The sequence below is a fragment of the Ornithodoros turicata genome, chromosome 4 (assembly GCF_037126465.1).
Source record: "Ornithodoros turicata isolate Travis chromosome 4, ASM3712646v1, whole genome shotgun sequence".
NCBI classification, from domain to species: Eukaryota; Metazoa; Arthropoda; class Arachnida; order Ixodida; family Argasidae; genus Ornithodoros; species Ornithodoros turicata.
Window position 1 is genome coordinate 37,309,106 of NC_088204.1, and position 72,089 is coordinate 37,381,194.

General features: G+C 45.7%; 2 protein-coding genes and 2 long non-coding RNA genes across 4 annotated transcripts; 2 read left to right on the forward strand and 2 right to left on the reverse strand.

Annotated features, from left to right (window-relative positions):
• Positions 1 to 3,685: 3,685 nt before the first annotated feature.
• Positions 3,686 to 4,297, forward strand: LOC135392342 (uncharacterized). Its single transcript, XM_064623058.1, has one exon. The coding sequence runs from the start codon at positions 3,686 to 3,688 to the stop codon at positions 4,295 to 4,297; it is 612 nt and encodes a 203-aa protein (XP_064479128.1).
• Positions 4,298 to 14,883: 10,586 nt separating this feature from the next.
• Positions 14,884 to 48,461, forward strand: LOC135393013 (uncharacterized). The gene is made up of 3 exons (XR_010422377.1): positions 14,884 to 14,933; positions 45,037 to 45,254; positions 48,333 to 48,461. It is a non-coding gene; the product is annotated as an uncharacterized LOC135393013 (long non-coding RNA).
• LOC135393011 (uncharacterized) lies at positions 26,271 to 28,737 on the reverse strand. The gene is made up of 4 exons (XM_064623611.1): positions 28,670 to 28,737; positions 28,076 to 28,275; positions 27,522 to 27,728; positions 26,271 to 26,850 (listed from the first exon to the last, which is right to left on the reverse strand). The coding sequence occupies exons 2-4, from the start codon at positions 28,256 to 28,258 to the stop codon at positions 26,767 to 26,769; spliced, it is 474 nt and encodes a 157-aa protein (XP_064479681.1). The 5' UTR covers positions 28,259 to 28,275; positions 28,670 to 28,737; the 3' UTR covers positions 26,271 to 26,766.
• LOC135393012 (uncharacterized) lies at positions 46,973 to 47,754 on the reverse strand. Its single transcript, XR_010422376.1, has 3 exons — positions 47,694 to 47,754; positions 47,507 to 47,581; positions 46,973 to 47,026 (listed from the first exon to the last, which is right to left on the reverse strand). It is a non-coding gene; the product is annotated as an uncharacterized LOC135393012 (long non-coding RNA).
• Positions 48,462 to 72,089: the final 23,628 nt, after the last annotated feature.

Sequence of the window (72,089 nt, forward strand, 5' to 3'; positions counted from 1 at the left end):
GACTTTCAATTACTTCTACGGACAGGGTTTGGAAGCTACGCCTTCATACATGTCAGAAGCAAAAAGAAAGGTCAACCGGACCAACATGCTCTATTTGGCACAGCATCACTCTCGAAGAGGGGGGCACTTATCTCAGGAGGTTAAAACAATGATGTCCAGGATATAAAAGTCCAAGCTTTAGCAGATGTGAGGACTGACGAGACAAACACAGCTGTTGAGCAGTGCTGGCTACCATCTCATTTACCGAAGCACAGCCTCTTCTGCTCCAGAGGTTTATCCACAACCTGCCTCCACCTCTCGTCCTTTTACCGATCAAAGAAACCCATGCCCCCTCCCTGCAAAGGAACCTTGGATTTTGACTTTGCAGCATGGTAATGACCTGAGGTTCAGCAACCACTGCTGCTGAGGGTGGCCTCCCAACAATCCATCATTCTTTTTAGTCTGCTGATCACCTTGACCGAGTCTGGTAAAGAACAAGGAAACATCGCTGGAAAAATGAAACAAAAATTCACCAGTAATGCAAACTACCTAGGCAAATTATGGACAGCAGGAAGGGGCCAAATAGGTGGAATCTCTCTACCATATCACATCACACAATATTTACACATTGGTTATAGAGCCCAGATAACATTGTATGAAGCAACGTGCATGTGCAGCTGCCAGACTAATTATCTAGCAGTTAGATAGTAACCGCATAATATGCAAACACGGCCATAGCCTGGCCATGCCTTCGTAGTAGGATAATGCACCAATATCAATCACATCAGAGGCAGATAGTTTTCATTTTCTCGGGGGGAGGGGGGGCAAGGGCGCACCACGAAGTAAGTACTCTGGCGAGGGGGATATGTTTATTAAGAAAAAAAAGAAAGGTAAGGTAAGCCAGATGGATGTCGGCTTGTTATTTAAAAAAAGTGAAAGAAAGAAGACAAAAAGGCAAAGAAAAGAAGAAAGCAAAAGACAACAAAAAGAAGGAAAGAAAAGGAAAGGAAAAATGAAGAACACAAAACTAAAGCTGAAGAATCACACACTCTGGCGGGATCCTATGATGTATGCAGTACTGGTATAGAAATAAGAGGAAGGAAGAACAGAAAAAAACAAAAACGAAAAAGAAAAAAACAGAGACAACGTAAACAGTGAACATGTGCACAACTGAAGGCATTACGGCTTTGAAAACTGAGTGGAAAAGGAACAAAATGTATTGAATCCTCGGTGTTTGACCTGAAATGCGCTCAATATAATGAATATGGTCAATGAAATGGAGCAGCGAGAGTTGTAACTGCTCCCAACAGATATGCGTTCCGAAGATCCTACCGTTACACCTCACTGGCAGCTGCTGGTACCTTTTCGACTGCTTCGTTTTATTGATCTGATTGCTTTGGGCGAAATTCAGGCTATGTGTTGTGTCATCCTCTGTGTTTCTTCGCCTCACCTTCTACTGTGATAATGAGTATGGTGGGCGGATACATATTTTACAAATTGCAAGATGCATTTTTGGGGTTGGTGCTTCTTCGCTCTTTTGACCCGGGGAAAACTGCTTCCTCAACGCGTGGGGAAGCCAACATGAGGATGTGCGGGGTCGCCTCATACAGCAGCGCCTAGAGACTTCTGGTGCCATTGTTTTGAAGGGGGGTTCCCTAAATCCATCATTAAGAATAAACCGCTTAAGAATAAAATATTCAAGAATAATCCGCTTAAAAACAGTGGGTACTTACGCGTTTATTTTTGAAATATTATTTTTAATGGTTTCAAACGGGATACACCCCTTTTGAATGATGGTTCTCCGACTTGCACTGGATGCCTGCTTTGGATACCATGGGTAGTGACCACCTTCCAGTGCTCGTATCCCATAGAGGGATACAAGGTCTTCCTAACAAAAGGAGGCTTATAAATTGGCAAGTTTTCAAGTCACGGGCAGAAGAATTGGCCCCGTCGTCCGGAAACCTGGAAGATTTTACACACGCTTTGGGGTCCAGCCTCTCTATGGCAAGCAAGCAAATCTCTGTATCGCCAATGCACTCCTTTGTCGATATTGAATTTGAACGCCTCAGAGCAATACGACGTCGAGCAGAGCGATGGTTCCGCAGAACTGGATGTCCTCAAGACTACAATGACGACAATGACGTCTGTAAATTACGATGCCTTATATGCAAACACCTTCAACGCCTTGGTCGAAAGACCTGGAGGACGTTCTGTTCCTCCCTTTCCCCTTATACGCTGACCTCAACAATTTGACAGGTGACCAAAACCCTCAGCTGCCCTGCTGTTGCACAGGAGACGCCCTTGCAAGCTCTGGCGCTTCACCAGGACGTACCGGAATTAACTGTTGGCGACGATTTCTGCCGTCTCCTTACTCGCTCATCCGGTGCCTCCTTAGGTGACGCTCACAAGCAGTCTGCCGATGATGCTCTCAAGGTAGTCGACTTCCATTGCGATGCTTGCAAGCCTCTGATGGACCTAGATTTCTCCTTAAACGAACTACAGTCTGCAATTTCTGTCGCAAAGAAAGGCTCGTCGCCAGGACCCGACGGGATCTCATACCAAGCCTTACTCTCTTTGGGACCTGAGATGCTTGGTCATAAATGAATCTTGGAGGGACGGAGTCATACCTGACATGTGAAAGAGTGCCCGAGTAATCCCGGTGCTGAAACCAGGAAAGTCACCAAGAGAACTGGCATCCTTTCGGCCCATCTGCCTCACTAGCTGTCTCTGCAAACTTGTTGAAAGGTTAATCCTGAACCGCCTCGACTGGTTCCTGGAATCCCGAAGCCTTCTGGATCCAGCGCAGGCTGGCTTTAGACGCGGACGTAGCACGATGAACTGCGTGATTAATATGGTATCCCAAGTGGAACAGGCTAGTGCTGGCTAGTGTTGCCGTTTTTCTGGATGTCAAGTGAGCCTATGACACCACAAGTCACAATCACGTGCTTCATGGGCTTTTTACAATGAACATCACGGGGAGAGCCCTTAGGTGGATCTCTGACTTCTTGCGAGACAGGTCCGTATAGATGAAAACCTCAGAAGGTGAAACCCTTCATCACGGTACAACAGCTGGTGTTCCACAGGGAAGCGTCTTTAGCCCGCTCCTGTTCAGCGTTGTCATGGCCGCACTACCCTCTCTCCCGCCACGGGGCGTCAATGTTAGCTTGTACGCTGCCGATATTTGTATCTGGTCTTCTGGAAAGCAGTGGCCAGCACTACAACGCCGCCTGCAAAGCGCGCTGGACATTGTAGCCTCCTTCCAGGCAGGTATGGACCTGTCCCATGAAAAGACTGTTTTTCCCTTTCACACGCCACCATTTGAGAAACCTTCAGCTCTACATAAGTGGGTCGTCTTGTACCTTGTACGTCAGGTATTGACTTACTACCTTCCAGTACTCCATCATCTCTGCTCCACATCTGGGCAACTGCTGGAGACCATTTTTGGGAAGAGCATCAAGACGTGCCTCGGCGTGCACAAGTCCACATCAACTGCTCTAGTCTTTGCGGAAGCCAAGGAGCAACCTGTACCCATCATCAGGCTCGATCAGTCTCTTAGCCACTATCTGAGGCTGGCAACTCGCCACCATCAACACCCCTTAGTGCGCGCTTTGATTCGTCGTCCAGCGTCTGGGTACAGCCAAGCCGTTCTTGCCCACTGAGGCATCGTCCCCGAGGACAAATCTCTGCCGAAGCACCCTGACCCACTATGGGCCCTGCCCACACCCCTGTCCATGTCGAGGTATCTAGAGTGTCCTTGAAGAAAGCTGTGTCGACGGTTGTTCTACGGCAGCTCACCTTGGCTGTGCTTGACAGCTATAGAGGGAAGATTCAGGTTTTCACCGACACATCAACGACACGTTCCGGCTTTGCTTGCTCCCATGTGATCCCGCGGTTGTCAGCTGAAGGATGTGCAAGACTCTCACACCCCGCGTCGGCGGCGGTGGCGGAACTGCACGCGATTTGTATGGCGCTTGTCTTCATTGCATCCTCTCCATCCCCAGCTAAGTGGTCCATCTACACCGACTCCAAAGCCGCCTTACAAGTCCTCCTCTGCTCTACAGGATCGGGATGTCTGTCTCCAATGGTGCATGACGTCCTTAAAGTGTACACTTCTGCCGTATCACGGGGACATGACATCCAGTTGCAGTGGGTCCCTGGCCATTGCGGTGTCCCCGGAAATGAGGCTGCGGATGCAGCTGCCAGGCGAACTCATCTAGCACGTCTCACGCACCCCGTCTACTTCACAAGAGGGGATGTCAGCGCTGCTGCTGTGGTGACACCCCGGAGGGTGCTGATTAATGTGGGGGGTCCCAATTAGCTCTAATTGCTAATTAAACTCAACTTTTCAAACTCGTTTGTACAGAGAACAAGCATCGACTGGGATCACCTTCCATCTTCACGATTTTGTACCAACTCGGAAACATTCCATAGAACCATTACAGATCATTTGTAAGACAACTCCCCTCTGTAGTGCTTAGCCCTGAGGGTATTAATAAATAAATAAATAAACCGTGTTTAGACCAAGATGTGCGTTGGCGGCAGTCTGTGTCCAGTCATTACTACTTCCGACGAGTCTTCAAAAATGCCCTCCAACTTCGCCATCTAAACAAAACCATTTTTCACAATCCCTGACAGAGATATCTGAGTCTTCTTAGCTTGAGCCAGTGAACATTTGGCTGCAGTAATATGCACAAATATACCAATCACTTTACAGAGAACCTTATTCACTCCCTTCTGGAGAGCGTGGTCTCGTAACAAACAAACCCGAACAAGAAATATGTAGACGAGTCCAATATGACAATGCGAGGCAAGTGAAGTCTTTCCAAGCTACATAAATGAATCAACTGAATAACTTCAGCTATACGATACTTCACAGGACACACTTCTGGGTGTCGAACCGCAAACAATACGGGTTCGGTTCGGGTACGGGCTCGCGTTGCTTTGATTTCGTTCCGGTTCAGTTCCGGTTCAGCCATGCCAAAAATCGAACTGGTTCGCAAACCGGTTCTCAACCTCGAACCGGTTTACGAACCGGTTCAACGCTTCTATTTTATATGTTCCATAAAACTGCTTTTGTCAGGAAATGCGTGGCTAATAGCGTACCGCTGTTGTCTGCATTGACGTTTTTAGCGGTCAGGTACTCCCTTTAGCGAGAGAAAAGAGAAATGGATGAAGCGTCGTAGACCTGCTACTTTATGTTCCTAAAATCTCTTTTTTTCACACGCACAGTGCCAGCAAGATACACTTAAAGGAAGCCTAATAAGATGGACAGCGTTACATAGACGACGGTACTTGCCGGCATAGATTGAAAAGTTACCCGTCAAAAAGAACTCGTTACAAGTTAAGTTACCGTGTGCAAAATGTAACTAAGTTAATAACGAAGTTCTTCAGCCTGAAATGTAACTCGCAGTTACGGAGTTACTTAAAAAAAAGAACGAGTTCCTTCCAAGTTACTTCGGACACAAAATAGCATTACGCAGGTGCAACGCGCGTGAGAAGTAGAGTTAGACCTTAAGTTGCCTGCGGAGGAGTGCAACACGCTTAGATCGTTTTCGTTTATGCCCAACAATAGACCTCTCCCTGTTTGTAAACAAATGAATCGTAGTGTTTGACAGCGCCACAAATTTGGTAGAATTGACCTACGCTCGAAGCTAGAGGTGAACAAGGTCGCGCCCGAAAGCCGCGGTCTTGAGGGGATTACGATATGGTTCCTTAAAGGGGCGCGACACTCGGTTTTTCTTTTCTTTCAATGGGAGGCAGCGAAGAAGTGCCCGTTCGTGGAACCCAGCCCTCTCCTTCCGATTTGTTTCGGTTACAGTCTGTCTACCAATGCCTTGATGACGTTTCTCTGGTAGAGGTCTATTCGAACGCTTTGCATCTTACTCCCTGTGGGCGCACAATGGTTCAGCTTCATTTCAATGGCAGCGGTTCTTACTTCCTGAATAAAATACTGTCATTGATTGAATATCACGTTTTATGACAAAAAATGCCATCAAGGAACCGGAGAGAAAGCAAGAAAATATGTGGGCGTGAGTGAAAAGCGAGTTAAAAGTAACTTGGAACTTAACTTAACTTACTCTGGCAAAGTTACCTGAAAAAGGAACGAGTTCCTCTGAAAGTTACCACGGCGCAAAAGTATCGAGTTAAGTTACAAGTGACCAATAAAAGGAACTTAGTTACAGTAACGAGATACTTGTAACGAGTTACCTCGAACTCTGCTTGCCGGCAGACTGCATTCGCTGCGTGAATCGATCTGAAACCGTACTGAAGCATGTCGAAAATAAGCCTGCCAGCCTTACTCTGTCAGAGCTCACAGCAGTGTGCTAGTTAATCCACAACACAAAGGCAAAGGCAAGACAAAGGCAAAGGCAACGACACAACTGCACTACCAATAAGCAGAACTGCATTTACTTTTCAAACCACGACCAATCAAACAGGAACTGTTCTGCGTACGCTACTTCTCCACTTCTCATGTTACTAACTTGTTTAATTTTTACTGCTCACGTGTAAAGAGAAATGTTGTGAGCTTACTTAATCACATATTCGTCCTATAGAGCTACATAACTGGCCTACTCCATTCCTGTTTCATTCGTCCGCTTGGAGCCTCGTCTCTGAAGAGTAGACGCCGCAGCGCGTGCGTGGGGCGCTAGACACGGCGCTCACAAGGACAACTGCGCTTCAGCGTGTTATAAAGACGCTGAGAGTATACTTACTATATGTCCTAGTTTGTCTGCTAGGTGAAAATTTCCAAAATTCATGATGTGGACGCATGATGATGATACCAATGTGTCTTCGCTCTGGGATTGAGAGGAACTCTTATGCTAACTTCTTTTATGTCCGAACCGTTTTGTCGCGAACCGGTTACCGCTATTATTTTTTACGGTTCTGCTCCGGTTCGGGTTCAACAGTGTCATGAAAATTTCGGTTCGGGTTCGGGTAAGGTTCCGGCAAAATTAACGGTTCGGGTACGGTTTTCGGTTCGGGTTCGAGTTCGGTTCGACACCCTGCTTCTGTCGTCTGCAATTGGCCTCGGCCAAGGTGAAATGTACGAAGCCCAGGTTAGGTGTTCAAGATAAAATTACAAGGGCTACAATGGCAGTTGTAATATATGGCGGAGGATTTCAAACATTCCGAGCATTTCAGGTTAACAGAACATATTCATGAGTGAAATAAATGCACCAACATGACTAGTAATCATAAAGAAAGTATCTGTCTTCGCAATTCAGAGGGGAAAAGAGGTCGCTGAAACTAAACAGTGGTGTAATTTGGCCTCTTTGGAGTTTGCTTGAAACAAGTGCATTGCATTCTCTGAGGGTCACATATGAGACGAAAATCGATGTGTTTTTTTAGATGAACATATACAGGTGTTTCACCTAAAGTGGCAATTGTGGCAATTCTAACTGGCAAAGTACCCACCGGAGGATTGTGGCAATCTCGGCAATTACCTTCTGAAATCTGTGGCCGCCATTTTGGAAGGCTTTGGACAATTATTAATTGTGGAACTGTTTTTTCAATCGAACTTGGAAAATTGCCAAGCGCACTGTGGTATCGGCGAGGCATCGTCATGATGGCTCGAGGCGCGTGAATAAAAGTTAGGGAATGGAACGATGGAGTCAAGCTGCGTAACTGGGCTCTGCCCTGTACATTCGGTGTAAGACACCAGAGGATATTTTGGCGACGAGCGGGAACTACTACTATACTACTACTACGACTTGCTACAATATCTTGTCTTCCGCCGCCACCATTCTTCCTTCAAAATCCTGGTAAGCCTCCGCAGACCTGGCTGTCATGGCGGAAATCGTTCCAGAATTACCTCATCGCAACTGGACTGGACAGTGAATCTGCAACGCGTCGCAATGCGATTCTTTACCACTGCTTGGGAAGCGAAGGTCAACGGATCTTCGATTTGCTACCATCGGGTGATTCTTCAACTACATCATCAGCTTCGGGGGACTCTACTGGGCACCCGGATGTTTTCGCAAAGGCTTTGCACACGTTGGACGTGCACTATGATGTCGCGACAAACGCAATCGCCGAACGGCATAATTTTCGCCAACGTCATCAACAATCGGGTGAAACGATCGACGACTATCTCATTGCACTTCGTCAGCTAGCTAACAGCTGCGATTTTGGATCCACATGCGAAGCAATGCTCAGGGGCCAGATTGTGGAGAGTGCGAATGTTCCTCATCTCCGTGAGCGCTTGCTGCTCGAAGGCTCTGGCCTTACCTTGGATAGGACTCTGGCTCTCGCGCGTCAGTTTGAGCAAACACAGAAGGAAGTGAAACAATTCCACAAGTACGAAGAAGATTTTACTGCACAAGAAGTTGCCAAGCGAGGATTCAAGCAGACTGCTAACAAGCAGTTCCGAACTGGTAATAGACCATCGGTACCGACGTCAGGCACACATTGCTTTCGTTGCGGGTCGGCGGATCACCTCGCGAACTCAGCTTTATGCAGAGCAAGAAACAAAAAGTGTTTGGCTTGCAATAAGATAGGACACACTCGGTCGGTCTGCCGATCTTCTGGCCGAGTTCGTACAGTAACTTCGGATCCAAGCACTTCTGGGTCGACCTCGCAAGACGACAGCCAAATAGTACTCGAACTTGCATCACCCGAAACGAGGCGCAAGACGGAAATATATCTTACAGTAAACGTTGAAGGCACCAACGTCGATTTCCTGTTGGATACCGGTTCGTCAGTGTCCATTATGTCTGCAGCAATTTACAACAAGCACTTTTCTGGCATTACATTGAGGCCGACGTCCATCAACCTCGCTATAGTCGGTTGCTTCCCAGCGTCAGTAACCCACAAGAAGCGCACAGTGTGTGTGATCTTCTACGTCGTTTCGAGCGGTACAACTCTACTGGGTCTTGACGCGCTCACCGCACTGAAACTTAGGATCGACGGGCTCCACCTTACGTGCTCTAACACACTATCTACTCCGTTACCGTCAATACTCGCTTCAGATTTCGCACACCTGTTTGATGGTGCGCTAGGAATTGCAAAGAACTATGTGCACAAGGTGAAAGTGCGGTCGGAAGTCAAGCCCGTTACTGGTAAATTGCGACGGCTACCGCTCACAGTTCGCGAACAAGTTTCAGATGAACTGCGACGACTAGAAGAGCAAGTTATAATAGAGAAGATTACTGCGTCGGAGTGGGTATCACCAATCGTGGTGGTGAAAAAGAAAGATGGCTCCATCCGCCTTTGTGTGGACCTCCGGGAGCCAAACAAGGCAGTCATACCAGATTGTTTCCCCTTGCCCCATACAGATGAACTGTTAAATGCCCTGTCTGGATCTACGCGTTTCTCCAAGCTCGATTTAGCTTCAGCATATTATCAGGTTCCTTTACATCCAGACAGTAGGGATCTAACAGCATTTATAACCCACGATGGCCTCTACCGTTTCAAACGTGTATGCTTTGGAATTGCATCCGCTCCGAAACGTTCCAGCTTGTGATGTCACTCCTACTACAAGGCTGTCAAAGAGTATTATTCTATATTGACGACATCTTCGTGTACGGGCGAACTGAGCAGGAGCATATGGACAACCTTCGAGCAGTTTTACAACGACTTTCGCAAGAAGGCTTGCGGCTCAACCACAAGTGCATTTTTGACGTCCCCGAACTGACTTTCTTAGGACATACTGTGAGTGCTCGAGGACTCTCACCTTTGCCATCGGCTACGGAAGCCATCGAGAAAGCCCCTCCGCCAACCGACATAAAATCTCTTCGGTCATTTCTTGGCCTTGTCAGTTATTATAGCAAATTTATTCCGCATTATGCACAGGTCCTGGAGCCACTGAGGAAGCTCTTGAGAAGTGGAGAATCATTTTCCTGGACACAAGAAGCAGAAGGATGTTTCATTCGTGTCAAGTCGCTGCTAGCTTCATGTCCCATTCTCCACATGTTCGACCCCCGTCTTGCAGTTGTAGTAACTACCGATGCTTCTTGTGGTTTGGGTGCCGTTTTACAGCAGCTGCAGGATAACAACGTATACCTTTGGGGACGACCGTTTACACTACGCACCGACCACCAGGCTTTGGTCACACTCCTGGGTTCACAAGGAAGTGGACACCGGCCCCTTCGCATCTCACGGTGGACCGCTCGGCTCTTCTACTACAATTTCACCATCAAATACAAGAAAGGCGACCAAAATTGCTTCGCGGATGCCCTACTGCAGCCGACGGGCATTCCTATCATCACGCCGGAACTCGACATGCCTGCAATTCGACGTCGTGTAGCAGCCCGGCAAACCAAACAGAAAACAAACGAGGACAACAAGAGACGTGCCGTCAAGAAACGATTTCATCCAGGGCAGTATGTGCGCGTTCGCCTGCCTGGTAAGCAGACCAAAGGCACTTCAAAGTATTCAGCTCCTCTTAGGATTGTAGCGCCCCGTGGTCCACTCTCGTACCTCCTCGAAGATGGAAGAGTGTGGCACTCATCAAAGTTTGCATGGGCTCAGCCACGAGTACCACCTGCGGACGACAAAGTGGACACTTCGTCACGGCATGGGTGGTGGACTGTTTCAATTCCAGAAACGGAATCTGCGCCAGTAGAGCAACCCCAGGATGCCCTCGAAGCACCTCCACCACCGCCATTACGACGTAGCGCTGAAGTCGTGCACCACCTGTCAGATACCCCCACAGCATTCCAGGAACATAAAGTGGACATTTCATTTCGCTGGACATATACATTGTGGAATGAGCATTTGCCCTCTTGTGTGCTAAGTTGCAATTGACTTTCTCTTCCCCCCCCTCTCTCTCTTTGTTTCGGAAGTTTGTATGTCATGGGATTGTCTTTTTCAACAAAGGGGGATATGTGGTATCGGCGAGGCATCGTCATGATGGCTCGAGGCGCGTGAATAAAAGTTAGGGAATGGAACGATGGAGTCAAGCTGCGTAACTGGGCTCTGCCCTGTACATTCGGTGTAAGACACCACACGCACCTTACTTTTTTTTAACAGATATATAAAGTCCTCCAGAAATAACCGCAGACCAAAAAAAAACTATGCACAGTATAACGACAGAAATAGTCTAAAAAAACTAGTAAACGTGCTGCTATAGCCCGTCCTGCTTTAGCTTCGGAAAAAAGCGTTCGCAAAATGTGCGGCAAGAGTAGGAAGTGTCACCACCATGATTTGTTTTGCTTTCTTTCTGGCAGTCGTCGTCAACATCAAGGTCAAACCAGGGGAAAGAAAGGTAAAACATGACGCGGGAAAACTTCCTCTTTCCACGCCAGCTTTTTTGCGACAATCAAGTAGGCGGAGCTAAAGCAGCACTTGTACTATTTTTTTTTACCATTTCTGTTGCTATGCTGTGCATAGTATTTGATGGATCTGCGGTTATCCGTGGAGTACTTCATATTTCTGTTAAAAATTGGGGTTTGCTTGTAATTTTCCAAGTTCGATTAAAAAGTAAATTAATTTCCCTAAATTAAAAATCTGTATGTATGTGCAGCCTTCGATGTGGCAAAGTTATATCTGGTTCCATTTCCGTCACCTTCCAATACACACGAACACTATTAGAGCTGTCTTTATGCTTATTAACAACCAAGCTTATTACCCTCACCGAAAAGCTATTAACTATTAATCACAACTATGATGTGCTCCCAAGCTCTCTACACAGCTTGAATTTTAATATAATCCCACCTTCTATTTCATGTGCTAAATTAATTTGTGCAACATTACACATGGAAAACCCATTCACATTGTTGATGTGTTTTGCATGGAGATGACAATGGCATAACACTTCTCCTTTTGAAGGCAACGCTTCTTTTTGAAGGCGCAAGCCCTCAGTATGCACCCTGCAGTCAAATATACTGAGGAAAGGAATTTTATCTACCACACTCCCAGAGAATGCACACAGAGTGTCAGAGCTAAGTCTAGGTAGCGTCGCAATGACTGGCCCAGCTATCGCCGCTGTTCTGTGTAATACACCTAGCCCTTATCTTGTGTTGACGTCCTGTCGTGACGTTCTTTGGCATGCCTCAGCCAGGACTTCATGTGAAGCTCTACTTCACTGCGGGTGGCATCCTTGAGCAGCCGGTTTGACATTACGGTGCCTATAATTGAAAATATAACATGGCTATCAGAAACACAGGTGGCGAGACAGATATACAGAACATGCAAACACATAATCTAAAACTTACTACAACATGACTGCAATGGCTGGGAAAATGCTTATTACTGACAGCAAATTGCACAACATACAGCTGCGCATTCATTCTTTATAGTAGTGTGGGACGGACTAAGTACCGTACTTGCAGCCAACACTGTGGTTAAAACTCAGCATAACACTCTTCGAGTTTAACTTAGACACAGAGCGGAAAACCATGACAAGGGAGTTCACAAAAGTAACTAGGATTGCACAAGAAGAACTTACCCAATATGGCATCACATTCACTGCATAACAGGTCGCAGAACTTCATCTTCTTGGTTGCTACTTTCTCCTTCATAAGCGCTCGTAAAATTCTCTGCGTGGCATCTCTGGTGTTTGTCCCACCATACTTTTGCAGAACGCCCATCTGAAGTGAACATTCATACAGCTATCACCCAGGAGCGAAGCAGATGCAATGGAGTACCTTGATACATAATCCGGACTACGTGTTGCACATTTTCAAAACCTGGACCACTATTTTATCAGCATTTGCCTTTACCAACACTAGTCCACACCAGAACTGTAATTACAGTTATCTTACTTGGTCATACCTTTTTTTATTCCGTGTTTGCGCCACGAAGCAACTGTGGGTGTGAGCGGGCGTATAGACGTGGACAGATGGAGAAAGGACAGAGGGAAGGAGTGTTATACAAGGGGTTAGTATGCATTCTTGGCCGACCTAAGGCGAACCATGCCGAAATTCGTCTGTAGGATCTGCTGGAAAACTCAGAGAAAGCCCTAGACAGCACAGTAGGTGTGGGGATTCGATCCCACATTACCTACCACTCTCTGCATGGAAAGTGGTCATCCTGACCACTTTGCCACTGGAACTGGTACTTGCAGATACCGCCAACCCTGCATTACAGAGGCTGTGACCATAGATGAGAAGGATAATTGGAAAGGCTACAGCCTGCGAGAAGCTCCCAGCAGTCGCAGAAGTGCACATTTTATTAATTGCTCCTCCTTAAAACCCTGGGGATTGCTTGATGATATTTCTTTCTATCCAGCGTTGGTGAAACCCTAGTCTCTGTTCATACGTTAACTGATGTTCGTGATTCCAGGCCCAGGGGGCAGACTAAACTTCATTAACCAGTGAAAAGTAATATGCGACTGTCTGTTACTGGTACAGTTGTGAAGAAACACAAACTGCCAGTTTCTCTCTTCCTGTGTTAGGACGGTGCATTCTGCTTATACACTCGCGTGTACTCGTTCATGTTAGCCTCCCCACAACAACAGACAGTTCATGGAAAAGGGCAATGCGCATAAAAGGACTCAACAGTTTCTTCTTCTTGGTGTCCTGTTTTAGCGTTTCATCAAATTCCAGGAACTCCTCAAGTCCAGCATGTGGCTCAATGTCATTATCACTGGCGCCTTGCGACATACGTTGTTCAACTGTGCTGTGTGGTCTCCTTGCGTGATCTTCAATGTGTGGAGGAGCCTCAGAACTTTATTCTCAAATGCTGTAGAGGAATTGTGCACATACATTATATGAATATCCTGCCTCAAAACCATTAACCAAGTACGAACATATATAGCACACAAGGAAAAGGTGAAAGAAGTAGTAAACTCTAATTTCGGCAGCTTCACATACAGGGGGCAGGCAGACAGCGTGAAAGACATGCAGTCATAGGTGAACGCAAGATAAGACAAATTGATAAGACTAAACACTTATAAAAGCAGTCAGAAGACATAATTAAGAGCCATATATCAAACTATCACAATGGAAATTGGCACAGTTAACATGACAGCAGTATAACTGTCAGGGTTAGCTAAACTAAACCTTCGGACAAAAATAGCACATGCCAACTTGCATATGATTATCGTTACATGCAACCTTTAATACATTTTGAAATGTCCTTGAACATCCCCTCATGTCCTGTACAAATTGTCAGGAGCCCCAAGTGGTGCGGTAAGACTCAGTTGAAGCAGAATACGATAGATGTTGCAATCTGGCATGTCTAGCAATCTCTCTGACAGACAAAATTGTAACAGGAATACAGGAGGCATGCAAAAACTCAGGATTAATTGGCTAAAAACACATGTGAAAATTGAAAAAAAAAAAAACGTAGAAGACCACTATGTTACATACATGGCCCCACATTATTGATATGCTTACGCTCCCATTAAGGCACTGTCGTGGCCCCAGAGACCGTAACTAAATAATCACACACCTCCTGCATGTAGTCTGCGGGCCATCGCAGTCGGAGAATTGCAGTCTTGCATTCGAGCACCCCTGTGGTGCGGCTTCTGCTGTGGATTTGCAGTGCATTTTGGAACATGTCGGAGCATCTTGAACTTAACATCAAGTAGGGAATCACTGTATGGGCCACTGTATCTACCTCTTGTGACAGTGGGTGCACTCTGAGGTATTGAAGAACCAAACCTGGGCCACTGGATGCTGGCATGAGAAAGGTCAGCCCATGGGGAGCGTACACCACATCCTACTGTTGTACCACTGGTTGGAATGAGGAGGCCGCGAAAGCCATTTCTGAAGTGGCTATCTCCCAAAATAGCAGCGCATTTCATTCGTACCATCTTCTTACCACATATGTCTGGCGTGCTCACCCTGCTGCCTGCCTGAGTATGATGCGTCTGTTGAGCACTTGAAGTTCTTCCACTAACATTAAATACACACTTCTGAGAAATGTTGGTGAAAGGAACACATCCAGACGTATCAAGGGCGAGTTCATACTCGGAGTTGTAAATCAGAAAATGCGTAACCATGCAAGCTTTTCGATTTCAGGCATGTTTTTCATACCACTGTTGAGCTGACGTTCGACAAGACAAGGTGGTGAGTATGGATCTTCTCTTGTACCACATGTGTCATTGGGAGACTTAAATGCAAGCATAGACTGGATCACCTGACACATCACACCAAGTGTTTTTTATTTATTTTTATTTCACGTACTACTGGTCCAAATTCATGAGCGTAAGTACGGGTGGGCACAGAATCAAGCAAGGGCAGCATCACGACACATCAATGATAAAGCTGTAGAAAACTGTTCTACAGATGAACTATTCAGCACTGTTTCAGGCAACGCATTCCACCCAACAATTGTCCTTGGAAAAAAGATTATTTAAAACAGTCATTTTTAGCATTGAAAGGCTTCCAACGTTCGTGACCGTGATTGGCGTGTACACCTTCCTGCGAAAGGCTGCAGGTCTTGCGAAGAGTCTATTTTTAGTCGCCCATGAACAGCCAGATACAAAAATTTCAAACGGGGCTTCAAGCGACGGGAGCCCAGTTTGTTCAAACGAGCCCTAGCGTACAACTCACTGACTGAGTCCGTCATCCTATACTTATTGAAAATAAATCGCAGAGCTTTCCTTTGGACAGCTTCTAATTTGCACACATTTGATGCCGTGTGAGGGTCCCATATTACACACGTGTGCTCCGATACAGATAGCACATATGCTTTGTGAGTCATTCCAGCTCAATCGTCCCAGTCGCGTGGCTCGACCATCGCGAATTTCCGAGAAAAAAAATATAATGTTACCATTGATGGGAACATGAACCACACAAAGTAGTTTTTTTGTATTTCCCGGAATCGCGTTGAATGGCCGCTAGGGGGCTTTGAACTCCCGCATGAAGCAGTAAACCAGGGTGCGCGCGAGCGCGCACTGGGCGAGTGCGGCTTCACGCCGGTAAAAAAATTGAAACGGGACTGTCTTCACAAAGCCTAGTGCTAGCTCTGAACCAGTCGACAGCTGTCCGCCGTGGATCATTCGCATGGGAACGTTCGGTGAAATATCCTCATTATCCACTGACTTTGCGATTTTTTCCGGGCTAACTATTAACGAAACTTGCAACAACTAATTTTTTACAAGGTCAGACCTGTCCAAGTAATGCGCGGAAAACGTTTGAAGCTCGAATATTGCACTTTTTTTTAAAAAAATCACGAAGTTGCGTGTTCAAGCAAAAACCCGTAACTTTGTTGAGCCCCCCTGAAATTTCTGAACATGCTGTGACATCGGAACCGACTCAGAACAGTAGTCCAATGTCCCAATAAACAAAACAAAAATTTTCTCAGAGGTGTTTTTGTTTAAGGCGCGCAACAATTTTTTAAAGTTACCTTGGTGTCGCAGGCGGCCTGCAAGGGCCGACATTGTCTAGCCGCAGTACGCGGGGAGGAAGCTAACTCTCCTACGTTTGCTCAAACAAAACGCGAGCAGAAACTACAGACAGCAACAACTACTTGCCTTGATTTTTATTTTGGTCTATTTACAGTTATGCAGGCGTGGGAGGACGCAAATACTAGCGTAAGCACGAACGCTCTCACCTATTCATTGCTACAGTCCCTACACACCTTGAACACAAAGCTCTCAGTAGTCGTTGACGTCACTGATGCCCGGACGTGCGTGTTAGAAAGAGGATTAAAGTAGTGCCACTTCCGAGTGCCGGGAACAGGAACTGTATTTGCGAAACGAGATGATAGCGACTGCCCCTCCTTCTGCAGGACGTCTGCGCAGACCCACAGTGGCGTGATGTCCCTTAACTCTTTTTGTGCCCACAAAAATAATTGATGTGGTGACAGAATTTGTGGCCACTCCAAACTTGCCTTAGTTGCGAGCCTTTTTAGTGTTCCGCCAACTCCGTCACACGGTCCCTTGCCATGAGACGTGGCGAAAAAGTTCCACACTGCACCGATTTCGAAGTCTTTGCTGTGGAAGCACAAATTCAGAAAGAAGTTCTTATTTTTGTATTCCATCTTCTCCGCAGTAGGAAGGCAGGCCTGTAGGAACACCTTGATGTACCTGTGGAGGGCAGCGGCATCGTGCTGCATGCAATCAGAAACTATGACGTACGACTTATGCAACAGGCTCCAGTCGATATCGGAGACATAGTACGCCACAGTTGGGTGAATGGTCGCCTGGATGTTTTCCTAATGGAATGACTGTGGGGCGTCCTGTGCGATGAAGCTATAGTTCTCTGTAAAATCTAGCACAATTGCTTCCGTTGGTGGCAGCTTACTCTTCAGCGATGACAAATAGCAGAATTACTCCTTGGTGACGAAGTGGTGGAACCATTTCGTCACCAAAGTATTAGCTGATCAAGGTCTTTCGCCCGACAGAAGGCAACAGCTGCTCATGGAGGTCCATTCACACGGGAGTGTTCCTCACGATGACAGACGTAGAGTCCACCGGAAGACTCGCGTCAATATGGCAAAGCATGAGCCCAGGTTTGTCGCTGTAGGTGGCCCTAATCTCTCTTTGTTCAAAGAAATACAAGAGAAGCCGAGTCGCGCGTGCTTCGGCTGAGACAAGGTCAGCCCTTGCAGGCCGCCTGCGGCATCGGGTAACTTTAAAAAATCGTTGCGCGCCTTAAACGAACAACACCTCTGAGAAAATTTTTGTTATGATTATTGGGACGTTGGACTACTGTTATGAGCCGGTTTCGATGTCACAGCATGTTCAGAAATGTCAGTGCAGCTCAACAAAGTTACGGGTTTTTGCTTGAACACGGAACTTTGCGATTTTTTAAAACAAAAACATTGCGATATTAGAGCTTTAAACTTTTCCTGCGCATTACTTGGACAGGTCTGAACTTGTAAAAAATTAGTTGTTTGAAGTTTCATTAATAGTTAGTCCGGAAAAAGAAAAAGTCAGTGGATTTAGAAGATATTTCACCGAACGCTCCCATGCGAATGATCCGCGACGGGCGGTTGTCGACCGGTGCAGAGCCAGTACCAGGCTTTGTGAAGACAGTCCCGTTTGAATTTTTTACCAATGGGAAGCCGCACTCGGCAGGTACGCGCTTGCGCGCGCCCTGGTTTACTGCTTCGTGCGGGACTTCAAGGCCCCCTAGCGGTCACTCAACGCGCTTCCGGGAAAAAAAATACTTTGTGTGGTTCATGTTCCCATGAATGGTAACATTATAATTTTTTTTCTCGGAAATCCGCGATGGTCGAGCCACGCGACTGGGACGATTGAGCTGGAATGACTCTTGTATGCCCTCAATCTCGTATTGGCTCTGGCAAATCTGAGATGGCGCCTCAAGTAATATAATTTACCTGTCGCCTTTCTTACAATGTTGTCAATATGCATATTCCACCTGTGTTGCTTTTAGTTCAGCCATACCAGTTTCCATTGATCTTTTGTTGTCAAGTAACTGTTTCATAATATCGTCTAGTGTGGGAACAGGGTTTTGCTCAATGTCTCCCGACAATAGCAACAGATCTTTCATAGCGCATGTGCAGGCACTTATTACAAGAAGCATACACTGTTGGCTTGGCACAACAAAAACAAAGTGGCTGTTTTTCATACATGGTCCATAAAAGTTTCTACAAACCTGAAAGAACAGAGTAAACACATCAGGCATCCTGCCCACTGATGCGTCAAGCCCACTGCCGAGGAAGGATGTCGAGCCAGTATATATTGGCCTTGTAGATAGAAACAAAAGTTTTACTTTACCGAGTTTAGCGTTATTCCCATGATCATGGGTGACACCCTCGGACTGGAAACGTTCTGGTACCTCAGGTTCACCTTCAAACAGAACTCGTGTATCATTTAATGGACTCAGAATTTGTCACAGAAGTAATCGACTACCCTTGCTGCTGATAGTGAACCAGGATAGTCCAATAGTCGAGGAAGGGTGTCGAGCCAGTATATATAGGCCTCGTAGGTGTCTGCAGAAGTCGCTCCTTGCTGCTGATAGTGAACCATGTGTAGAAGCGTTGTATTCGTCAGGATAACAGGCGGCGATAACACGAAGTGTAGATCCTCAAGATTGCCTGGCACTGCCCTTGTCTCAAAAAGCAGTAGAGACTGAAAGAACAGAGTAAACAAACACAAAAGGCATCCTGCCCACTGATGCGCCAAGCCCACTGTCGAGGAAGGGTGTCGAGCCGGTATATATAGGCCTCGTAGGTGTCGCCTCTGCAGAAGTCGCTCGTTGCTGCTGATAGTGAACCATGTGTAGAAGCGTTGTATTCGTCGGGATAACAGGCGGCGATAACACGAAGTGTAGATCCTGAAGGTTGCCTGGCACTGCCCTTGTCTCAAAAAGCAGTAGAGACTGAAAGAACAGAGTAAACACATGAGGCATCCTGCCCACTGATGCGCCAAGCCCACTGTTGAGGAAGGGTGTCGAGCCGGTATATATAGGCCTCGTAGGTGTCTGCAGAAGTCGCTCGTTGCTGCTGATAGTGAACCATGTGTAGAAGCGTTGTATTCGTCGGGATAACAGGCGGCGATAACACGAAGTGTAGATCCTGAAGGTTGCCTGGCACTGCCCTTGTCTCAAAAAGCAGTAGAGACTGAAAGAACAGAGTAAACACATGAGGCATCCTGCCCACTGATGCGCCAAGCCCACTGTTGAGGAAGGGTGTCGAGCCGGTATATATAGGCCTCGTAGGTGTCGCTCTGCAGAAGTCGCTCGTTGCTGCTGATAGTGAACCATGTGTAGAAGCGTTGTATTCGTCGGGATAACAGGCGGCGATAACACGAAGTGTAGATCCTGAAGATTGCCTGGCACTGCCTTTGTCTCAAAAAGCAGTAGAGACTGAAAGAACAGAGTAAACACATGAGGCATTCTGCCCACGGATGCGCCAAGCCCACTGTCGAGGAAGGGTGTCGAGCCGGTATATATAGGCCTCGTAGGTGTCGCCTCTGCAGAAGTCGCTCGTTGCTGGTGATAGTGAACCATGTGTAGAAGCGTTGTATTCGTCGGGATAACAGGCGGCGATAACACGAAGTGTAGATCCTGAAGATTGCCTGGCACTGCCCTTGTCTCAAAAAGCAGTAGAGACTGAAAGAACAGAGTAAACACATGAGGCATTCTGCCCACGGATGCGCCAAGCCCACTGTCGAGGAAGGGTGTCGAGCCGGTATATATAGGCCTCGTAGGTGTCGCCTCTGCAGAAGTCGCTCGTTGCTGCTGATAGTGAACCATGTGTAGAAGCGTTGTATTCGTCGGGATAACAGGCGGCGATAACACGAAGTGTAGATCCTGAAGGTTGGCTGGCACTGCCCTTGTCTCAAAAAGCAGTAGAGACTGAAAGAACAGAGTAAACACATGAGGCATTCTGCCCACTGATGCGCCAAGCCCACTGTCGAGGAAGGGTGTCGAGCCGGTATATATAGGCCTCGTAGGTGTCACCTCTGCAGAAGTCGCTCGTTGCTGCTGATAGTGAACCATGTGTAGAAGCGTTGTATTCGTCGGGATAACAGGCGGCGATAACACGAAGTGTAGATCCTGAAGATTGCCTGGCACTGCCCTTGTCTCAAAAAGCAGTAGAGACTGAAAGAACAGAGTAAACACATGAGGCATCCTGCCCACTGATGCGCCAAGCCCACTGTCGAGGAAGGGTGTCGAGCCGGTATATATAGGCCTCGTAGGTGTCGCCTCTGCAGAAGTCGCTCGTTGCTGCTGATAGTGAACCATGTGTAGAGGCGTTGTATTCGTCAGGATAACAGGCGGCGATAACACGAAGTGTAGATCCTGAAGGTTGCCTGGCACTGCCCTTGTCTCAAAAAGCAGTAGAGACTGAAAGAACAGAGTAAACACATGAGGCATTCTGCCCACTGATGCGCCAAGCCCACTGTCGAGGAAGGGTGTCGAGCCGGTATATATAGGCCTCGTATGTGTCGAATCTGCAGAAGTCGCTCGTTGCTGCTGATAGTGAACCATGTGGGAGAAGCGTTGTATTCGTCGGGATAACAGGCGGCGATAACACGAAGTGTAGATCCTGAAGGTTGCCTGGCACTGCCCTTGTCTCAAAAAGCAGTAGAGACTGAAAGAACAGAGTAAACACATGAGGCATTCTGCCCACTGATGCGCCAAGCCCACTGTCGAGGAAGGGTGTCGAGCCGGTATGTATAGGCCTCGTAGGTGTCGCCTCTGCAGAAGTCGCTCGTTGCTGCTGATAGTGAACCATGTGTAGAAGCGTTGTATTCGTCGGGATAACAGGCGGCGATAACACGAAGTGTAGATCCTGAAGATTGCCTGGCACTGCCCTTGTCTCAAAAAGCAGTAGAGACTGAAAGAACAGAGTAAACACATGAGGCATCCTGCCCACTGATGCGCCAAGCCCACTGTCGAGGAAGGGTGTCGAGCCGGTATATATAGGCCTCGTAGGTGTCGCCTCTGCAGAAGTCGCTCGTTGCTGCTGATAGTGAACCATGTGTAGAGGCGTTGTATTCGTCAGGATAACAGGCGGCGATAACACGAAGTGTAGATCCTGAAGGTTGCCTGGCACTGCCCTTGTCTCAAAAAGCAGTAGAGACTGAAAGAACAGAGTAAACACATGAGGCATTCTGCCCACTGATGCGCCAAGCCCACTGTCGAGGAAGGGTGTCGAGCCGGTATATATAGGCCTCGTATGTGTCGAATCTGCAGAAGTCGCTCGTTGCTGCTGATAGTGAACCATGTGGAAGAAGCGTTGTATTCGTCGGGATAACAGGCGGCGATAACACGAAGTGTAGATCCTGAAGGTTGCCTGGCACTGCCCTTGTCTCAAAAAGCAGTAGAGACTGAAAGAACAGAGTAAACACATGAGGCATTCTGCCCACTGATGCGCCAAGCCCACTGTCGAGGAAGGGTGTCGAGCCGGTATGTATAGGCCTCGTAGGTGTCGCCTCTGCAGAAGTCGCTCGTTGCTGCTGATAGTGAACCATGTGTAGAAGCGTTGTATTCGTCGGGATAACAGGCGGCGATAACACGAAGTGTAGATCCTGAAGATTGCCTGGCACTGCCCTTGTCTCAAAAAGCAGTAGAGACTGAAAGAACAGAGTAAACACATGAGGCATCCTGCCCACTGATGCGCCAAGCCCACTGTCGAGGAAGGGTGTCGAGCCGGTATATATAGGCCTCGTAGGTGTCGCCTCTGCAGAAGTCGCTCGTTGCTGCTGATAGTGAACCATGTGTAGAGGCGTTGTATGCGTCAGGATAACAGGCGGCGATAACACGAAGTGTAGATCCTGAAGGTTGCCTGGCACTGCCCTTGTCTCAAAAAGCAGTAGAGACTGAAAGAACAGAGTAAACACATGAGGCATTCTGCCCACTGATGCGCCAAGCCCACTGTCGAGGAAGGGTGTCGAGCCGGTATATATAGGCCTCGTAGGTGTCGCCTCTGCAGAAGTCGCTCGTTGCTGCTGATAGTGAACCATGCCCAGCAAACCATAAACATCCAGAGGATGACTTCAAGATAACACTCGAGGGACATTAAGGACATCCTGTGGATGTCCATTATGATCCAGGTGATGTCAATATGGACTGCATGTGGATGTTCACACAAGCATCCATTTCCTGTCAGAGAGACATCCACATGGATTTTTTTTTGGACCATTCTGGGAGATTTCACGTACAGGTATTACAGCCCCAGTAATGACAGTACCTTACCTTTATTTTACCTTTATTATAGATTATTTACTGGGTATAAACAGCATACATTTCACAATATATGTAAACGTACAGTCTAACAAGGTTGTGTAGCACAGTGAGTATTGACGGGAAAGTATGTAAAAGTACCAAAAACTCAATCACAACAGATCCTGAGGCTTGGATACATATCACAGTGTAACACTGACTGCTCTTGACAGTCGGTATCACAGTAACGTCCCTTGAAAATTGGTGCTGACTAGGATTAATAGCACTACAGTAAGTTTCACAATTCCTCAGACGAGGTCACCGTTTATATATGTCTATATATGTCTCTATATAAGAATATCATGTAAGCTCCTCGAGGTTAGATTAGGCATGGGAGTGTGACATAGGTCGCCTTGACCGACACACCAGACTAGAATATATTTATCAATATATATATATATATATATATATATATAAGCAGGAAAAATCAGAAGACGACAAAGAGCTTACAGGAAAACACAAAGGGGAGTTTATCAACACATGTAGGGATAGGGGTCGACGTTTCGGCAGTCAGCGCTGCCTTCGACGGGACTGGGGTTTGGTGACAAGAACAAGCTTGTTCTTATATAAACTCACTCCCCCTTGTGTTTTCCTGTAAGCTCTTTGTCGTATTCTGATTTTTCCTGCTTATTTCATTCTCGTGGTCAACTGCCCTCCCAAGCTTCTATTCTCTCTCTCTCTCTCTCTCTCTCTCTCTCTCTCTATATATATATATATATATATATATATATATATAGTTGAAATAAATGGGAGACAGAAGACGAAAGTAGGGGAAGTAACAAAAAAGGGGGTTTATTAAAACTTAAAAATCATAAAACTTAGGGAGGATGTCTACGTTACGGCGGAAGCTCCGCCTTCTTCGGGACAAAAGAGCTAAATGTGGCCACGAGGCTGATAAGGGGCTTGAGAATGACGTGGTCGGTTGGGGGAAATTCCCGCCACCTGGCGGTTGTCAATTGGGGAAATTCCAGAGCGTTTCTGTGTCAGGTCCAGGAGTGGGGTCATCGTCCTTGTGGGTCAGTGGGGACCTTGATCTGGCTGAAACGAGAAAAGGCAACAGGGTCTTATCTAGGTTGTTAGACTTCTTATTGTTGACAGCATGCCAGGGTCCTCGTTAATGGCCGATCGGAATTTGTAAATTAGGTAAGATTCCCGTTGTTCCCGGGAGCGGTCGGAGGTAAAGTTCGACTGGAGAATAAAAACTGAGGCTTCGTTGATTGAATGTTCTGGTTGTTTGAAATGGCGTGAGACTGGGAGATTAGGTTTCTTGGTAACATCCGATCGGTGATTGTTGAATCTAATTCGGAAAGAAGTTTTTGTCTGACCCACGTATTGGGCCCGGCATGTGTTGCATTGGATTAGATAGATAACGTTGCATGAGTTACAGTCTACGTCTGCGTTGATCTTGACGGTAAAGTTGGAATTCGTACTTCTGACCGTTTGTGCGGTCTGCATTAACTTGCAAATCTGGCATCTCTTGCCATTACATGGATGACAGCCCGCCGGAGGGCTAGTGGGTTCGCCTACTTTAGAGCGGACCAAGCTATCTTGTAAGTTACGTGTACGTCTGTAAGCGACACGTGGTGGATTAGGAAATATGTTTTTCGTGCGTTCTGACTGGAGAAGGATACTGTGGTGGCGGCTAAGTATGTTGTTAATGTTTGGGATATTTCCGGCGAATGTTACAGTTAAGTTCACGGCATTACTTTCTGATTTGTTTTGTCTTGTCTCCAGTAAGCTTAGACGGTTTGCCTTGCGAGCTCTGTTGAGAGCATCTTGAACTAGATCGGGTGGATACTGACGACCGACAAAGGTTTGTTGCAGCTGTTCTAAATTTCTGTCCAGATCGTCGTCATTCGAGCAGATTCTCCTATACCGAAGGGCTTGACTATAGGGAATGGCCAGTTTCGTGTGGCGAGGATGACAACTATGGAATGACAAGTACTGCTGAGAGTCTGTGGGTTTACGGAACAGATCAGACGTTAAAACTCCATTGGTTAGCTTAATTTGAACATCAAGAAAGCTAACAGTGACGGCAGAATAGGTGTGAGTGAAGTTAATAGAAGTATGGAACTCATTGAAATCGCGTATAAATTCCAATAGACTGTCTTCCGAATGTGGCCAGATCATAAATATGTCATCAAGGTAGCGCTTGTATAAAGTGGGTTTGTCCTCACGCGTGCTCAAGAATGCTTCTTCTAGTGAACCCATAAATAGATTTGCATAGTTTGGTGCCATTTTAGTGCCCATAGCGGTGCCGTTGACTTGTAAATAGTGGCCATCGTTAAATTCAAAGTTGTTGTTCTTTAGGATCAGTTCTAGTAGAGTAGATACGACAGATGGATCACAAGAAGAATCAGAGTACTTTGAAAAAGCCGCCTCTGCTGCAGCTATGCCATCATCGTGGGGATATATATATATATATATATATATATATATATAAAGTGATATGAGTCCTCCCACAGTTCGCTTAGAGTAGCACACTCAGATATGCATGACAGTATTTCAAAGTCCCCTTGGACTGAAGTATGCAATAACAGTACAACAGGGAAGCCGCCCTAGCAGTTCCTTAAGACCTCAGCATACATGACAGTGTGCCAAAAATACAGGGAGTTTTTTTGCCTGAAAGAGACTTTTTGCAGAAACAAATACGCTATCAAGGTGTCGATGATAGCTTGAGTACCAGAGGTATATGCGTGCAGAAGCAGCACAGGCAGAAACACCAGGTTAATAGTTCAGTGTTTTAAAATGTTACCTGGACTTTTTAAATCAGTCGCTGTTGCTGGGGCTATTTTAGTATTTTCATACACTGTCTGTGTCTTTTCTTTGTGTGCACTCCTATACAGTGAGAAAGTTGCATTGTTTATGGCACGTCGTAGCTACCAGAACGCTAATTAGATGAAATTACCACCCTACTGAGGACCTGTGACTTTCCAACATGGCATCACAAGTTGGAAGCAAGCGTTTTTACAGGAAATCTCGAATGGGGTATACCGGATGTTTCAGTTAAATCCCCGGGCTAAATAATTTGTGAACGGTTGCGCCAATCGAAGAACTTTCTTTTTTACAAGTATCTGTTTGATACCGCCTACAAGCTGCGCACCGTGTGAATGAGTGTTTTGGTTGCTCATTATCTAAAGAAAAATTCAAATTAGTTTCGTAAAAAGAACAACTTCTAAAGCAGGGCGCTGCCGTTATTAAAATGGGTACCATGGCTTTTGGGCCCTCCAGTGGACAACATTTAGAGGAAAATCTCCAAATGAAGCGGCCATTTGTTGCAGTAATTAATTGGTTTCGGTGTACACAATTTTGTTGTGGGTGATCGCGCTGAAGCGCAAAAGAGCGCTTTTCCACTTAGTTACCCACCAATTTAACTTAACTTTAATTATTTTTGTTTAGGTGCCCAGAATGAACCCATTATGGTCTCCTTCCAATGAATTACATCCTTACACCGATGACTTGACTTTATTTATTTTTGTTTAGGTGCCCCAAAACAACCCACTACGGTTTTATTCCAATGTATTACACCAATGAATTACGCCCTTTTGCGCTTCGCTGAGACGTAAAATATGTAAGCCGAAACCAATTACCTATTGCAACAAATGACCTGCTTTGTTTGCAGATTTTTGTCTAAAAGAAGATCACTGAAGATCCCTATAGGGGTGGTACCCATTTTAATGCCTAGACCGTGCTGCTTTAGAATTTACGTTTTTTAACGAAACTTTGAATTTTTAATTAAAGAATAAGCGCTTCCCACTCATTCACACAGAGTGCAGCTTGTGGGTGGTATTGGACAGAAAATAAAAAAGAAAGTTATTCGTTTGGTGCACACATTAGCGAATTATTTAGCCCGGGGATCTAAGTGAGACACCCAGTATAGTTTGAATTATCATTCACTCAATTTCATTCTGACATTTTATTCTATACAAGTCTACTATTGTACTCTTTCATCTCAATTTTAATATTTGCCTCATTAATATTCTTCACATTCCACATTTCTTTGCAAATTTCGTATTTCAAATGAACTGCCTCCAATACAGTTATCATACAGTTATTACACCTTTCTTTGAAAGCCCCAATGAAAAAGTTAACACATTTTATCTAAATAGCCATCAGTGGTCATAGTAGCGAAGCTGTAGCGGACGCATGCAGCGCTGAGAACTATACTTACTCAGACAATTGTTTAAAACAAAAAAGCTCCCTGTGCATAAGCTGTGCTCATTCTACAGTTGCTCTCGCCAGCTTTTTTTCTCGGTCTTTAGCATGTCGCAACCATGCCTTGATATGCGTCCCCACTTCCACCTTGTTTGCTGTGGACCTTTTGTGTTTGCTCGTACAGCCCCTGAAATGAACGATAAGCTGGTTCACCAATTGGCACGTGGCACATTCTAACAAGTTATGCTATAGCTATCTAGTTAAGTACAAATGCTTACGAATGCACCATTTTTAATATATGGCGGCACAGTTTCCATTTTCATGTGTTTCTACAAGTGTCCTGCATTTACTTGCTTTTTGGTATTCATCGTTTCAAGCATGGTTATTACTGCTTCTTTTTGCACAAATTTTTGGATGCACATTTGATGAATGCAATGTGATCCAGGAAACAGGCCTTGTCATTCCACGCCAGACCAATGAGCTACGCACTGCTGTTTTGCGCTTCTCGAGCTTAGTGCAGCCATCCTGCATTAAAGCTGTCTGTTATTGTTCCTGGGTCATGTCCGTGCATTTTTTATGCCGCAACCCGGGAAGCGTAGTCTAACTCATTGGTGAGAATGGGAAATCCAAGAACGAAAAAATGGTAGCAGCGCCAGCATGGTACCGGTATGAATGTTCCGCCTTTTAAGCCAGAACGACAGCCACGCATGTCCCGTGCGTTCTGAGGAAAAAGGTCCACAAGCACACCTGCAACTATAGTACATACAGTACAACCAGCACTTGATGTTCTGTAGCAAAAATGCCCCTATTTTTAGTTCAAAGATGTATGGTTCTCACTGATGCAGTAAAGACTCGTACGTTGCACTGTGATGGAGACGGCATTTGAAGGTATGGTATCCGTACTGAAAATGATGCTGGGGAAGTTGAGCACTGCGAATTTTCGTTTGCCTTTCTGGCCGATCCAGCTGTACACTGTTCCGCCAAGGAGTCGGTCAATATGTAGCACAGGATGTTCCGTGTTGCGTGGCCAACATCATAACCCCCAAGGCGACAGAGTTCGTCAATCTACATTTGGGCAGAGCAACAAAGGTATTAGACGAGTACCAATGAACTACCTCAATGATAGCGTAATGCGCACCAGCTTTATCAACCACACAGGTACACCAAATGGAATGCTTGCTGTGGGATACAATCTTGCATAAAAATTTGCTTATCCATTTCGTACTCGAATAATGTTAAGACTTATAATATGCTCTATACTTTAGCATTATTTAATTACCTGAAGTTTTCTGTACAATATGCATAGTTCTACTATGCATCCTCTACGTTCAAATTCCATACTGACATGAAGGCAGGTAGCTTATTAACCTTGACTGTGAATATACTTCAGTAATGCTAGGAAGATTGCTCACCAGTTGAGCTGTCTTGCTCTCGTTCAGGGTGCTGTCAAATGCCTCCAGGTCTTCAGTGGTAGTGAAAGGTGCTCGAATCATGGACGGACAATGCTCAAGAACGCGAGTGTATCGAGAACACAGCTCCTCGAGTACTTCACCATGTTGCAGCTGGGCTAGGCGCATCATATGCAGCAGCCTCATGGCCTGTCGTTGAAACTCTGTATGACAAGGCAGAGCACCATTATATTTGTAACGAACTGAGACAGTGCAACATTGCGATCACCCCAAGACGTGATGTTTTTACATCAAACCTTCGAACAACTGCGAACATGCGAACTATTCGTCGACCCTGTTGGGTTAGCATAGTCACCGAAAACGGCGATGAAACCCTCACTCTGTCGGTGTGCTGCACTATAAGCGTAACGTTTGTCCTTCACTTTCGGCATTTTAGTCCCACTTGCAACCGCCAAGGCACCAAAACACACTACTAAAGCTTTAGGATAGCACCAGCACTGCAGCGAAACGCCGAGCAGCGAGACGCGACAAGCCCCATTACAAGTCCTATATTACGAAGGAAACAGAAAGGAAAACATGGAAAGGCATGAGAATTACCTTCTACAGAGCTCCCCACCGCACGTCGTGCAAAAGAAGCGACGCGGCAAAACGTGAAAATCCAACTAGGCGGCGAATGATGATGGTGGGGATGATGATGACAATCGTGTCGATGGCGGTGCCGCTAACTTGATAGCACAAGCACTAGTTTCGCTGGAACTTGGAGATGTGCGGAGGACCCAGGGGGATCGCAAAGAGATCGGCTTCCGGGGTGGGTAACGTTGGGGAAACGAGTTCTGACTGCATAAAAATGCTTTGTTAATAAGAGGATACAATTCCTCTAGGATTCAATGCATACATGTTCCGGATACTCATTTAACCCTCGCTTTCGAATAACGACAATTTTATGCTTTCGTATGTTGGAAGCACCTCGTAGAAGGGAAATAAATGATGTTTAAATGGATTACGACTGATCTATATTAAGTCTCATGAATCAAATTTACCTTAAGGAGATGTCTAAGAGACGTCAACAAAGGGACGCCTTTTTCCCGGCCACATGCGTATGTCTAAGAGACGTCAGCTCATGGAGGTTATTTTTGCGATGACATGCGGACATCTCATAGACATCCAAGATGGACAGGGATATTTGGACCAGTTTTGGACGTCCATGGGACGTTTATGGTTTATTGGGTGTGTAGAGGCGTTGTATTCGTCAGGATAACAGGCGGCGATAACACGAAGTGTAGATCCTGAAGGTTGCCTGGCACTGCCCTTGTCTCAAAAAGCAGTAGAGACTGAAAGAACAGAGTAAACACATGAGGCATTCTGCCCACTGATGCGCCAAGCCCACTGTCGAGGAAGGGTGTCGAGCCGGTATATATAGGCCTCGTATGTGTCGAATCTGCAGAAGTCGCTCGTTGCTGCTGATAGTGAACCATGTGGAAGAAGCGTTGTATTCGTCGGGATAACAGGCGGCGATAACACGAAGTGTAGATCCTGAAGGTTGCCTGGCACTGCCCTTGTCTCAAAAAGCAGTAGAGACTGAAAGAACAGAGTAAACACATGAGGCATTCTGCCCACTGATGCGCCAAGCCCACTGTCGAGGAAGGGTGTCGAGCCGGTATGTATAGGCCTCGTAGGTGTCGCCTCTGCAGAAGTCGCTCGTTGCTGCTGATAGTGAACCATGTGTAGAAGCGTTGTATTCGTCGGGATAACAGGCGGCGATAACACGAAGTGTAGATCCTGAAGATTGCCTGGCACTGCCCTTGTCTCAAAAAGCAGTAGAGACTGAAAGAACAGAGTAAACACATGAGGCATCCTGCCCACTGATGCGCCAAGCCCACTGTCGAGGAAGGGTGTCGAGCCGGTATATATAGGCCTCGTAGGTGTCGCCTCTGCAGAAGTCGCTCGTTGCTGCTGATAGTGAACCATGTGTAGAGGCGTTGTATGCGTCAGGATAACAGGCGGCGATAACACGAAGTGTAGATCCTGAAGGTTGCCTGGCACTGCCCTTGTCTCAAAAAGCAGTAGAGACTGAAAGAACAGAGTAAACACATGAGGCATTCTGCCCACTGATGCGCCAAGCCCACTGTCGAGGAAGGGTGTCGAGCCGGTATATATAGGCCTCGTAGGTGTCGCCTCTGCAGAAGTCGCTCGTTGCTGCTGCTAGTGAACCATGTGTAGAAGCGTTGTATTCGTCGGGATAACAGGCGGCGATAACACGAAGTGTAGATCCTGAAGATTACCTGGCACTGCCCTTGTCTCAAAAAGCAGTAGAGACTGAAAGAACAGAGTAAACACATGAGGCATTCTCCCCACTGATGCGCCAAGCCCACTGTCGAGGAAGGGTGTCGAGCCGGTATATATAGGCCTCGTAGGTGTCGCCTCTGCAGAAGTCGCTCGTTGCTGCTGATAGTGAACCATATGTAGAAGCGTTGTATTCGTCGGGATAGCAGGCGGCGATAACACGAAGTGTAGATCCTGAAGGTTGCCTGGCACTGCCCTTGTCTCAAAAAGCAGTAGAGACTGAAAGAACAGAGTAAACACATGAGGCATTCTGCCCACTGATGCGCCAAGCCCACTGTCGAGGAAGGGTGTCGAGCCGGTATATATAGGCCTCGTAGGTGTCACCTCTGCAGAAGTCGCTCGTTGCTGCTGATAGTGAACCATGTGGAAGAAGCGTTGTATTCGTCGGGATAACAGGCGGCGATAACACGAAGTGTAGATCCTGAAGGTTGCCTGGCACTGCCCTTGTCTCAAAAAGCAGTAGAGACTGAAAGAACAGAGTAAACACATGAGGCATTCTGCCCACTGATGCGCCAAGCCCACTGTCGAGGAAGGGTGTCGAGCCGGTATATATAGGCCTCGTAGGTGTCGCCTCTGCAGAAGTCGCTCGTTGCTGCTGATAGTGAACCATATGTAGAAGCGTTGTATTCGTCGGGATAACAGGCGGCGATAACACGAAGTGTAGATCCTGAAGGTTGCCTGGCACTGCCCTTGTCTCAAAAAGCAGTAGAGACTGAAAGAACAGAGTAAACACATGAGGCATTCTGCCCACTGATGCGCCAAGCCCACTGTCGAGGAAGGGTGTCGAGCCGGTATATATAGGCCTCGTAGGTGTCACCTCTGCAGAAGTCGCTCGTTGCTGCTGATAGTGAACCATGTGGAAGAAGCGTTGTATTCGTCGGGATAACAGGCGGCGATAACACGAAGTGTAGATCCTGAAGGTTGCCTGGCACTGCCCTTGTCTCAAAAAGCAGTAGAGACTGAAAGAACAGAGTAAACACATGAGGCATTCTGCCCACTGATGCGCCAAGCCCACTGTCGAGGAAGGGTGTCGAGCCGGTATATATAGGCCTCGTAGGTGTCGCCTCTGCAGAAGTCGCTCGTTGCTGCTGATAGTGAACCATGTGTAGAAGCGTTGTATTCGTCGGGATAACAGGCGGTGATAACACGAAGTGTAGATCCTGAAGATTGCCTGGCACTGCCCTTGTCTCAAAAAGCAGTAGAGACTGAAAGAACAGAGTAAACACATGAGGCATTCTGCCCACTGATGCGCCAAGCCCACTGTCGAGGAAGGGTGTCGAGCCGGTATATATAGGCCTCGTAGGTGTCGCCTCTGCAGAAGTCGCTCATTGCGGCTGATAGTGAACCATGTGTAGAAGCGTTGTATTCGTCGGGATAACAGGCGGCGATAACACGAAGTGTAGATCCTGAAGGTTGCCTGGCACTGCCCTTGTCTCAAAAAGCAGTAGAGACTGAAAGAACAGAGTAAACACATGAGGCATTCTGCCCACTGATGCGCCAAGCCCACTGTCGAGGAAGGGTGTCGAGCCGGTATATATAGGCCTCGTAGGTGTCGCCTCTGCAGAAGTCGCTCGTTGCTGCTGATAGTGAACCATATGTAGAAGCGTTGTATTCGTCGGGATAACAGGCGGCGATAACACGAAGTGTAGATCCTGAAGGTTGCCTGGCACTGCCCTTGTCTCAAAAAGCAGTAGAGACTGAAAGAACAGAGTAAACACATGAGGCATTCTGCCCACTGATGCGCCAAGCCCACTGTCGAGGAAGGGTGTCGAGCCGGTATATATAGGCCTCGTAGGTGTCACCTCTGCAGAAGTCGCTCGTTGCTGCTGATAGTGAACCATGTGGAAGAAGCGTTGTATTCGTCGGGATAACAGGCGGCGATAACACGAAGTGTAGATCCTGAAGGTTGCCTGGCACTGCCCTTGTCTCAAAAAGCAGTAGAGACTGAAAGAACAGAGTAAACACATGAGGCATTCTGCCCACTGATGCGCCAAGCCCACTGTCGAGGAAGGGTGTCGAGCCGGTATATATAGGCCTCGTATGTGTCGAATCTGCAGAAGTCGCTCGTTGCTGCTGATAGTGAACCATGTGGAAGAAGCGTTGTATTCGTCGGGATAACAGGCGGCGATAACACGAAGTGTAGATCCTGAAGGTTGCCTGGCACTGCCCTTGTCTCAAAAAGCAGTAGAGACTGAAAGAACAGAGTAAACACATGAGGCATTCTGCCCACTGATGCGCCAAGCCCACTGTCGAGGAAGGGTGTCGAGCCGGTATGTATAGGCCTCGTAGGTGTCGCCTCTGCAGAAGTCGCTCGTTGCTGCTGATAGTGAACCATGTGTAGAAGCGTTGTATTCGTCGGGATAACAGGCGGCGATAACACGAAGTGTAGATCCTGAAGATTGCCTGGCACTGCCCTTGTCTCAAAAAGCAGTAGAGACTGAAAGAACAGAGTAAACACATGAGGCATCCTGCCCACTGATGCGCCAAGCCCACTGTCGAGGAAGGGTGTCGAGCCGGTATATATAGGCCTCGTAGGTGTCGCCTCTGCAGAAGTCGCTCGTTGCTGCTGATAGTGAACCATGTGTAGAGGCGTTGTATGCGTCAGGATAACAGGCGGCGATAACACGAAGTGTAGATCCTGAAGGTTGCCTGGCACTGCCCTTGTCTCAAAAAGCAGTAGAGACTGAAAGAACAGAGTAAACACATGAGGCATTCTGCCCACTGATGCGCCAAGCCCACTGTCGAGGAAGGGTGTCGAGCCGGTATATATAGGCCTCGTAGGTGTCGCCTCTGCAGAAGTCGCTCGTTGCTGCTGCTAGTGAACCATGTGTAGAAGCGTTGTATTCGTCGGGATAACAGGCGGCGATAACACGAAGTGTAGATCCTGAAGATTACCTGGCACTGCCCTTGTCTCAAAAAGCAGTAGAGACTGAAAGAACAGAGTAAACACATGAGGCATTCTCCCCACTGATGCGCCAAGCCCACTGTCGAGGAAGGGTGTCGAGCCGGTATATATAGGCCTCGTAGGTGTCGCCTCTGCAGAAGTCGCTCGTTGCTGCTGATAGTGAACCATATGTAGAAGCGTTGTATTCGTCGGGATAGCAGGCGGCGATAACACGAAGTGTAGATCCTGAAGGTTGCCTGGCACTGCCCTTGTCTCAAAAAGCAGTAGAGACTGAAAGAACAGAGTAAACACATGAGGCATTCTGCCCACTGATGCGCCAAGCCCACTGTCGAGGAAGGGTGTCGAGCCGGTATATATAGGCCTCGTAGGTGTCACCTCTGCAGAAGTCGCTCGTTGCTGCTGATAGTGAACCATGTGGAAGAAGCGTTGTATTCGTCGGGATAACAGGCGGCGATAACACGAAGTGTAGATCCTGAAGGTTGCCTGGCACTGCCCTTGTCTCAAAAAGCAGTAGAGACTGAAAGAACAGAGTAAACACATGAGGCATTCTGCCCACTGATGCGCCAAGCCCACTGTCGAGGAAGGGTGTCGAGCCGGTATATATAGGCCTCGTAGGTGTCGCCTCTGCAGAAGTCGCTCGTTGCTGCTGATAGTGAACCATATGTAGAAGCGTTGTATTCGTCGGGATAACAGGCGGCGATAACACGAAGTGTAGATCCTGAAGGTTGCCTGGCACTGCCCTTGTCTCAAAAAGCAGTAGAGACTGAAAGAACAGAGTAAACACATGAGGCATTCTGCCCACTGATGCGCCAAGCCCACTGTCGAGGAAGGGTGTCGAGCCGGTATATATAGGCCTCGTAGGTGTCACCTCTGCAGAAGTCGCTCGTTGCTGCTGATAGTGAACCATGTGGAAGAAGCGTTGTATTCGTCGGGATAACAGGCGGCGATAACACGAAGTGTAGATCCTGAAGGTTGCCTGGCACTGCCCTTGTCTCAAAAAGCAGTAGAGACTGAAAGAACAGAGTAAACACATGAGGCATTCTGCCCACTGATGCGCCAAGCCCACTGTCGAGGAAGGGTGTCGAGCCGGTATATATAGGCCTCGTAGGTGTCGCCTCTGCAGAAGTCGCTCGTTGCTGCTGATAGTGAACCATGTGTAGAAGCGTTGTATTCGTCGGGATAACAGGCGGTGATAACACGAAGTGTAGATCCTGAAGATTGCCTGGCACTGCCCTTGTCTCAAAAAGCAGTAGAGACTGAAAGAACAGAGTAAACACATGAGGCATTCTGCCCACTGATGCGCCAAGCCCACTGTCGAGGAAGGGTGTCGAGCCGGTATATATAGGCCTCGTAGGTGTCGCCTCTGCAGAAGTCGCTCATTGCGGCTGATAGTGAACCATGTGTAGAAGCGTTGTATTCGTCGGGATAACAGGCGGCGATAACACGAAGTGTAGATCCTGAAGGTTGCCTGGCACTGCCCTTGTCTCAAAAAGCAGTAGAGACTGAAAGAACAGAGTAAACACATGAGGCATTCTGCCCACTGATGCGCCAAGCCCACTGTCGAGGAAGGGTGTCGAGCCGGTATATATAGGCCTCGTAGGTGTCGCCTCTGCAGAAGTCGCTCGTTGCTGCTGATAGTGAACCATATGTAGAAGCGTTGTATTCGTCGGGATAACAGGCGGCGATAACACGAAGTGTAGATCCTGAAGGTTGCCTGGCACTGCCCTTGTCTCAAAAAGCAGTAGAGACTGAAAGAACAGAGTAAACACATGAGGCATTCTGCCCACTGATGCGCCAAGCCCACTGTCGAGGAAGGGTGTCGAGCCGGTATATATAGGCCTCGTAGGTGTCACCTCTGCAGAAGTCGCTCGTTGCTGCTGATAGTGAACCATGTGGAAGAAGCGTTGTATTCGTCGGGATAACAGGCGGCGATAACACGAAGTGTAGATCCTGAAGGTTGCCTGGCACTGCCCTTGTCTCAAAAAGCAGTAGAGACTGAAAGAACAGAGTAAACACATGAGGCATTCTGCCCACTGATGCGCCAAGCCCACTGTCGAGGAAGGGTGTCGAGCCGGTATATATAGGCCTCGTAGGTGTCGCCTCTGCAGAAGTCGCTCGTTGCTGCTGATAGTGAACCATGTGTAGAAGCGTTGTATTCGTCGGGATAACAGGCGGTGATAACACGAAGTGTAGATCCTGAAGATTGCCTGGCACTGCCCTTGTCTCAAAAAGCAGTAGAGACTGAAAGAACAGAGTAAACACATGAGGCATTCTGCCCACTGATGCGCCAAGCCCACTGTCGAGGAAGGGTGTCGAGCCGGTATATATAGGCCTCGTAGGTGTCGCCTCTGCAGAAGTCGCTCATTGCGGCTGATAGTGAACCATGTGTAGAAGCGTTGTATTCGTCGGGATAACAGGCGGCGATAACACGAAGTGTAGATCCTGAAGATTGCCTGGCACGGCCCTTGTCTCAAAAAGCAGTAGAGACTGAAAGAACAGAGTAAACACATGAGGCATCCTGCCCACTGATGCGCCAAGCCCACTGTCGAGGAAGGGTGTCGAGCCGGTATATATAGGCCTCGTAGGTGTCGCCTCTGCAGAAGTCGCTCGTTGCTGCTGATAGTGAACCATGTGTAGAGGCGTTGTATTCGTCAGGATAACAGGCGGAGATAACACGAAGTGTAGATCCTGAAGGTTGCCTGGCACTGCCCTTGTCTCAAAAAGCAGTAGAGACTGAAAGAACAGAGTAAACACATGAGGCATTCTGCCCACTGATGCGCCAAGCCCACTGTCGAGGAAGGGTGTCGAGCCGGTATATATAGGCCTCGTAGGTGTCGCCTCTGCAGAAGTCGCTCGTTGCTGCTGATAGTGAACCATGTGTAGAAGCGTTGTACTCGTCGGGATAACAGGCGGCGATAACACGAAGTGTAGATCCTGAAGATTGCCTGGCACTGCCCTTGTCTCAAAAAGCAGTAGAGACTGAAAGAACAGAGTAAACACATGAGGCATTCTGCCCACTGATGCGCCAAGCCCACTGTCGAGGAAGGGTGTCGAGCCGGTATATATAGGCCTCGTAGGTGTCGCCTCTGCAGAAGTCGCTCGTTGCTGCTGATAGTGAACCATGTGTAGAAGCGTTGTACTCGTCGGGATAACAGGCGGCGATAACACGAAGTGTAGATCCTGAAGATTGCCTGGCACTGCCCTTGTCTCAAAAAGCAGTAGAGACTGAAAGAACAGAGTAAACACATGAGGCATCCTGCCCACTGATGCGCCAAGCCCACTGTCGAGGAAGGGTGTCGAGCCGGTATATATAGGCCTCGTAGGTGTCGCTCTGCAGAAGTCGCTCGTTGCTGCTGATAGTGAACCATGTGTAGAAGCGTTGTATTCGTCAGGATAACAGGCGGCGATAACACGAAGTGTAGATCCTGAAGGTTGCCTGGCACTGCCCTTGTCTCAAAAAGCAGTAGAGACTGAAAGAACAGAGTAAACACATGAGGCATTCTGCCCACTGATGCGCCAAGCCCACTGTCGAGGAAGGGTGTCGAGCCGGTATATATAGGCCTCGTAGGTGTCGCCTCTGCAGAAGTCGCTCGTTGCTGCTGATAGTGAACCATGTGTAGAAGCGTTGTATTCGTCGGGATAACAGGCGGCGATAACACGAAGTGTAAATCCTGAAGATTGCCTGGCACTGCCCTTGTCTCAAAAAGCAGTAGAGACTGAAAGAACAGACTAAACACATGAGGCATTCTGCCCACTGATGCGCCAAGCCCACTGTCGAGGAAGGGTGTCGAGCCGGTATATATAGGCCTCGTAGGTGTCGCCTCTGCAGAAGTCGCTCGTTGCTGCTGATAGTGAACCATGTGGAAGAAGCGTTGTATTCGTCGGGATAACAGGCGGCGATAACACGAAGTGTAGATCCTGAAGGTTGCCTGGCACTGCCCTTGTCTCAAAAAGCAGTAGAGACTGAAAGAACAGAGTAAACACATGAGGCATTCTGCCCACTGATGCGCCAAGCCCATTGTCGAGGAAGGGTGTCGAGCCGGTATATATAGGCCTCGTAGGTGTCGCCTCTGCAGAAGTCGCTCGTTGCTGCTGATAGTGAACCATGTGTAGAAGCGTTGTATTCGTCGGTATAACAGGCGACGATAACACGAAGTGTAGATCCTGAAGATTGCCTGGCACTGCCCTTGTCTCAAAAAGCAGTAGAGACTGAAAGAACAGAGTAAACATATGAGGCATTCTGCTCACTGATGCGCCAAGCCCACTGTCGAGGAAGGGTGTCGAGCCGGTATATATAGGCCTCGTAGGTGTCGCCTCTGCAGAAGTCGCTCGTTGCTGCTGATAGTGAACCATGTGTAGAAGCGTTGTATTCGTCGGGATAACAGGCGGTGATAACACGAAGTGTAGATCCTGAAGATTGCCTGGCACTGCCCTTGTCTCAAAAAGCAGTAGAGACTGAAAGAACAGAGTAAACACATGAGGCATTCTGCCCACTGATGCGCCAAGCCCACTGTCGAGGAAGGGTGTCGAGCCGGTATATATAGGCCTCGTAGGTGTCGCCTCTGCAGAAGTCGCTCGTTGCTGCTGATAGTGAACCATGTGTAGAAGCGTTGTATTCGTCGGGATAACAGGCGGTGATAACACGAAGTGTAGATCCTGAAGATTGCCTGGCACTGCCCTTGTCTCAAAAAGCAGTAGAGACTGAAAGAACAGAGTAAACACATGAGGCATTCTGCCCACTGATGCGCCAAGCCCACTGTCGAGGAAGGGTGTCGAGCCGGTATATATAGGCCTCGTAGGTGTCGCCTCTGCAGAAGTCGCTCATTGCGGCTGATAGTGAACCATGTGTAGAAGCGTTGTATTCGTCGGGATAACAGGCGGCGATAACACGAAGTGTAGATCCTGAAGATTGCCTGGCACTGCCCTTGTCTCAAAAAGCAGTAGAGACTGAAAGAACAGAGTAAACACATGAGGCATTCTGCCCACTGATGCGCCAAGCCCACTGTCGAGGAAGGGTGTCGAGCCGGTATATATAGGCCTCGTAGGTGTCGCCTCTGCAGAAGTCGCTCGTTGCTGCTGATAGTGAACCATGTGTAGAAGCGTTGTATTCGTCGGGATAACAGGCGGTGATAACACGAAGTGTAGATCCTGAAGATTGCCTGGCACTGCCCTTGTCTCAAAAAGCAGTAGAGACTGAAAGAACAGAGTAAACACATGAGGCATTCTGCCCACTGATGCGCCAAGCCCACTGTCGAGGAAGGGTGTCGAGCCGGTATATATAGGCCTCGTAGGTGTCGCCTCTGCAGAAGTCGCTCATTGCGGCTGATAGTGAACCATGTGTAGAAGCGTTGTATTCGTCGGGATAACAGGCGGCGATAACACGAAGTGTAGATCCTGAAGATTGCCTGGCACTGCCCTTGTCTCAAAAAGCAGTAGAGACTGAAAGAACAGAGTAAACACATGAGGCATTCTGCCCACTGATGCGCCAAGCCCACTGTCGAGGAAGGGTGTCGAGCCGGTATATATAGGCCTCGTAGGTGTCGCCTCTGCAGAAGTCGCTCATTGCGGCTGATAGTGAACCATGTGTAGGAGCGTTGTATTCGTCGGGATAACAGGCGGCGATAACACGAAGTGTAGATCCTGAAGATTGCCTGGCACTGCCCTTGTCTCAAAAAGCAGTAGAGACTGAAAGAACAGAGTAAACACATGAGGCATTCTGCCCACTGATGCGCCAAGCCCACTGTCGAGGAAGGGTGTCGAGCCGGTATGTATAGGCTTCGTAGGTGTCGCCTCTGCAGAAGTCGCTCGTTGCTGCTGATAGTGAATCATGTGTAGAAGCGTTGTATTCGTCGGGATAACAGCCGGCGATAACACGAAGTGTAGATCCTGAAGATTGCCTGGCACTGCCCTTGTCTCAAAAAGCAGTACCCAGACAACCAGCAATGTTTCTGAAATGTCTTGAGGATGTCTGAAATCGGATATTCAGACGTCCTCATAATATCCGCTTAGACCCCGAAGACATTCATAGGACTTTGTTGGTTCTGCCAGACACGTATCCCAGTATCTCCTCCTGTGATCCAAAAAGACGTCATTTCCGGACGATCAGGCCGTTGTTCGGACATAATCTTCCACATGCAAAACATCGTCATGACCTCAATTTTACGTGCTGAGGACTTCAGCAATAATTGCAAGGGGACGTTTTCTGGACTGGTTTGGCCTCGTGCTGTCCCTTTAATTGTAGCTCGCACAAGTACAAGCAATTCCAAAAATCCCAATGATGTTTCTTAAAGCCGAGAATGTTATCTTCTGAATAACCGAGGTATAGTAAGCTGCGTATGAATACTGATAGCTGCAAAACAACAGCCACTCAGAGGAAAAAACACTCTTGATGTTCCAAAACACTGGTTGCTAATACAGGCGCGGGCACATACGAAATCGTGCAATCGGATATGAAGAACTTGTTGGTTAACGTTACACATGGCGATGAGTCAGAGAGAGAACTCGTCTGTGTCAGTCTGTCTTCATTCATCACAGTGTGTATACCAAACCTTTTGTGTGTGTACCTTAATGATATGAGGAAACAGTACTTTTGATTGCTTAAAGGAAACTGTTTATTTTTAAAGCACTTAACATATCACAGTATTCCTATGCAGGTCATTGGAATGTGTACCACTAACAGGATAATTAAGCTACTCTTGCATCTCCAAGCTAGTCTATAAAAAGAACTCCCTGGTCAACAATACCATGAACATGACTAGAACTGCTTAAAATGAGGCACGTACTTCAATAAGGCTACAATTAGGTCTTTGTATGCCAGTGCACGTGAGATGAGCTCCAAAAGCTTTGATACATTACCCAAGAAACACCTTAAACTTAATGTGACGCTAAAGTAGTGTGTCACAGCCACTACCCCCCCCCCCCCCCAGGTGTAGCAACTACTGGAGCACTGTTTCATACTGAAAAATAAGTTGGAGCAGGTACGACGTATGACAATAAGCACGGCAGTGCATTTGTTTTGAAGTGTTGGATGCTGAAATACGTGTCAGTCATGTCCCTCAACTACCCGTATTAAATATATCACAAAGAGAACAGAACTACTACTTTGCTGCTCTAAAAATGGGGGCAGCATTACAGACGCTGGGGTTAAGTACTTGTTCACATTGGTGGCCACTGTGCTCTGGAAAGCACTTAGGAAAACAAGGAAGCAACATCATGTGCAATATAAATGAAAAAAGAGTTAAAAATGGACACTGTTCCACAGTTCAGAACAATTAAAAGGTACAATATATGGTTGTTACATTAGTCAGTTAAGTGTGGTCCGTTTCGCTTAATTCAAAGACACTGATGCACAATCCAATGTGTCCTCTCCTGTTCAATACCAAACGCTTCACAAACAGAGCAAGATCAGGAAGCCAAATGCTGTCTTTGTGGGGCTTCTGTGAGACACAGGTGCTACTTTTAACGTAGCACCTGTTGCTAACACAAACACTACAAAGACATCTTCTGGTTTCCTTTTCCCGCCCTCTTTGTGAGGCACTCTGTACTGAATGAAAAAACACTATGCATCGTGACTCTTTTCTGGAGTGCAACGAAATTACTAAAGGAAAAAAAAGAAGTGTACAGTATAGCTTCCTTGCTGTACTTTGGTAGCAATCTTTAGATGGTATGAACGGCATAAATGTACACTTTTACAGCACATGTAAAAAAATGCTTCCTTCTAGATCGCTTAAATCTGCACTTCATGTGCATATGTATAAAAGGAGTGAAAATTGTATATGGTTCACAGACAAAAACAAACAGCTAAAAAAGAAAAAGCCAAACGTTCGGAGGTGACATAGGGTCCATGTCTCGTGACGAAACACCTGAGTTTTTTTTGTCCGTCATCTCCATTTTCTAGTTTTCGTCCTCATCAGTATGCTGCCTTCTTGGTGCTTGATGCCTTTCTTTCGCGTGGCGGAGCCACGACTTGATGAAGTTTTCTAGCTCGCATCGTGTGGCAGTTGAAAGCTTTTTGTTTCTTCTCACGGCGTCTGTGAAACTGAACAGATTCAAAAATGAGCTCCATTTGACACGAAAGATTGAACTTTTAAAATTCATAGTCATGAAGTCTGGTGTTATGAAAAGTAAAGCAAGAGCTTCAATTCATGCAACTACATTTTAGTACGAGTAAGTATGACCACAGTTAATATAAGCAAGATCCTTCTAGGAAAATGAATACAAAAGAAAGTACGTAGGTGTAGTAAAACAGCAGAACTGTCAAAGTCAAGCTGATTCACGAGAAAATGAGGAACGACTTGCTGAAAAAGAGAGACATGCTCCATATATGTAGCATTAGTTAAGTTTGGGAACACAGACAAAACACGTGAACACTGAGTCAAAATAGACAAGACAAGGCTATTCCATTGACGTAGACTTTGAGTGTGTGGTAGCTTGCGTTCTTTCATTTCGTGGCATGAGCCACCAGTTTTTGGATTTGATCCTCATTGGCTTGTCATTTTTACCTGTGCATACTGCAGTAAGAGTACCAGCCCATAATGAATGAGCATATTTTTGCAAACCAGATGATTTGATGGACTCAAAGCTTGCACTGTTGAAAGATCATCTTGCTCACTAAGAAAATTTGGGACATGAAAAGGTCAAAGTGGTTCACTGTGAGTTGTACTGCATGAAATATTGAATCATGTTTGTTATTGAAGTGGGACTTTCACTGAAATGACACACAAACTTGCCAAATTTTCTTTCCCTACGTCCAGACTTGTGCCCGTTAGCAAAAAAAAAGGAACTAAATACCGTTACTCGTTGCCTCAGAAAAAAGTAACTAAATACGTTACTCGTTACCAACGTACAAAAGTAACGAGTTCTCGTCACAGATAACGAGTTTGTTTTACGTTGCCGTCGCATAGTTAAAGGAGCCAACAAACGTACCATCACTTGCCTACAACCCTTTATTAGTGAGGAACTGCACTTCAGAAGAAGCCGATACTCGAAATTTACATTTCCGAAGTGGGGGTGATTGATGATTATGAAAACACACGAGAAGACACCGGTTTTCGTCCAACCGATCACCAACGGTCCCCCAAAACAGACGAGGGGCTGCGTCATAATTTAGGGCGCTCAGTAGCTTAGCAAAGACAAGAAAAGGCTATAAGTCGAAACGCGTTTTTTGTAGCCATAGCACAATTGGTGCCCATTCTCGGTGCCCATTCTAGTGGTCGGAGATTACGGAAACAAGAGAACAGACAAGGGCCTTCGTTTAAGACGATTCAGCACGTCAACAACACATCCAGTGAGGTACTGCAATAATACTTTGAGTCACACGTGGTCGTGGGTCACACAGGTCAAATCTGCACACATTGCGGCATACGAAGTGCCGACATGTTCTCCCCCGCGCTGAAGAAAAGGAACGAGTAACGTCAGTAACGAGTTACCAATTTTTGTAACTGATTCCGTTATTATTACCATTTTTGAAAAAGTAACTGAATCGTTACTTCGTTACCAAAAAAGTAACTGTTACCAAGTAACGAGTTAGGCACAACTCTGCCTACATCACACCCAATACTTTGTTACGTACATATTCTTTAGAGGTCCAACCACACACACAACGCATACACAATGACAGGCAAGCAGCACTGCAATTTGTATCCCTGTATGCATACACACTGATACTTACGAAAAATAAGTGAAGGAAACTTGAGGAGGCTGAACATCTTTTTACCCTTCTGCCCAAGCCAACTAAATTCCATGGCCACAGAGTCAGTGAGTAAGTAGGTCAGTATATTCCTTGTTGCTTGTCCAATGTCTGTGCCCCCGAACTGGGCAAATTCATTAATCTGTGGGATTTGTAAAGACCATAGGTCAGAAAGCAAATACGCACTACCACAGCAATGGCGTAGTAAGCCCACAAGATAGTATCTAAGCTAACCCATAGCCATCGTCAAGTCACATGAGAGGAACCTTCACTACTGGATGCGTACAGGAAAATACCATGGAGAACAGAATTGCCTGTGGTTTTTTTACACATTCTGGAAAACGTGGTCTAGAGACATTGGTCTACAAACCACTGTGCCTGTTCACTGCTTTCTTGGGTCATTCTGTTGCAATATAATCCAAACCACAAACCAATCTGTTGCATACAGTACATGTTTCCGCAACAGATGTAATTAGTATCAGTATCGCTTGAGCACGTGAGTTTCACCATGGATGACTGCATGAGCCCCTGTGATCCAGTCTTAGTTAACTATCATATCACAAAGAGGTCTTATTAGAGTAAGATCATAACGAGGTGTGCATCACTCAAGCAGGTTTTCACTTGTGCAGTACATTTTGATAAATTATGGTGCATCATAATTTGAGTGTTAATCAGAAATTGCATTGTTATGAGCGATTTGACCTAAAAACAGCGTATTACTCTTGCTTGACCACCGTTCCTGCATTAATGACAAACACTAATGAACCCCACATACTCTGACTGCTGTGAATATTGCAATATGCACACCTCATAATGTGGAACAGCAAGAAATGGAAGCAACTGCTTCAGCATGTGAAAGGTCCACGATCCAGAAAAGTAACACTAACCAACGTAACACCAGGAGTGTTCCTGTTTCGTGCCACCTGTCCAAAATGCAGAACCAGAACTTTTTTTTAACAAACTGTCCCTAAAAATGTCAGTTTCCAGATTTGTTTAAGATTTATTTCATTTTTATTTATTATGTAAAAAATCATTTTGGCAATATATTTTATGGGGGATATTAAAACACAATTTGCATGATGAGATTATTTCCACCAAAATACATGTTACAGAGCAGAATCCTTCCCTTAAGAATGGTCACAATACAGAAAGAAAAGTGCCAACTGAGAGAGTAACCAATGTTAAAGCCGAATACTAAAAAAAATACTCACCAGCTGACCCTGTTTCCTGTCGCTTAAGGAATCGTTGAAGTTCTCAAGTGCCTCTGACGTGTTGAACGGTGCCTGGTTGAGGGAAGTGGAGGCACATGCCTCATCAAGACAAGTAGTTCGTTGCCCGCAGATTACTTCCAGCACATGCGTGTGCTGTTGCTGAGTCAACCGGATGATGTTAAGGATTCGTATGACTTGATGCTGAAATTCTAATGGAACGTCTGGTGTCATAACTTAAAAGTCAAACATAATTAATAATTGCATATTCACACTAGTGTCAAAATTTCATCTGTCAAAATTATTTATCTGCGAATGCAAGTACTGGAACTTCATGAACATGTGATAGCAGCACACTTGCTCACGAACCAGTGATTAACTCGTTCCTGATGAGTTATCTTGAAAGCATACCTACCTTCGTGAGACATAGGCATAGCGTTCTTGTGTTTCTTCGTACGGGGTTCTGTATGGACTTCAGCTGCGAATTACAACAATTCACAGGTTGGAACTTGTTGGCAAAATATGTTGACTTCGACAAGTACGCACAAGGAGAAGACAAACAGGCAATTCTTTCAACATTTTTGGTGACAGGTGACAAATTATTGTTAATTCTAATTCCAAGGGACCATTAAAAAATTCCAAATTATCCGTGTTTTCGAAATAACAAATTAGCACTCAAAAATGCAAGAAAAATGAAAACACATGTTGCACGTACGCAGGTTTGTTTTGGTCTAGGAAAGGCTGCTTTTCGTAAGATATCTTGTGCGGGAGCGGCAAGTTTGTGAAAGAAAATGTCAGCCATATTTCAAAATTCCCGCAGGAAGCACGTGCATCAACCGAAGAGGCGAAGACAACTGGGTGCAGCGTCGGGCCCCCTATGCAACCACAGCAAAACTACAGTGCCTGCGCAGGCAGCGGCTGACCACTTAGAACGGGTTATTGTGTGGGAGAATATCCTTGTGCGTGCAACCAAGGGGAAATGGTGCTCCGTCAAGAGGAGAGAGGGGAAATGCGGAAGCACAGCTTATGAATGACAAGGTTAGCACACTACGAGACATGATGATGCACCACAGGAGGAAAAAAAAAAGATCGAATGATGGCCTTTCCCAATGGAATGCACTGCTCTTTTCCACAGAACAAGCAGCTGAGCCGATTATGTGTCATGGGCTCCGCATTACGTGATGCATATCAAATTTTGTACGAATACGAATTAACGAGCATTTGCTTTCATACAAATGCATGTATGTTTGACGGGACCTATCAAACAAGCTGAATTATCTGAATTAACAGGGGCAGAACTGGCAAGCCTTTACTACTTTATTTACATGATTACAAGACAACCGCTGCACTTTGCCCTTAAGATTAGGACAAAAAGATATTTGACGCCAATATTCACGTGCCGGCTGAGGCACTTCTACCTGGATAATTACCACTTCACTTTGCACCTGAGGAAGCTTGTATAAATTAAACCTAAACAAAAATCTTCATACATAATGTAAAACCTAAAGACTAAGGGAACGTGAAGGGACAGACACAACACAAAGTCTCAAACACAGCTCAAAATTTTACTTCACATACAAGAATATATACACAAACAGAGGGAAGAGAAATAATCAGTTGAGGACATAATAGGAAGTCAGTTCAGGAGAACGAGAAGTCTGCTCAAGGCCGGACTGAGGATTATGCAGGGTTGCTCACACAGTTCCCACTAGAGGTTATGCATAGGGTCTCTCTCAAAAGCCTTCTGTGAGGGTCCACTTCAGAATCCTCCACAATTGTTTCATCCCATAGAGGGAAGCAGTCTGAGCATTCCTCCAAATGCTTGGCAATTTCGAAATATGAAGCTTTATTTTTTACTTTTAATCAATGCTCTCTCAGACGATCATTTAAGCAACGTTTCGTCTGGCCAATATAACAGAAACCACAAGCTAGGGGGATCTGATAAACAACGTTTGAAGAACAGGGGACAAATGTGCTCCGTTGATTCTTGCAAGTAACGTCAGGTGTCACGAAAGGCATGAGGCGATCAAGACGGAAGTTATTCTTGAAAACAAGGTTGACTTGAAATTTCTTCGAGACACTTCAAAGTGTCTCACAATTTATTGACAGTTCCGAAGAAATTTCAAGTCAACCTTGTTTTCAAGAATAACTTCCATCTTGATCGCCTCATGCCTTTCGCGAAACCTGAAGTTACTTGCAAGAATCACCAGAACAAGTTTGTCCCCTGTTCTTCTAACGTTGTTTATCATATCCCCCTAGCTTGTGGTTTCTGTTATACTGTCCAGACAAAACGTTGATTAAATGATCGTGTGAAAGAGCATTCATTAAAAGTAAATATAAAGCTTCATATTCCGAAATTGCCAAGCATTTGGAGGAATGCTCAGATTGCTTCCCTCTATGGGATGAAACAATTGTGGAGGATTCTGAAGTGGACCCTCACAGAAGGCTTTTGAGAGAGAACCTATGCATAACCTCTAGTGGGAACTGTGTGAGCAACCCTGCATAATCCTCGGTCTGGCCTTGAGCAGACTTCTCGTTCGCCCGAACTGACCTCCTATTATGTCCTCAACTGATTATTTCTCTTCCCTCTGTTTGTGTATATATTCTTCTACGTGAAGTAAAATTTTCAGCTGTGTTTGAGACTTCGTGTTCCCTAGCCTCGGGGTTTTACATTATGCATCACCATCACCAGCTCACTTCCTTCCTAGCCATTTTTTCATTGAAAAATCTTCAGTGTCGGTCTCTGCACTTCTGTTTACAGGACTTGACTCCCCTCTTCGTATACGCTTCTGGATAACATTCTTGACAACCTGCGTCCCAATGACTGACGATTGCTTTTTGAAGAAATTTACTGCAAATAACTAGTTACTACAAACACAACGAGAATTGGCAGAGGCAGACCACAATTAGGGACGACACAGACAGTAAGCCTCAAACGCCCAGAAATTAACGAAATCAAACAATTCAGGGAAAAGAGGTGCTGACGCCAGGAATCGAACCCATCCAAGAAGACCCAGAAGACCCAGGTTCGATTCCTGGCGTCAGCACCTCTTTTCCCTGAGTTGTTTGATACAGTCACTAGTTACGTATTTTCAACACTGTATTTGGACAAACGTAAAACCTAGGAACATTCTGCCCCATTTATCATAATTGTCTTACAAGTTATGCCTTCAAGTTATCCCTCCTTGACCATGCTGCAGTTACTGCATATTATGTAGGCTATCATAGGCCTTTGCTCTCATGGCCAGTGGCATACAAAAACGACACGTCGTACAAAATGGATTTCATACGTGCAGATGAAGTACAGCGTTGCCTACGTGTTCCTGGGAGCTTTTCACTTTGACATGCTGCATCAGCTTCGCCATCTGTGTTGTAAAAGCATAACAACAGATAAAAAATGGAGTAGCAATAGTGTACTCGGACTTGTGATTTCGATAATGTTATGGTTAATGCACTGATACTATTAATGATATGGACCTGGAAACAGTTGAGGCAGCGAACTTCCGACGTTCGATGATGTGTTGCTGTGTCTGTCACCTGAAAGGACAATTACCCAACTTCTAATTAATATAGAAACGCTACTTGTAGTTATTAGCGATATTGACGGTGGGCCACTGATTTCCCGCTTGGCCTTGGACCCGTAACTCATAACAATACTTGTAAGGAAGAAGTTCAATACCTCAGTGCACGACAGTAGACCATACGAGCCCGCCAAACTTCACTTTCGTTTCCTGCGCCGTCCACAGCTGTCCACCAGGCAGTGTGACTGACCAGTGACGCAGTGACCACCACGGTGACCACGATAATGATGATCGTGGCGATGGGGCGATGGCATCGACTGCCGTGCTATAGCCGTGCTGCTCCAAATATATTTTTAAACCGGGGGTTAGCATGCCTGAAACTTACGATGTTCGTGCAGAACATTCATTAAATTAAATATTAAATTATTAATTATTAAATTAATTATTAAATATCATTATTAAATTAAATAGTTTCAAAGATTCAAACCAAACCCCAGTATATTGCGCTACAAACAGACAAACGTATTAACCACGATTTAGGTAGCATGTGTAGCATAATTTAATTTGTACACCAATAATGATGGATTCTTTTCAGACTGAAAGATGGAAAGAAAGATAAATTTATATTTACTCATATGATATCCACCTAACAAAGGTGGGGGCGTTGCGGCGCATATTAAATATGGCAGCTCCCACTACGCTTGTATGATTCGTCCATGCTCATTTCGCGGGAAAAGGAAATGGTAAGTGATGCGTTTTCTGTGTCAATAACTGTGTGAGATACTATTGAAACGCAGCAATCTTGATGTTAAACGCTGCTGTTTAATATCAGGCCAACTGTAAGCGCTGCTATGCAGCGTATCGTATTGTGTAGCATTGGTTCAGTCTGGGATTGCTCTCTCTATTGCTTCTGGTGTCATCTTATTGTTCTTGTCATATTCAGGTCATGCCACGGCTCGACACGTCAAACACCTGTCTAAAGCAGCGAGGATGCCAGTGACTTTCAGCTGGAACACGTGAAAACTACCATTCAAAAAGTGAGGGTGGTGAAGTACCAACGTGAGATAGATCGACCTGCACTTCACTCTACAATTTACTTCCGACACATAGAAACGTTGGAACCAGATACTGAATAAGATGTGGTAATGAGACTTTTCGTACTTGCCTTTACTATTGCAAAAATAGAAGGGAATAAATTAAACCTAATCTGCAAAAAGGGGAGCAATTTGTCCTGATCGTTGCGCACGATTAATTTGTAATTTATGCCAAAGGATAGCGAACCTAACATATGAGCAAACTTTTGCTGATGAGTCGCAGACAAAAAGTTCTAACCATCGGTTGTCTGGGATGTTCGAACACTGAAACAGAGCAGGTAGTTGAAAATCACGTTGACAATGATGTTGACGAAGTAATACAAAGCTGCACAGCTCACATAAGTTGTCCATTAGCTGCATGTCTGTTTTGGGTACCCCAGGCTAACATAAGGTTGCTATTGGATAATTTTCTTTGCACAAGGCTGACATAGACCATAATATTGGAAGCGCGCCTTTGGAAGTGTCCAGTTAATGTGCAAGTGCCAAATTTGGAGCTGCAAGTTGGGAGAGGCAAGAAAGCACTCTTCTGTTGCAGGCGAAGTCAAACCATTCCAGAATTACTTCCTGAGGGAAGTTGTCCCCTGACATTGTAAACAATATGTACACCTTTTCAGGCAAAAGGGGGAAAGTCTGTTAAAGCAGCATGCATGTTTCTTCGTGACAAGTGAAGCGAGTGAACTGTTAAAAGCTGTGTCACATGGTTGAAAGCACGGTCTCATTTACTTACAGGAGTTTGATTAAGGAAACTGTGCTCCCGTGGTCCAAGCTTTGCAACCTGGCATGATCGGATTTGCACAAAGGCCGTCGCAAAGATATGCACAAATATTGACAAGGTAGACATACTGTATTGAACTTAATGGCAAAAGGGCAAGGCCAGCTGGCACATAATGAGAAACTTGTCGCCCATCTTAGGCTTTGTAACAATTGTTCCCCAGCTTTCGACGAGACAAGTGTCCTGGATTCTGTTCGGGACCCTGTAGCCAGACTGTTAAAGGAATACAAAGAGATTGTCACAAGGGGAAACTGTGTACGTCTGACGTCGGTTGCCCCCTCGCCACCAATTCGGAAGTTGTTGGGTAATTAGGTGATTCTTGTCATTAAAGGGTTTGCTGTGTTCGAGAATGTGTCGTCACTCCCCTGTTCCTTTCTCGGGTTCCGTTTCTTCACTTTATACTGTAAACAAAATACAGAAGCCGACACTGAAGATTTTTGTTTAAGTTTAATTTGTACAAGCTTTCGCGTGGAGGTCCACGCTTCCTCAGGTACAAAGTGAAGTGGTGACACACATAAGTATATATAGTATAGACACTGCTGTACAAAGAAAGGGAAGAGGAAGGGAGATATGGTGCCACATGTCTGTGTACAATGAATAGCTGGGCAGACGGATAAGTGACCTCTAACCGTTTAAGAACAGTAAAAGGTGTTGTTGTGAACAAAAAGGCTCGCCAACCAGTTTCGCGGAAGGGGGGTCAGGAGTATGGGAAACGAGTGGCCCAGAATGGACAAAAGGGAAGGTTACGGATTATCTAACGGAGTACCAGACGATGACTGAAAGTGGGGATTCAAGAATTGTGCACAAATAAATATAGATATATAGCTACTAAATTTACATAAGCGGATATAACGAGCCAGGACTAAGATTCAGACCATTTGGTGTGAGACACTTGAATTGCGAAATTAAGTAGGACTCTCTATTCTTACGTTTAATGTCGGTACGGAACCCAGATTCTAGCAATATAATTTTCAAATCAGTTTCAAAATCGTGATTAGGTTGATTGAAGTGAATGGCGACAGGAGTTTCAAGGTAGAGTTGAGAGCAAGGTAGAGTTTCAAGGTTGAGTTCAAATGGGTAATTTCTTTTTTCGAAATCAGATACCATTTGCTGAGCATGTTTTACAAAATCAGTCTGATCTGAGCAGATTCGTTTCAGGCGCAAGAACTGACCATATGGAATACTCCTTTTCTGGTGATTGGGATGATAGCTTTCATAGTGGAGATACTGGCGCTTGTCCGTTGGTTTCTTGTATAGTTCAGTGGTCAGCCTACCAGATTTACATGACACTGTCACATCAAGGAAGTTGATGGATGACCTTGAATAGTTACAGGTAAATTTAATTTTGCTATGCAGAGAATTGAAGTGATCAAAAAATGACTGCAGAGATGCCTCATCACCAGACCAGAGGACAAAAATGTCGTCGATGAACCTGAGATATATAAGTGGCTTAAGGGGGAAAGAATTGAGGGCTGAGTTTTCAAAACGACCCATGAATAAATTGGCATAATTAGGTGAAACCCGGGAGCCCATGGCAGCGCCATGAATTTGGACGAAGTGTTGATCGTTGAATACGAAGTTATTACAGCTAAGAACTAGTTCTAAAAGGGGGATGATAGCGGGCATGGGAAGAATATCGGAAGGGTGAGAATTAAGGAAGTGTTCAACAGCAGAGAGACCTTCGTCATTGGGAATGTTAGTGTATAGCGAAACGACATCCATTGTTGCCAACAAAATGTCACCATGGTTACTGAAATGGTCATGGACAGCGTTAATTTTGGAAAGGAAATCGTTTGTGTCTTTGACAAAGGATGGGAGAAGGGGTGGGATGTGTTTGATGCAGTGGTCAGCAACTAAGGATAATTTCTCTGTCGGTGTGTTTATTCCTGAAATAATGGGTCTCCCAGGGTTATTGGGTTTATGAACTTTGATCAAAAGATAAAAATTACCTGGTGTAACGTTCTTAGGACGCAAGAATTTGGAAATATGGGACGGGATAAGTTTACTAGTGACGAGTTCATCAATTTTCTTATTAATAAGAAGACAAAAGGAAGGGGTTGGATCCTGATCGATAGCTCTGTAGAATGAGCGGTCACTTAACTGCCTGTCTGCTTCCGCGATGTAGTCGGATGTATTGAGAACAACTATACCGCCACCCTTGTCCGCTGGTCTGATAATAATGTCATTACGGGCTTTAAGATTTCGTAGCGCTACTTTCTCACAATTAGACAAGTTATCAGTGTGTACAATAGATTTCGAATAATTTGTCTTGATATCCTTGTGAACGGCCTTGATGTAATTGTCAATAAGGGGGCTAGTTCTAGAGGAGTCCGGCGTCCAGCTAGAGGGGTTTCGGAAGGGCGCAGCATCTGAGCTAGATTTATCGTGAAAGAAAGTTTTCAGGTGCATTCTCCTACCTAAGTTGTGCAGATCGTGCAGAATTTCAAATTCATCAATACTACGCTCCGTAGGTACAAAACTGAGACATTTTGAGAGAACACCAAGTTCAGCCTCGTCGAGGGTCACATCAGAAAGATAAAAGACGGTGTTATGGCCAGCCTTCGTGGAAGATGGTTCAGAATTTATCACGTCACAAATGCCATGCGCTAAAATGGGAGATAGAATAAGATCATCACGTTTCGATTTTTTTGGTTTTGATTTCGTGAATTTTCTTCAGCTTATTGGCAGTGAATTCAGAGAGATTAAGAACTTCATGTTGAGAGAGTTGGTTAGCAAGCTGTTTGAGCTGGTTATCAATATCTTTCAAGACGTAAGAACTTTCCTGTCTGAGAATTTTAACTAGTTGGAGCGACGCATTATTGAGAGCGGTAGCCCACTTCGTAGAGCTCAATGGGGAATGGAACTTAAAAGACGGCGTGATGGACAATGATAAACCTTTGGGAATTATACGTTGAGATATACAATCTGTATAAAAACTAAAATTAGACAGGAATCTAGCTTTCCTAGCCAAAAGTTTACGCGCTTTCAAGAAGGGCACTGAATGACGTTCATTGTTCTGTACAAGTCATTGTGTCCGGCCGGACCTGCGTTGTCTAGACTGCTTGCGTGTTGTCATAGGGAAGCGACGGCTAACTCTCCTCTGTGGCCTGGCTGGAGGAGAAGAGCGTACTTGAGCAGACGCACCACGCGAAGTAGAAAAAGTCCTTGGTGAAGAACCCACGTTCACACAGTCAGACACCCCTGGAGATGCATCGGGGTGAAGTGGGGATCGCAGGTGGACTCCGGCACTATGGTTAGCACACTCCGCAGGAGAGAAGCTGATTACGTTGACAGCGGCTGGAGAAGAGGCCGGGGGACTGTTGATGGGTGAAGCTGGAGCTTGTGGAGAAGAGGTCTTGGGCACAGGGGTTGTAGGAACCAACGCAGGATGGGAAGCAGAAGGGGCTGGTTGGTCGTTGCACGAGTTAAGTGGAGCAAGAACGTTCTTGCTCCACTTAACTCGTGCAACGACCAACCAGCCCCTTCTGCTTCCCATCCTGCGTTGGTTCCTACAACCCCTGTGCCCAAGACCTCTTCTCCACAAGCTCCAGCTTCACCCATCAACAGTCCCCCGGCCTCTTCTCCAGCCGCTGACAACGTAATCAGCTTCTCTCCTGCGGAGTGTGCTAACCATAGTGCCGGAGTCCACCTGCGATCCCCACTTCACCCCGATGCATCTCCAGGGGTGTCTGACTGTGTGAACGTGGGTTCTTCACCAAGGACTTTTTCTACTTCGCGTGGTGCGTCTGCTCAAGTACGCTCTTCTCCTCCAGCCAGGCCACAGAGGAGAGTTAGCCGTCGCTTCCCTATGACAACACGCAAGCAGTCTAGACAACGCAGGTCCGGCCGGACACAATGACTTGTACAGAACAATGAACGTCATTCAGTGCCCTTCTTGAAAGCGCGTAAACTTTTGGCTAGGAAAGCTAGATTCCTGTCTAATTTTAGTTTTTATACAGATTGTATATCTCAACGTATAATTCCCAAAGGTTTATCATTGTCCATCACGCCGTCTTTTAAGTTCCATTCCCCATTGAGCTCTACGAAGTGGGCTACCGCTCTCAATAATGCGTCGCTCCAACTAGTTAAAATTCTCAGACAGGAAAGTTCTTACGTCTTGAAAGATATTGATAACCAGCTCAAACAGCTTGCTAACCAACTCTCTCAACATGAAGTTCTTAATCTCTCTGAATTCACTGCCAATAAGCTGAAGAAAATTCACGAAATCAAAACCAAAAAAATCGAAACGTGATGATCTTATTCTATCTCCCATTTTAGCGCATGGCATTTGTGACGTGATAAATTCTGAACCATCTTCCACGAAGGCTGGCCATAACACCGTCTTTAATCTTTCTGATGTGACCCTCGACGAGGCTGAACTTGGTGTTCTCTCAAAATGTCTCAGTTTTGTACCTACGGAGCGTAGTATTGATGAATTTGAAATTCTGCACGATCTGCACAACTTAGGTAGGAGAATGCACCTGAAAACTTTCTTTCACGATAAACCTAGCTCAGATGCTGCGCCCTTCCGAAACCCCTCTAGCTGGACGCCGGACTCCTCTAGAACTAGCCCCCTTATTGACAATTACATCAAGGCCGTTCACAAGGATATCAAGACAAATTATTCGAAATCTATTGTACACACTGATAACTTGTCTAATTGTGAGAAAGTAGCGTTACGAAATCTTAAAGCCCGTAATGACATTATTATCAGACCAGCGGACAAGGGTGGCGGTATAGTTGTTCTCAATACATCCGACTACATCGCGGAAGCAGACAGGCAGTTAAGTGACCGCTCATTCTACAGAGCTATCGATCAGGATCCAACCCCTTCCTTTTGTCTTCTTATTAATAAGAAAATTGATGAACTCGTCACTAGTAAACTTATCCCGTCCCATATTTCCAAATTCTTGCGTCCTAAGAACGTTACACCAGGTAATTTTTATCTTTTGATCAAAGTTCATAAACCCAATAACCCTGGGAGACCCATTATTTCAGGAATAAACACACCGACAGAGAAATTATCCTTAGTTGCTGACCACTGCATCAAACACATCCCACCCCTTCTCCCATCCTTTGTCAAAGACACAAACGATTTCCTTTCCAAAATTAACGCTGTCCATGACCATTTCAGTAACCATGGTGACATTTTGTTGGCAACAATGGATGTCGTTTCGCTATACACTAACATTCCCAATGACGAAGGTCTCTCTGCTGTTGAACACTTCCTTAATTCTCACCCTTCCGATATTCTTCCCATGCCCGCTATCATCCCCCTTTTAGAACTAGTTCTTAGCTGTAATAACTTCGTATTCAACGATCAACACTTCGTCCAAATTCATGGCGCTGCCATGGGCTCCCGGGTTTCACCTAATTATGCCAATTTATTCATGGGTCGTTTTGAAAACTCAGCCCTCAATTCTTTCCCCCTTAAGCCACTTATATATCTCAGGTTCATCGACGACATTTTTGTCCTCTGGTCTGGTGATGAGGCATCTCTGCAGTCATTTTTTGATCACTTCAAATCTCTGCATAGCAAAATTAAATTTACCTGTAACTATTCAAGGTCATCCATCAACTTCCTTGATGTGACAGTGTCATGTAAATCTGGTAGGCTGACCACTGAACTATACAAGAAACCAACGGACAAGCGCCAGTATCTCCACTATGAAAGCTATCATCCCAATCACCAGAAAAGGAGTATTCCATATGGTCAGTTCTTGCGCCTGAAACGAATCTGCTCAGATCAGACTGATTTTGTAAAACATGCTCAGCAAATGGTATCTGATTTCGAAAAAAGAAATTACCCATTTGAACTCATCCATGACTCGTTTGCCAAATCATCTAGCCTATCCAGGGAGTCCTTATTCACCCCGAAACGTAAAGAGGACTTAAGTAATGTAGTTTTATCCACCACATATCATAAATCACTTGTCAATACCAATTCCATTCTTAGACGCCACCTCAATATATTACATGCTGACGAGCAATTAAAGGAAATTTTTCCCACTCCCCCATTAGTAGCATTCCGTAGATCGAAAAATTTGCGCGACATCCTCACGTCATCATGCATGATGAAGCGCTCGCCGGGTTGTTATCCTTGTGGTAGTACACGGTGCCAGACCTGTAAATTTATCGCGCCGTCCACCATTGCCCGTAGCACTTTGGGTGACTTCTGTTTGAAAATTCGTCATTCACTCCACTGTAATTCACCCAATATTTGTTACTTGATATTCTGCAGCAAGTGCAATTCACAATACATCGGTGAAACCTCCAACACAATGAGAAAAAGATTTCATGGCCACAAATTTGATATCCTAAATGCCCGCCAAACTCCTGTCGCCATTCACTTCAATCAACCTAATCACGATTTTGAAACTGATTTGAAAATTATATTGCTAGAATCTGGGTTCCGCACCGACATTAAACGTAAGAATAGAGAGTCCTACTTAATTTCGCAATTCAAGCGTCTCACACCAAATGGTCTGAATCTTAGTCCTGGCTCGTTATATCCGCTTATGTAAATTTAGTAGCTATATATCTATATTTATTTGTGCACAATTCTTGAATCCCCACTTTCAGTCATCGTCTGGTACTCCGTTAGATAATCCGTAACCTTCCCTTTTGTCCATTCTGGGCCACTCGTTTCCCATACTCCTGACCCCCCTCCCGCGAAACTGGTTGGCGAGCCTTTTTGTTCACAACAACACCTTTTACTGTTCTTAAACGGTTAGAGGTCACTTATCCGTCTGCCCAGCTATTCATTGTACACAGACATGTGGCACCATATCTCCCTTCCTCTTCCCTTTCTTTGTACAGCAGTGTCTATACTATATATACTTATGTGTGTCACCACTTCACTTTGTACCTGAGGAAGCGTGGACCTCCACGCGAAAGCTTGTACAAATTAAACTTAAACAAAAATCTTCAGTGTCGGCTTCTGTATTTTGTTTATGTGATCTACAGGACTTGACTCCCCTCTTCGTATACGCATCTTTATACTGTATTGAACATCTGCCTTGATGTGCCACCTCACCGGGTTTTTTTTTGTTTTTTTCTGTTTTAATTCGCTCAGTAGAGCCACCCAAAGGGTACGACAGAAAGCTACACCCATCTCATAACAGCTTCATGGGGCCACCGACCAAACATCATTTCACTGCCACACTAGTACGCATATATTTTTTTAAAGCATAACTGCTTACATATTTTAGACATTTCAAGTGCATGTAAAAGTCTACACTTTCAGGTAAACTGAGAAGGGGGTCCCGCCATACTCTTTACCACCCAAGAAATTAAGTCACATCCCGCGGCCTGCAGTATGATGCATAAGGTACAGAAGTTCTCCCCCACCAAGGCAAATAGGGACTGTGGACCACAAGCAGATTGATTAGATCACGCTGTCTATACTACTTGCAACCCGTCTTAACACTACAAACTTGAAAACAACAACCTTTTCATTACAAAAATGACGAGCAAAAACCACAGCGACAGCACACGACAGGCTCGAACTAACAACTGACGTTAATTGGGAAGATACACACGGTCTCCACAAAATCTCAATCACCTCAAGGGGGGGGGGGGGGGGGTAGCCCATCTCTCTGCACTGAATTCGACAAACTTTTTCTTTTGTCAGTGCCACAGGGTGGATGTTGCAGCACTCATAGAGAAGCTTTCTTGCACCTGATGTGGATGTTCACTGTTCACCACAGTATCAAATAAACTCATTATGCAAAACAAAATATATTGTTTTCAGCTCTTTTTATTTTTTTCATGTTTCTAATTTTTTATGGTTCATGTAAAACTAGGCTTTGTGGCACTTCGACTCAGTACAGTGGTCTCCCTTTTAGATGGACACTAAGGGACCTCAGAAATTTGTTCGTCTTATGGGTTCAGCTTAACAGAAGTGCTTGAGATTACACCAGCTGAGTCTAAATTTTCGGTGTGTCATAACCACTAATAAAATAGGTTGCAATGTCGAAACATCTCCTTGGTTGGCAAAGATTTAAAAACTTTGTATGCTGTTCACACAATTTGCGTGTAAATGCTATGTATAATTCTAACTTTGTATGAGGTGGCACACTTCATCTTTTTTCATTGTCTCTGCAAAGGAGACAAAAAAGATTGCCAAGAAACTGAGGTGCTAAGCTCTGCAGCGAGAAACTCAAGCAAAATGCGAAGTACGTGACTATCAAGCTTAATTCGAGATAAAAATCAGACGAGAAAAAAAAAAGAAACAGAAAAGTAGATGCGGCTGTGCGAATGCATGCAAGCAACACCTTGCAATGCGCCTGTAAAGTTGACTCCCCCGCAGTGCTTGTGTGTGTGAGGTGAAGCCCGCTTTGGAAACGTGCTGATGATTTGTGTTAAAAGAAATTCCGAAGAATCATTCCCTTCTGGAAGACAGGATCGAGTTCTCCATCGACATTCGCGTTAACCGAATCTGCCAATCGACGTAGTTCATCTTAAGCTATTTTTTAAAAATTACTTCTAGTTTCCTTTTCTTTATTCTTCTTTTTTTGCGTGTCACAAATAGGACAAGCAGTCGTAGTTTGCGCAATAACGGGAGACCACTGTAATTGCAAAAATTGATTGTGTTGCAGACACCACATACAAAAAATATATAAATGTAATGTCTGACAAAACATACGTTGTGGATCACTTTAGGAGATTGGCAAATCCCACCAGGATATTCTGGGGACTTTCCGAAGACGTCCCGAGTTGACCAGGACGTTTCGATTAGAACAGGATATCCACAGGATATCGCTGGTTGTCTGGGTAGAGACTGAAAGAACAGAGTAAACACATGAGGCATCCTGCCCACTGATGCGCCAAGCCCACTGTCGAGGAAGGGTGTCGAGCCGGTATATATAGGCCTCGTAGGTGTCGCCTCTGCAGAAGTCGCTCGTTGCTGCTGATGGTGAACCATGTGTAGAAGCGTTGTATTTGTCGGGATAACAGGCGGCGATAACACGAAGTGTAGATCCTGAAGATTGCCTGCCACTGCCCTTGTCTCAAAAAGCAGTAAAGACTGAAAGAACTGAGTAAACACATAAGGCATCCTGCCCACTGATGCGCCAAGCCCACTCGCCAAGCTCCTCCAAGCCCAGCGTTCTTGCTCTCTGATAGGCTCATCAACGCTCGGAGTACTGTCTTACCATACAATGCTACTACTCCACTTATGCTGCAAGGCTCAGTGCGACACCCGTCCTGTGGTACTGGAACACTACCTTGAAAGAATTCGCTGGCAGGTCCTAGGAAAAAGATTTTACAGGTAAACAGACAGGAGGCAGGCCCCGCAGCATATGGTAAACTTGCTAACTCAACTAGCCACACTATGGCAGCTGGCATACACTAAGCAGCTGTGGTAGTTTCCATTACAGAAGTGAAATGTATGTCAGCATTGACGACATTTTCAGGGTGGTGCGGCAGAGTTTTCACGTACTGCATGGCATTGAGGTCTCACGACTCTCCCCTCCGGCGATACCCTTGCGGCTGTTGTCCATACTGTCATATATAACTACCCGATTGAAAAAATCACCAGAATTATTCTGGTGTTTCCTGGTGTTCCTGGCGCTAACACTAGACACTTTTGATGTTTGTAATGTGCACATCAAATTTCTGGCGTGACACCAGGGTGATTCTAGTGCTGTCGAGTTCTCCTGATGTCAACACCAGAGTGGACTACTACGACACCAGAAGGATTCTGGTGCCTTCTAGAATGCTTGGTGTGCGCACTAGACAGATGTAGTGTTTTAATGTGACCGTTAGAGCGGTCTGGTGTGGTTCACAGACACCAGACCTACAGGCGCCACGGTACGAGCACTACACGTTTTTACCATGAAAACCGCTATTTACAATGATCATGAGTTCCTTAGCGCAACTTCTTTTACAAAGGAATGATAATTCGGATCGCAAATAATTCCCCCGAGTGTCGAAATTGACACGCTTTGCGGCTTTCACTCGAGTTTGAAAACGAAACTTTACGCTCTCATTGTCACATAAGACAGCGACAGCGCCATCGGTATTAGTGTCTGTTTTGAACTCAACGAGCTGGCCGAGGTGGTTGAGGTAGCGTTCCGTCCTGGTTTTCAACATAAAAACTGCGCACGAATGTGAACAATTTTGAATATGTGTTTCTGAAGTTCTGCATTATATGTCGTAGTTTGCTTTTCAACCTGTGCACAAGTGGAAGTGTGAGAAAATACAAGAGATGCATTCGGGGTAGATGTGACGACTGGTCGTTGGTGTGACGTCTTTGAATGTGTGTTTCGTCCGGCATCATGTGAACTGATTATTCACGGGATATGGACTACAAGAAGAGAGGACGGAAAATGACTGAAGAGTTGATCGAGTATGCTTTTCTAAATTATAACTGTGCCGCATGTTATGTATTCACACTCGCAGAAGAAATAACATTTCTCCTTTTTGTACTTTTATATTGTGGAGTGTATACTTCTCCTAAATGTGTATCATCAATGATAGAAGTAATATAGACAGTTTTGTTACACGTGCTTGTCTGTTCCTATTTCTGATTCTCAGTATACTATATGCAAACAATTAGTAGCCTGCTAACAGCTGGGACACCTTGGCAATAGAAAGAAACCTTTGATATCTTGTTGTATTGTTGACTGGTTTAATGAGTCGCTAACATTATTGAGTACATCCCAAGCAGCCTTAGTACCGCAATAATGAGCAGACCGTGTTGGTTGAATGTTCCACATTCATGTATGCATGACAGGATCCCTTCGTGGTGTTTTATGATGCTCGACTATTGATCATTATGCTGTTTCACGCATTCGATACCGAGAGGTTTTTGACTGCTCAGCGCCCTCACGAGGCTCTGAAAGTTGTGCATTAGTTTTGAACGCTTAGAGAAAAACAAGCAGGGCAGCACTAACACCGTGTTCGTGCTGTGGTGCCGCGCTTGCACTGTCCTGCTTTCTCCCTCACAGACACACATGTCTACAGCTATGCACAGCTTTAGTGCATTGTGAGGTTCCTGACGGACCAAGTACATCGCAGGATTGAACGCAATATGAGACATCATAATGTTCAACAGTGGAGCATCACAAAACACCAGGGATCCTGGTGTGCAACACCTGAGCGCACACATCAGAGAACAGACACTAGGAACACCAGGGAATTCTGATGCTAACAATCAGAGAAGAAAGCACCAGGAATGTCCCAAATCACAGCCACCAAAAACACCAGGATGATTCTAGTGCTTTTTTCAATAGGGTATGCACCATGACAGCATTTCTTGCTGTACCTATACCTCTACGTGTCGCAGATAGAATGGTACCATTGCTTGTACAGTGAACTGGGGGCAGGCACGAGATCCTGGAAGCGCTGTGGCCAAGGTGTGTTCGGCATACCGGACTGTGTCTCGGCGTGTAGTGAGTCTGGAACAGCCCCCACGCACTTTCCCAAAATGACTTTCACATAACAGGCTGTATTGTTTTCTTACCACAGACGCAAGTTGCAGAGCCTGCTTGGTGTTGTTTACTGTAGCCTTTCTCACGCACACGCTTGAAAGTCTCTCCTATGACTTTCAAAAGAACGAGGTCGATTCTCCATTCGCTATGCATAGCATGACTTCGCAGACAAGGAATGACACACAGGCTATTACGGAAGCTATAAGGAAAGCTGGCGCAGAAGAACTTACAACTTACGACGTACTTGTCTGGAGTCGACAGCGTGCAGTTTATCAGGCCTGGATCTCGAGGCGTTTGTTTCGACTAATAAACATGTACTGGGTAACATGCCGTATCTGTCTGGTAGTCGGAAGAAACTTTCTTGCAATACCTTTACATCTCAGGCAGGATAAACTGCAAGCTGTTGATTCCAGGCAAGTATGTCCCAAGCTGTACCGACGAACATGCATTAAACACACACAAAACACTTCCACTGCATAGAACGTGCAGAATAATGACATTCAACGCTTTGCTCCTGGTATCAAGCTACATCACGTGTGCAATGAATAAGAGTGAAACAGAGTTAGCCTGTAATGGCTGCTACCCGCAGATGTCATACCTGGGGGAGGTGGTAATGATGTTTCCCCACTGTCACTACTAGAGTAGTTTCTGCTGATGAACCTACCAGGCCTTTTGCGCGTGCGTCTCACTTCAACGTCAGATTACAAGTCAGATGTGTGCTCAGCTGCAGTCAGCTTCTTCCATGCATCCTCATGTGAGCCTTACGTGCAATCAGACATGTCGATTGCAATCAAACTTGCCTCATATATTGACTCAATGCCACAATCATCTGAGAGTATGAGAATAGTTTTTTTTTTCTCTTTGAGCAAAAGGCAGAGAAGCAACAAATGAAGCTTAAGGTAGGGCAGACTTCTGCTGTGAAGACTGTGGCACAGTAGTAATTGAGAGGGGTTCATATTAGAATACATTACAATACAAATATGCACTTACAAAATCTCTCAATTACTGCACGCTCAACTCATTGCCAATTCAGTGCTGGGGTTTGCCCTCTAATTATCATCGCCCTCAGCTTGCTTGAATTCTTCTTAGGGGGCCACCAGCAAAAGTTGCCGTCGACCCAGGTGGCATGTACAACCACAACATCGTTGTCCTCGCCCGGAAATTTTGCTATCAAAAATTCTTCTTTGCCTGCAGATAATATTCATGTATGAGGAAACAGTATTCGGCACTGTCAGCAGAACAATACCTAAAAGGCGTCCTTGGCAAAAAAAGAAAGAACAAGATGCGGGCAGCGTGACAATACGAACAATACATGATAGTCATGACCGTGCCCTTATGAAAAAAGTTTTCTAGATTGTATAGAGTTTGTAAACAAGAACATAGAATGAGGGCATTAATCCTGAATAGAGAGTGTATACAGCATTGATCTGGCTTCAGTGTGGTTCCTTTAAATAATTGGTGATAGAAACAGATACAAACTGGATAGCAAATTTGAAAAGAAGCTGGAAACGATATTTTATAGAAACTAGAAACAATATTAGGTAGGAATTGGAGAGCATATTACAAGTCGTATACAATATAAATAGAATCTCGTTTCATTTTCGATACAGCTTCGACAACTGGTTGACTACGCATTGTTTGTGAAGCCTAGCCTATGGCAGTAGCTCGATAATCTTCTTTTGTATTTCAAAAACCAGGAACATTCCATTTATTTTACTACCACATCCCACCCACTGCGTGCCATCGCACTCGAAACCGAAAAAAAAAGAAAAGAAAAGAAAAAAAGAAAAGGAGAGAAAAACACACCGAACACTCGTATTGTCAACTGTAGGATGGGACAAGCGAAAGCTTGCCCACACCGACCACTTGCAGACGCACAAGCCTGCGACGTGTTTGCAGAGGAACAGATACTGGTAGAACACGCAACAAAATGGCTAGGCCACATGTGGAGCAGTCCTAGCTCGAGATGCAACCACACGGGTGAGGAGAGCACGCATAGATTGTTATTTCGGTACCGAATAACAGTCACTGAAAATATTTCCTCCAACTGGTTAATATATTACTGCATTAAGGACTGTGTTTGTTACTCAAATTACTCGAACTAACCCAGCACAATCTCCACACCAAATTAATGTGGAGCTGCACGTTGCGCATGCATGGAGCCAGCCCCGTACTATACGATTAGCTACAGCGATCAGTGAGTTACACTAGGTTTAAACGATGGTATAGACAGTTGAAAATAGGTACAAAAGTGGTACTTCCGCCCTGGTTTACCTGTTTTACATACCTTTTCCTGTGACAGTGTAGAAGCAGCAGTTCGTCAAGTGCAACATTAAAAAGTACTAAACGGTAAATGTTCACGTTGCCTGAAGTGATAAGTCACAATATTGCTATTAGCATTTGTATCCATGTTCATACATGCACATATCACATGTATTAGTTGTTCTTCAAATGTACAGCAAAAAACAAGTAACACACGTCCGTAAATAAGACCTTTCGGGGCAGGTAGTATTAGCTCTATAGAGACTGTATAGAAAATTTAAACATTCTAGAGTCTGAATCCTGTATAGAAACTGTATAGAGTTTACCAGTTAAAAACCCTATACAGCTTCTATCTAGTTCCTATGCACAAGATTCACACTAGACACGATAGATAGATTCTCTATAGGCCCTGTATAGAAACTAGAAAATCATTTTCATATGGGTGATCACAGTAAAGTCGACCTGATGGTGCGACAATGAACTAGCTAGAGCGTAATATAAAAGTTACTATGCATGAAGCAGTGGGAAGACAGCCCACTTTACTTGGAAAGGAAGCTTCACACATTTCATTGAAATATCGTCCATTGGCCAGGCGGGTTCGGAAACCAGATGGATTTTCAGAGATGTTGAGGGACAAGGAAATGTGTAGAGGTCGCTTTTTTGAAGTGGCGTGCAATTATGCATGGCTTCTTGGCTGCAGAGTACACGGCAATGTTCTCAATCTCAACCACACTGTCATCTAGGAGGGTCCAGCAGTTGTCCCCACAGCTGCTTCGTAAAGTGTACTTCCCAGCGATCACAACCTTCTTGTACTGTGGGCCTTCGCAACTTTCCAACAACGGTCCTGCATTGTGCTCAAGGCTGAGAACTACTTCTGTAGCAGTGCTGGCACGTACGGGAGGTGGAAGTTTTATACCATCCATGACACGAGTTGCTCCAGGTGATGTTCTGGCTTGCGAAGATGCCGTTTCAACTGCTTCATGAAATTTTCGAAAGCAGAAGCGCTCCGTGCGTCTGTAGGGCCATGGTACTGCATGTCATCGGCCAGGTGAAGACGCCCATGAACTTTGTACGATACAAGGTCTTCCCCGTAGATCGATGTGAACGTCATCACAAAGTAACGCAACAACTTTCTTGCATAGTACAAATGCTCCTGAAGGTGTCTGGCACTGGCTAATATGGTGAGCGCACAATGCAGAGCCATAAAATTCTGGTACATTCGGCTTGGGAAAGTGGAATGGAATACAACCGGCCCAGTGTAGAGTAGTAACAGCCTGAACTCAGTTGCCTTCCTAGTATCAAGCTCAGTGAAGCTTCTTGGTTTCCTCATAAATTCTGACCTTAAGTACTGCAGAAGGGACATATGCTTCTGTGATTCCTCAGGGCATGTTCTCGGGCCCTGCTTCTGATGCGTCTTCGGACCCCTGAACCAAAGCTGGAGCAATTAACTTGCATCCTATACCGAGCCACACGAGCTGCATAAAATACAGCGGGACAGCTGCGATTATATCAATTGGAAGCTCCGTCATGACCGTCATTCCTTTGTGGTGTTCCCTCTGAGCAAAGCTCCGGAAACTTTCATTTGTTCTGTGTTCACAGCGGGCAAGAGGAAAGCGCACCCTACCATTTTTATGTTCCCCCTTGATGGTGCACTTTGTACAGCTATAAAAGCCAGCATGGCTTTTCACAGACAAAACATAGGCCCTGGCTGGGGCGTCACATAAGGTGGCATTGACTCTAATGTGAACCACTCTCTTTTGTGTTGGAACTCCAGTCATTAGGACCTGTTGAAGCTCCGTGACGAATGATCGCAAGAAGACATTCGCGTCCTGGGGTTTGCTTCTCCCATAGAATGTGCCGACAAAGAATGGAAGCCCGTCACCACAGTTTGCAACCTTGCAAAGAATGGGCTAAAAGTGGCCCCTTGTGCTTTTGGTCAGTGGGAGCCCATCAATATTGAAATTCCAGTGCGAGGAGGTCTCGCAGCTGTGCTATATTCTGTAGTGAATACTGCAGCCCCGATGCAAGTCCAATGTGCCAATAGTTCCCACTGCTCATTTCGACTATTTCTGAGCCGCGTCTAGGCATCTGCATCAGAGTTCGTGCACAGCTTCGCAGAGAGCTATGGGCGGGATGTGAGCAAGGAGGTTACAGCGTCAAGCGTGACATTGTGACCGATTACCCACTCCCGCAGCTTTGTACGAAAATCGTCACTGAAGCTTTGTTGATCTTCTATGGGTTGCGCACGCTTCCAATGTCTTCAGTTAGTAAAACGTGATCACGGCATAGTATTGGGTGATTTCAGCATGATCCCTGACATTCATATCATCGCCCTACATGGGCCGTTCGAGTGAAGCATCGCTTTGTGAAGTTGAAGCACCATAAGTGGCAGTCTGTGCGTCGCTGGCTGCTGTCACGAAATACGTGTCTTCGGCTGAACACGATATTCTCTGCATGCTCCTAGAGACTGCTCTATGGACATGTCGAAGATGTGTTCTCCGAGTATGTTTAGGCATCTTAAAAACATGGCAATGACAGAATAAGTGGATTCGTCACCTACACAAACCAGTATATGAGCATTTACCCCCTATCTGCTTCTATCGTTGTGCCCTGCTATCCCATCTTTCACAGCAACATTATGTTTTGCCTGGTATTTTAGCCAAATGAGGAAAACTCTTTAAAAAGAAAGTGGGGCAACAGATAAGCGAAACAAAAGAGAGAGTGGTACTAAATTTTAAACTCAAATTGAACTGAATTTGGAACACATATATACACAGTGATGTGGCACTACGTACACGACACGCAGGATAGGATCTAAAACGCACTCGAACACGAAGTGGATGGACAACCACACGCAGATACAGAACGCTCTCTCTTTGTGGTCATTCATCCTTCTTCGTGTTCGTTTTAGTGTGCTTATCCGTGACCAACACGCTCTCCTGTTTCCGTCATTCTCTACGACTGTGAGAGCTATATAAACGTGTGAGGAGAAAAAAGAAATACCGGAAGCATACCTTTCCAACTCATTCTTTGTAGCCTATGCAGAGATCAAAATAAACGACCAAAATCGTAGGATCATGAGACGCAGTTATGTGCTGCAACCGAAAGTACCCATATCAGTAATTCATATTAAAGCACACGAATCGTCTGTAAAAGGAACTATTCCTATGCGTGCAAAAAAATGTTGCCCGGGTGGGGGATAGACGAGACGCGTCTCGCAAAATCAATAACAAACGTGATACGTCCACCGGAAATAACGAAGCATAACGAACATTATTCAAGTCGCCGAGATTTTCGTCCCAGCCACAGTGAATCAATTAACTAAACACTCTCGACTGTTCACTGTCTGAGGCGTCTGAGTAAATGCGTTACAAATAGGAACTGCGGTTGTGCTGCAATGCACGCCCATGACTTAACCATTCTGTGGCTTATAAAAGATTACACCTGTAATATCTAAACTTTCAGGCACTATACATGAGTAAATAATCAAGCTTGCAAGCGGAGAAATTACTCTGCAACACTTTTCGAAACCGCCTTCAGTCACTTCAGCCGCCATACTCAACAGCATGCCCCACAGAAATGGTCTGGATTGGATTGCTCTTGGATTGGCATTCGTTTGACAGACGAATCCAAGGTTGCTAGGCTGCGTGCGATGAAAGGGAAGTTCAGTTTTGGTCTGGTTTTGGAGTGCAGAATATATTTTTTTTTCGTGTGTTGTATTTCTTCCCTGTCCGGGTAATGTTCATCTTCGCAAACAAACCGCGCAACAGTTTTGGGAAGGTATCGTCCCGCGGCCGAGAAGTCGCCCACATGGGGGTTACTTTTTAAAAAAAAGCTTCAGTCTGCCTCCCTAATTGCGTTTGTATGTGTATGTCGCGAACCGCAACATGCGAACGGACGCCATACGTTAATCACATGACCGTATGCCGCGCAGATATTCCACAACATGTCCCAACCTAGATGGGTTCCGGATGCCGACCTAGTCCTGTTGTGATATCAATGAGACATCCCACAAAGTTTCAACAGGACATCTCGTAATCTAAGACGTGACGGGCTCGCTAGGATATCCCCGGGACATTGTGTGTTCTCTATGATGCCACAAATCCCATTGTGTTCCAGTCCGCTTAAGTTCACTCCAGTAGCCAGCAGGCCTTCAAAGAGTGCTCGAGAACCTTGACCAGCAAGGGATAACAGTCAGCATGCTCATCACTGATAGGCACAAGTAGTGTAGTACTTCATGAAAAACACACATTCATCTGTGAATTATCGCATCGACGTGCTGCACGTTGCAAGAGGTAGTAAGCCACATTTACTTTGTAGTGCACACCCCCATAACACACATGTGCTGTGCGGCTTGAGTATGTTGTTTGACAACATATTTCCTATTAGAAGGTTTACATTTGGGGGCAAGCTTTGCTCTTAACATTATTGATCACATTTGTAGCTGAAATGTGTAGATGCATTTTGTACATTTTTTGGTAATGTTAGCCTTATGCGGTGTAATTATTATCTCTGCTTCACCTTGCTCAGGCCCTAGGAAAGATATACATGCAACAGCACTGGTGAAGGAACACCTGGTGCTACAAAAATGGTGCCATAACATTGTAAACCATCTGTGCTGGTGCGCATGGACAAGCAATGATAATAGGAAGTTGGTCTTGGCAAAGTGGATATTTGGACCATGGTGTTGCTTCGCATATTCATGAGAATCAAGGCATTCATGAAAGATGTGCACATCGAGACATTGGAAAGCAGCTTTGGTTCCATAAAGATGTTTTACATTATTTCAAAGCTAGCAGGGATTGCTAAGCAATTTTCCTGCATTCCTCATTTACAGGGACTGTTCAAATAATTGGAGGGGATAGTAGATGTACCTCCTCTTCTGGGGGGGGGGGGGGGGGAGGACATCCTGTCATTGTGTGCACTACAAGTTTCCTTGCCTCAATGTCAGAGCATCACTTCTAGGTTATCTTTGTGCCATATATTTTATCTACATAAGAATAATGCACTCGGGAAAACTACTGAAATACGAAATTGCATTGTTTCTTTACTGTTCAGGCCAATTCTGTCTGTTTTAGGCATTCTGCTACTTTTACTGTTAGGGTTGGTCCAGGAGCTTACTGGAACTGTGCTCAATCTCTTTGTGTGGTGGCTGTTCATGATACCCTGACCAGAAGCAAGAGGCTACACAAGCTCACCACAAGAGATACAGTGAATGAGTCACTAAGACACTGACAACTCTGCAAAGCATTAACTGCAAGTGGGGAGCAGATTGGCTTCAGTGAACGTGTACAAGCAGTTTCATACCTAGAAATTTTGGTTTTCCGCACCTGATTTCTCATTAATCGGTGGCTTCTGTAAAATGGTACGAATGGGTAAAGAAACACGAGTTTCCTGTGCACACGGCAAATGGTACTCTAGGCTCTTTATTTATTTGAACTATATAAAGTGTCAGGGAAAGATTAAAGGGGTTGGGACGCTTTCATAGATGTGGTTTGTTACATTAGGGGTCCATGTTTTCGATACTATAATACTGATAAAAAATATCCCTTTTTTCTGTTACATGTGATACGTCGCGAGATAAAAGCCCTCGAACAGATGCCTGACTAAAGCACAGATGCCAGAGACGGTCTGTACAAAATACTGCGCAAAAGTATTTAAAATGATATACTAAATACTCTACATAAGAAGGAATACAAAATACTCAAAGCTGAAAGTAATTTGAGTAGAGTGCTAAATACTCTAAGTTTTTATGATATGCTTTAAAGTACTTTAGTTTTAGCACCAAGTGAAACGCGTATTCTGAACATTGCCTTACAAATAAAAGGAAGAAACCTCATCAGCCATGCTTTAGCATATCTTTCATTTGTAGTGTCTTGGTGTCAAGTAATGTTCGGTGAACTTTGATGAACCCAAGTATGCATTTTTGATATATTCTGACCCAAAACTTCGTAATCCCTCCTGTATGTCCGTTCGGGTCTTTCAGTCTCTGGCACGTGTTTATTGTGACCAAGGAAATAGATGCCAGGATTAGAGCCCTGCACAGGCACGGGCCGACCCGGCCCGCGGGCCGGGCCGGACTTGTTATTGGCTGTGTGCACCGGGCCGGGCCGAGCCCGGGCCGTCAAAATACGCCACCACCGCGGGCCGGGCCAACAAACATGTTTCCGAGAGTCAGTCTCGGCCGGGTCACGCATCTAATTCTGCATAATGCAAGACTATTAGTTCATATCATCACGAGCTTGCGTCGTTCCTGTGCATATATTTGGAAAGACAAGCAAAGGACACTGCATTATGCGCATGATTCGACTCTCTAGAACATTCTCAAAATCACTTCACATGGGATCACTCAGGTTTACACTTCGAGAATAAACTTCTCAAAATAATAAATCGTCTCTGATTGGTCGACAGGCAGGACAGCCTCAGAGCAGCGATGGCTTTCATGGGTTCGGACATATGTCGGCACAGTTCCCTTAGAAGTCGGCCCAGGACGCACATTCCCCCAGGGCGTGAGTCGTGACGTTGCCCACATACGTGAGGCCGACAATGGCAAGCCCTATCACCACCACCACCACCAGCACCACCACCATGGCTTTTGGCTTCCGCGTCTCAAAATAGTTCCCCGCAGGGTCTGGCTCCTTGCGGTGGGCTGGGGACGAGAGTACCGAGTCTGGACGGATCGTTTACTGTATTTTTCGCCGGCTATCAGGATTCTGTTGACACTGCAGTTAATGCTTTGTTCTGCCGTTCGCGGCATTGTTTTGGTAGGCGTCACCATTCTGCAAGTCGGCTTCACCCTGCGCACTGGTACATTAGGTGAAGCCAACTTTACAAAACTTCCAGTATGGCTAGACTGTACGTACGTTTCCGCCAGAAATGGCGAAGTGTAACGTTTTGATGTCAGGTGAAGCCCACCTTACGGAGCAGCTAATGTTGCTTCGTGTCGTTTTCTCCACTTCGTATTTGTAAAATTATGTGCATTTTTTGGCACGCTTTCTTTTGTTTCACGTGTTTTATATTTTTGCTGTTACTTCTCCCAAGTGGACCTTGACCCAACCCTCTACACTCTTCAACTTCTTTAATTAATATTATTTTTTCTCTTTGCTTTGTAACTTTAGTTGTGCATCTGTATCTTGTATTTTTTACTATCGACAAAAGTGAGCGAAAAAACAAACGAACATTACTGGACAGTGATCGGAATGTCGCTTCTTTTCGCCTCTCCGTCTGTACCATGGGCGTCCGTGTGACGTTTTTCAGCGTAGGGCAAATTAATTCATTCACAGGGGGGACGGGGTTAGAACGTACAACAGATAGGCACAAGACATGTATGCACAAGACAAGCATGAGGGCAATCGGGTGCTCTGATAAGGTTCAAACCATTTGACGATGTCCGAGTATAACTCTTGATTTCTTTACACCTGGCCCACTCATTCGGCGGAACGTCCCAGCGGGCGCGGAAGTAACGACAGACGAGTGACGGGACTACAGGTGCATAATCTATCTGCGCGAGGTCAACGGGACACACATGAATCTGCAGTATGCAACAGTTAACCACAACGTGAAGTTTGTGTGTCCCGTGACGGGCACCAACACCCAGCGTATAACTAACGTACCCTAACGTGTAACCTAACCTAACCTAACCTAACCCAACCCAACCTAACCTAGAGGAGAGCACTACGCTGTATGGAGTTGATTGATTGACTAGATTGAGAAGTGCGGCAAATATAGAAATGGAAGCGATTGATGCGCTCATTAGAAATGAGTCGTCCAAGTAATCCGGTCAACGGTGGAGGTTAACGCAGATAGGGAAGACTATCTCGCGTTCTTGATTACGTTGAGGCGAAAAAGAAATTGGCATTAGAGCAGCGGAAACTGAAATACTTGATGCTTTCAATAAATGTGGTAAGACAGTGAGTGGTAGCGTGTTTCTTTATTTGTCTTTTTTTTTGTTCTCATCAAAAGTACAATGATTTGCAGATTGTCATTACAACTGCCCTACACAGGCTTTGTCGATTGCTCTAGCAATGACTCAGGCAAAAACAGCCAGATATGCCTCACCATCATCAAACGTACCATCCAACTCCTCTATATAGTGTGGCGACCACATCAGTCTGATAACGACACCGGAGGGAACCGGTCGGGACCGTGGGGGCGTTCCCCGATGGATTTAAAAGCCGCATAAAAAAGGGAAGGGGGGCAGTCGGTTTGGCTGGGTGCAAGCCGAAGGTCTGATTCTGTCTGAACGTAAAATAAACTTGGTATGTTGGTTTGAATCGCACGGAACGGACGGGCTGACGCCCCGAGGTTGTGGGAACGTAGGTTTCCACAATAGGATAAGAGCTTTCGAATGCTTCCCTGCGATGATAAAAACTAGGCGGTGACATTGCTGGAGAGCAAATCTGCGTTTTCCTGTACCGTATAAGCAAGGCTATAGTGAATGGCGTGTCGCTGCTCTCCGCGTAGGAGGTACGCATATATAGTATCAAGTAGGATAATTTGTGATTGTACTTATATGGGTGAATTACGTCTTCTCTTTTCTACTCGTCTTCTGCTTTTTAAATTGGTGTTCATTTCCATTCTGCGGCTGCAGACCTGAAAGGCAATCTGTCCCGGATGAGATTTGCGGATGAAAAGTGGGGTAGCCGGACGCGCAGAGCAAAAGATCATGGAGGGGGGCTGCCCCCCGCCCTCACCTTCCGACGCCCCTGCATACAGATGGACACACAGAACGGGACACCGACCACGCGCAATCCGGTATCGCACCTGACCGGCAACCATGACGCACAGGT

Excerpts from the sequence above, each read along its gene's own strand:
- LOC135392342 (XM_064623058.1), top strand. The coding sequence starts at position 3,686 with ATGGGCCCTGCCCACACCCCTGTCCATGTCGAGGTATCTAGAGTGTCC.
- LOC135393011 (XM_064623611.1), bottom strand. The coding sequence starts at position 28,258 with ATGAGGCTGCTGCATATGATGCGCCTAGCCCAGCTGCAACATGGTGAA. Across the intron at positions 27,729-28,075 it reads AGAGCAAGACAGCTCAACTG|ATTGACGAACTCTGTCGCCT; the intron begins GTGAGCAATCTT and ends GCCCAAATGTAG. Across the intron at positions 26,851-27,521 it reads CGTCTCCATCACAGTGCAAC|GGGCTGTACGAGCAAACACA; the intron begins GTACGAGTCTTT and ends CGTTCATTTCAG.